Source organism: Staurois parvus, unplaced genomic scaffold, assembly GCF_062004578.1.
Source record: "Staurois parvus isolate SC_StPar_1 unplaced genomic scaffold, SC_StPar_1.0 ptg000942l, whole genome shotgun sequence".
Classification (NCBI taxonomy): Eukaryota; Metazoa; Chordata; class Amphibia; order Anura; family Ranidae; genus Staurois; species Staurois parvus.
In genome coordinates this window covers 882,850-937,337 of record NW_028318738.1, presented here as the reverse complement: position 1 = coordinate 937,337, position 54,488 = coordinate 882,850, and the positions used below count along the sequence as shown (strand labels likewise).

The 54,488-nt window shown below is 44.8% G+C and overlaps 1 protein-coding gene across 1 annotated transcript; it reads right to left on the bottom strand.

Annotated features, from left to right (window-relative positions):
• Positions 1–2,769: 2,769 nt before the first annotated feature.
• LOC149441828 (uncharacterized) lies at positions 2,770–42,675 on the bottom strand. Its single transcript, XM_089656850.1, has 3 exons — positions 42,154–42,675; positions 35,230–35,678; positions 2,770–5,302 (listed from the first exon to the last, which is right to left on the bottom strand). The coding sequence occupies exon 3, from the start codon at positions 4,967–4,969 to the stop codon at positions 4,196–4,198; it is 774 nt and encodes a 257-aa protein (XP_089512976.1). The 5' UTR covers positions 4,970–5,302; positions 35,230–35,678; positions 42,154–42,675; the 3' UTR covers positions 2,770–4,195.
• Between the last annotated feature and the right edge of the window lie 11,813 nt (positions 42,676–54,488).

Sequence of the window (54,488 nt, the reverse complement as noted above, 5' to 3'; positions counted from 1 at the left end):
AACAGAAGAAAAGAGATAGATTGTTTACATTTCCAGGATCTATTTATACCATTTATGTCATCTATGCTAAGAAACTGATTAACATATGACACACCCCTCATTAATACCAGCCCCGCCCACTTATGTAACCCTCTAAACATCCAAATCCCTGTAAATTCCCAGAAGACACTTTCATCTTTTATCTATAACAAGCTGATTGGGTACAAGAGAACCCCGAGCCCCTCCTACTCATTCCCACACAAGTCCATGTCACCATCTACAAGGTGAGAGGACCTGAAGGAGAACAAGACCAGGACTACCAGGACATCGCCTGACTGAAGCCATGCTCACATTTCTTTCTAATGCTGCTTCTATGGTCTCCTCAGATACAGATTTGGCAGATGTACATTAGTGGAACCCTTTCACTCCGGCCAATGTAAGGTTTCCATCAGCAGCAGCACGGCCTTATAGCTATAGCACCCGGGGGTTGTCTACATTTGTTACGCCAACTGTCGGATTTCTGGTAGAAGTGATTCAGCCGCACTGAAGGTCCTCCCCCGCCATGTATACCGGGCTCAGTTGTCCCTCCTGCAAGCCCAAGACAGGCATGGTGGGTGTCAGCGGTGAGAGCAGGAGGAGATCAGCAAACATCTGATCTCTGATCTCCCCTTCAGTGAATGAATGTGGGAGGTGGGAGATTATGTCATTTCTGGGTTCAGTGCTGTCATTCTCCAGTCACTATGGTTTGGAAAGGAGCTGATTAGGCATGATCTGTGCTTGACCATCTTTCTTGGGGTACAGAGGTGACATTGGGGGTCTAATAATGTTCTGATATCTCTTTAAAGAGGACCTGTGACCAGAAATATGTATCACGGGGGGCTGTCAACCCCCATCTGATAGAAGCCATGTTAAGTGAAAAAAGAGTTGAAAAAATGTAAGTAACACTATAAAAATTTTAAAAAATACAAAACAAATCACACGACACATTTTACATATCATTGCACAAGTGAGAGTGAGAAGAATCATTCTGAGGCCATCGTTCACGGGTAACTATCTGAACTGATAACCTATAAAGGCTCTTAAAGCGTCATCTTTGAACAATTTTTGGTACTGAAGTTTGTCACCATTTCACAAGTACGCACAATTTGTAAAGTTTGACATGTTTGGTATCTATATACTTGATGACAACCCCATATTTTATATTTCACCAAACAAATTGGGTCATATATTGTGTTCTTTGCGCACTAACATTATCTTTTTTTACAGAAAATATGCATTTGATAAACAGCTGTACTAATATTCTGCGACATGAAAAATGGCAACTACCACCATTATATTCTCCAGAGTCTCTGCTTTCAGAAAATAAAAAGAAATGTTTGGGGTTTAACTAATCATATGGCCTGAAATGTGAATTTAACTAAAAACAAAAGCAAAATAAACTCTGGCAGTGAAAGAAAATACAGCAATATATAACATTTCCAAATCAAAACTATGATAGCAAATAATGGCTTAAGAAGCAAACCCACCATATTACTCAACCAGGTTCCAACTAAACCCACCCAAAACATTGGATCCCACCTCCTCCCACCCAGGTTCCTGTTGGAACTCCTTTACCTTGTGTAGATATCCCCTTCTGAGATCCTCATGATCTAATATAAACGTACAACACTCTCTATCTGACATCATTTGTAGAGCCCACCTTGGTCTGCCAAGAGATAGTCAGCTGCCAAGCAGTTCTGTGACACCACCTTAGGTGGTGGAGCCACTTCTGCTGTCAGCTCTGCTATAACATCAATGGTGTCATTGGTTATCTGATCCATGACTCCAGTACATCTTACGTATCTTAGATTCCCCATCCCGTCTATGAAGGGCTCACTGCATAAAGCAGCTCCAGTCCATAGAAAATGTTTCTTCTCACTGGAAGGCCAGGGGAGTATTGGGAGAAATTGAGGTTTCCCTTACAGATATGGGGGGAGGGGCAACATAACCTAAAGTACAGCTATGGGTGGAATTGAAGGGAAGACATTTTAGGGTGCTCCTTCCACACAAGAAGCAAATGTTATCTTGAAGGACTAGGAATCCATTGGACCAATGGGGATTAAACATTCTGCAATTACATTGAGAAACCATGAAATGTTACTGTCCTGTGATTGGCTCTCCTATTGTTAGTGAAGTAAGTGAGACTCCCCTTGTCGGTGTCATTAATGGAAACAAACCACGTGAAATGTTTCTTCCAAATCCAAAAAGGTGACCCCCTTGGGTAAGTACCCATCCTACTATTCCTGATATGAGGTTGTAGTCCCTGCTACTACAGGAAACATGTGGACAATCATTTACACCTTTTACAGCAGGACAGTAAATATCAGAACACAATTCAAACAGAAGACCAACAGCAGGAAGTCTGCTAACTGAATGTGTAATGCAATCTGTCATTAGCATTCCCAGAGTTCCCTCTGCAACATAGTTGTATCAGTTGTTGGTCCTGTCTGTAGATCTGTTATTTCCCACCTTCTGTAAAAGGGTGACAACCCTGATCATTCTGCAGGAACATTACACCGCAGCGTTGTCACCCTGTACAGGGAAGTCTTAGATAGATTATAAGTAAGACACACAACAAGTAAAGTCCAACTCCAGCTAACGCTTCTACAGCAGTTACAGCAACAGGATTTCTATAAGGTTCAACCCCCCATATGAATGGAAGATGACAGTTGTAAGCACCCCCAGCAGTGTTATATGGTGTTTCCCAACCCCCCCCCCCCCCCACTTTAATTTTTGCCAAATAGCTTGGCCTTCTACATGAAGCAGAAAAAACAGATCTACTAGGAGGGTCAACAGGTAATAAAAATGTTACAAGGGGAGACTTGGAAAAACATAAAACGTTTATGCTAATGACAGATTCCACCATTTATGTAATTATTGATTTTGCCCATTGTTACACCTTAGTGTCGATGTCTTAGCATTCCCAGGAATAATTAGCACTCTTTGCACACTTTGCCCCAAAAAGGGACCCGTTCATTCAGAGTCATTAAGGTGAACCCCAATAAGAGGAATTTCAGTCTCCCAGAAGAAGTGGTAGGAATATGACCGCACACTTAGCACTTTGTAAGTTCAGATCTCTTGCAGTTGTACCGTGTGAATAGTTTATGGAGATGAGCAATAGCTGGACAGAAAAAAAAAGATAACAAGGACATCCAATCTTCACCTGATAGAATCCCTTTTGAGAAAACCAGATGAAACATAAGTGGTCAGCTGGGAGTAGGTGATACTGTTGAATACATCCCCTTAAACAGCATTAACTCCGTGTTGGAAGGCCTACACCAGCTTAAGAAGTTACTCTCTAACCAAACAGAGACCTCTATCTGGCTGGTATCTCAGCTATAGACCTGCCTGCAAAGATGTCATCCATGAGAGGAGATGGAACATGGAAAGGAGGCATTGATCATGGGAGAGGAGGTGGAACATGTAATGGGAGGTGTGGACAAGGTGGGCTTAGCTGGAACCCTCAAGCCTAGCTTATGGTGTATCAATTCTCAAAAGAACCTGGAATGGACTCTCCTAATGAGGTTTCAGAGGCTTGGCAAGAAGCCATTGGACCCCATCCTAGACTCTGGTACTGAGGCATTGTTGGTCATGTATTGGTTGGTCAGATTCTGGCAATGAAGAAAACACATGGGAACATAGCTCAGTTAGTGAATGATGAGAATGAATTACATGTTCAGTCAATACTCCATAAAAAAGGATAAAGATGAGAATGATGAGGAATACAGTTCAGTCATTGTTGTTTGTCTGAAAAAATGTCCAAAGGTGAAATATTCACAGGCCTTCTAGGTGTGTTTCTGATAGACATAATCACTAAACCCAATGAATCCGATCATTAGAGTCCTGTTTGTTCAAAGTTTTTTTTTTTATTAAGTAGCATCATGTCTTCCCTAGTTTGTGGGAAGACATGGGGCCTGTGAACCTAATGGGACAGCTGTGACTTCTTTAATATTGCCCCTTCTTCTGGAGTTTCCTCTATGCAGCTCAAGCTTGTGAATCCTCTGGTGATAGATTAGCCTGGAATTACCTGTAAAAGCTTTTTCACATTCTGAACATTGATATGGCTTCTCTCCAGTGTGGATCCTCTGGTGTATGATAAGATGTGATTTCCATATAAAAGCTTTATCACATTCAGAACACTGATATGGCTGCTCTACAGTGTGGACCCTCTGGTGTGCTATGAGAACTGACTTCTGTGTAAACGTTTTATCAATTCAGAACACTGATGTGGTTTCTCTTCAGTGTGCATCCTCTGGTGTCTGATAAGATATGACTTCTGTGTAAAAGCTTTGTCACATTCAGAACACTGATATGACTTCTCTCCAGTGTGAATCCTCTGGTGTGATATAAGAACTGACTTATGTCTAAAAGCTTTGTCACATTCAGAACATTGATATGACTTCTCTCCAGTGTGAACCCTCTGGTGTGCGATAAGATGTGACTTCCATGTAAAAGCTTTGTCACATTCAGAACACTGATATGACATCTCTCCAGTGTGGATCCTCTGGTGTGTGATAAGATATGACTTCCATGTAAAAGCTTTGTCACATTCAGAACACTGATATGGCATCTCTCCAGTGTGAATCCTCTGGTGTCTGATAAGATGTGACTTCTGTGCAAAAGCTTTGTCACATTCAGAACATTGATATGACTTCTCTCCAGTGTGAACCCTCTGGTGTGCGATAAGATGTGACTTCCATGTAAAAGCTTTGTCACATTCAGAACACTGATATGACATCTCTCCAGTGTGGATCCTCTGGTGTGTGATAAGATATGACTTCCATGTAAAAGCTTTGTCACATTCAGAACACTGATATGGCATCTCTCCAGTGTGGATCCTCTGGTGTCTGATAAGATGTGACTTCCTTGTAAAAGCTTTGTCACATTCAGAACACTGATATGGCTTCTCTCCAGTGTGAACCTTCTGGTGTGTGATATGTTTTGCCTCCATTGTAAAATCTTTGTCACGTTCCAAACAAGAAATAGCTTGAAATGACTCCTCTTATGTATACATGGGTTGGACTTTACTGTAAAGCAATTGTCACATCCAGAACACTGAAATGACTTTTCTCATGTTGTCCTCGGAGGTTGGATCAGTGTTGAAGAGGACCCAAAGCACTTTTGACATTTAGAACACGGATATGACTTGTGTCCTGTGTGACTCCTCCAGTGAACTGCAATACAAACTTTCAGTCAATTACAACACCCAGATGTTTGGTTTCCCATGTGACTGAGTTGTATTCACAAACACCAGCATGACTGAAAATGTGGCTCATCAATCCACCTGTACAAAAAAAAAAAAAAATCAGAATTCTATATAAAGGTCTAAAGTTGGTTTTTATTTTTAATTATCATTATTAAATATATCTTATATATCATCGCAGGCTGTGTCAGCATTATGGTTGTCCTCAAAGGGCCAGTTGTAATTGTAAGGCTAGATCTCCAGAGCACCTCACCCCCCCATTACATCAGATGCCAAGAACCCCACACCCACCCTAACATCACTGTGCACCTCCTTTGGAGGCAGAGCTGGAAAGCAGAAAGTGCAGGGTCTGGAGGAGGACCAGAGGAGGAGTGGAGTCAATTACCAGAGTCTGCTGAATGCTGAGACCAAGGGAGGTGGAGATGAGGGGATGCTGCAGCTGCACTGAGAGGTGCAGGATTTGTCAGAGGAGTTCTAGTCTCTTCAATGCTGCCAACTGCTGAGACAAGGTGGGGGAGGAAACAAGGGGGTACCTGCAGGAGAGGTACAAGGGCCACATTAAATAACTTAGAGGGCAGGATCTGGATACAGGTGTTTGACACCTGTGTTATATATATAGAAAGCATATGTACATTATCATTTGTATATATATATATATATATAAAATATTTTACCCACGTGCTGACAACCTGTAGTATGTTACCTCAGTTTCATCAAAAGTAAAAGACCATATCCTACAAGCCCTTGCACCCCCCCTCCACACCTACTGTATACATTTCCAATGCATACCTTTGACTCACTGCCCCCGCTCTCTGCTGCTCGGTAGCTGAGGTTATATATCATGGACCTGCCAGTGCTGGGATTCCAATATGCTGAATAGGGGCTTGAGACCAGATATGCCTTTAATGTTCCTGCATTTGCATGTCCTCATTCTTCCCATTTTCTTTTCCCTGGGATGACTTACGTCTGATTCTTTGCCTATGTATTGCTATGTATCTTTTTGTTTGCTATATGTGTATTACCTCCTATTGCATTTCCGACTGATACCTTGTATTACCTGGACCTATTGTATGCTCTGAGTTTATTAATAAAATTTATGGAAAAAAAATAAAATATTTGTTTAAATTAAACTAAATTGTATTATTTAAGTTTTTAAGTGCACACAGTATATCCAACATTCAGCCCAGACAATGGAGTCATACATTCTCATGTATAAGCAGTTGTGGCAATGTTACAGATCATACAGAACAATAACTTGCTTTGTCTCTGGTTTCACTTTTACCTTCAATGTCGCAAATGCACTAATACGGCTACAATCACCTCAAGCAACCTTCAATAAACAAATAAAAAGAGAAAAAAGAAGCAACGTAGAACAATTCACCTGTACATGGCAAGTAACTCTCTCCAGTACATACATAGAGAGCTGACACCGTTCAAGTAGGCCTGTGTCTACAGGATCATACACCAAGTATCGGCCTCCAATGTAGTTACCATTTAGTAGGGTACAATTGGCTGGTCCATTTTTTGGGGCCTAAAAAAGTTAAACCTATAAAAACCTATGACAAATGAAGTATGGGGAGTGAGTACCGGAGTATCCAGCCAGTTCTGCCAGAGAGCCATAAGTCTCCTAGGAGAAGTTAGGTTTTCATGTATTATTATGGGGTTCACCTGCTCAATCCATGCCTGGTGGGAGTATGAGTTGATAACCAGAATGCTTGGATTCGATTTGCAGGTTCGTTCAGAAAGTACATCTAAGGATCCAGAAATTACAAGCTTAATCTCAACTAGGGAGAGACTTTGTTCAATTAAAAGAAAAACTTCAAAGACAAGTGAGAAAATGTAAATGAGAAGCTGAGAGAAGAGCTAAAAACCCCCACAGATCTATCCTAGAAATTCAGTCTAAAATGTAACAATTACACCAAGAAAACCCTCAACTGAGGGAAGAGATAATGACACCAAAGATACAAATGGAGCTCAACAACCAGGAAAGAGAATCAAAGAGGATGATTTATACAAAGTACCCATCAAGGAACAACAGACCGGTGAGACCAATCAGCTTCCGAAATGTAACAAGACAAAGACCAGCAATAGCCAAGACAACTCTACTAATCCTGAGACCACAAATAGTGATGGCCGAACACCCCCCTGTTCAGGTCGCGGTCAAACATCTGAACCTACAGAATGTTCTACAGTGAATGTCGAAGATGAAGAACTGAGAGGTGTCTTACCGCATCTGAGTATGAAGATACCGCTCAGTTACTAATATCCGGCATGAGTTATATGATGAAGTCACGCCGTATTTTAGTAGTGAGACATTCATTCATGTTCCTGGTGTCAGTGGGGCTCCCCGATGACAGCTGAATGTCAAAAGAATTGGCAGCATTTCCCAGCAATTAAAAAAAAAAACAGCTTGGGGTCCCCCCTCCCATCCATACCAAGCCCTTTGGGTCTGGTATGGATTTTGAGGGGGACCCTCCATGCCAGACCCTTATCAGGGCATGTAGCCCGGCAGGTCAATTGGGTGGATGAGTGCCACCATACCATGCCTTCAACATGGGGGGGTGCTTTGGGCCAGGAGCCCCCAAAGCACCTTGTCCAGATATTGATGGGGACAAGGGCCTCTTCCCCACAACTGTGGCCTGTGGTTGTGGAGCTCTGAAGCCTGGGGGGCTTATTGGAATTTGGAAGCATGCTTTAACAAGGGGGCCCCCAAATCCCGGTCCCCCTGCCTGTGTGAATGAGTAGGCAGTATATGGTACTGCTACCCATTCACAAAAAAAGGTGTAGTTAATAAATGACAGGAGGGCAGACTTTGACAAGTCCTTTATTAAAAATGAAAATTTAAAAAATGTCCCCTAAAGTAGATCCAACATCAATCATGATGCCCGCCGCCACCGCTACCCAAAAAAAGAGGGAAAAAATGCTCCACTTGTGAAGCTGGCTCATGGCTGTCTGACAGCTGCGTCCATGATGACAGTTCTTATATACTGTCCTGATGTCACAAGGGAGTGAGAGATCACCCCGCCCCCTTGTGACATCATCACATGCTGTGAATGGTCAAAGCATTGCACCTGACCTGTAGTTAGGTGCATTGCTTTGACCAATCACAATGCAATGTTAGGGCGCAGTGCATTGTGGGACGCGGCTGGCAAACAGCCCACCGAATGCCTGTACCATTCAGGTGTTCACCGAACACACAAATGGCCCATGTTCAAGTTAAACTTAGGTGTGACTGGAACATGAAGCTCATCCCTACAAACAAACAATCATCAAACCACAAGAACAGGCAGCAAACTCTGGATTGTTTTGTTATTAATAGACTCCAATGGGAAATATCTAAACACCAAACGGCTCTTCCCAGGAACAAGAGACAACAAAATTCAAGTCCAACAACTGAACAAGCGATAGGAGTCATCAATGATCCGTATTTCACCAACCCCAAACATATCATCATACACACCGACCCAAACATATCATCATACACACCGACCCAAACATATCATCATACACACCGACCCAAACGTATCATCATACACACAGACCCAAACGTATCATCATACACACCGACCCAAACATATCATCATACACACCGACCCAAACATATCATCATACACACCGACCCAAACATATCATCATACACACCGACCCAAACATATCATCATACACACCGACCCAAACATATCATCATACACACCGACCCAAACATATCATCATACACAACGACCCAAACATATCATCATACACACCGACCCAAACATATCATCATACACACCGACCCAAACATATCATCATACACACCGACCCAAACATATCATCATACACACCGACTCAAACGTATCATCATACACACCGACCCAAACGTATCATCATACACACCGACCCAAACGTATCATCATACACACCGACCCAAACATATCATCATACACACCGACCCAAACATATCATCATACACACCGACCCAAACGTATCATCATACACACAGACCCAAACGTATCATCATACACACCGACCCAAACATATCATCATACACACCGACCCAAACATATCATCATACACACCGACCCAAACATATCATACACACAGACCCAAACATATCATCATACACACCGACCCAAACATATCATCATACACACCGACCCAAACATATCATCATACACACCGACCCAAACATATCATCATACACACCGACCCAAACATATCATCATACACACCGACCCAAACATATCATCATACACACCGACCCAAACATATCATCATACACACAGACCCAAACGTATCATCATACACACCGACCCAAACATATCATCATACACACCGACCCAAACATATCATCATACACACCGACCCAAACATATCATACACACCGACCCAAACATATCATCATACACACCGACCCAAACATATCATCATACACACCGACCCAAACATATCATCATACACACCGACCCAAACATATCATCATACACACCGACCCAAACATATCATCATACACACCGACCCAAACATATCATCATACACACCGACCCAAACATATCATCATACACACAGACCCAAACGTATCATCATACACACCGACCCAAACATATCATCATACACACCGACCCAAACGTATCATCATACACACCGACCCAAACGTATCATCATACACACCGACCCAAACGTATCATCATACACACAGACCCAAACATATCATAATACACACCGACCCAAACATATCATACACACCGACCCAAACATATCATCATACACACCGACCCAAACGTATCATCATACACACCGACCCAAACGTATCATCATACACACCGACCCAAACGTATCATCATACACACCGACCCAAACGTATCATCATACACACCGACCCAAACGTATCATCATACACACCGACCCAAACGTATCATCATACACACCGACCCAAACATATCATCATACACACCGACCCAAACATATCATCATACACACCGACCCAAACGTATCATCATACACACCGACCCAAACATATCATCATACACACCGACCCAAACATATCATCATACACACGTTCCAAACATATCATCATACACACAGACCCAAACATATCATCATACACACCGACCCAAACATATCATCATACACACCGACCCAAACATATCATCATACACATCGACCCAAACATATCATCATACACACCGACCCAAACATATCATCATACACACCGACCCAAACATATCATCATACACACCGACCCAAACGTATCACCATACACACCGACCCAAACATATCATCATACACACGTTCCAAACATATCATCATACACACAGACCCAAACATATCATCATACACACAGACCCAAACATATCATCATACACACCGACCCAAACATATCATCATACACACCGACCCAAACATATCATCATACACATCGACCCAAACATATCATCATACACACCGACCCAAACGTATCATCATACACACCGACCCAAACGTATCATCATACACACCGACCCAAACATATCATCATACACACCGACCCAAACATATCATCATACACACCGACCCAAACATATCATCATACACACCGACCCAAACATATCATCATACACACCGACCCAAACATATCATCATACACACAGACCCAAACGTATCATCATACACACCGACCCAAACATATCATCATACACACCGACCCAAACATATCATCATACACACAGACCCAAACATATCATCATACACACAGACCCAAACGTATCATCATACACACCGACCCAAACATATCATCATACACACCGACCCAAACATATCATCATACACACCGACCCAAACATATCATCATACACACCGACCCAAACATATCATCATACACACCAACCCAAACGTATCATCATACACACCGACCCAAACATATCATCATACACACCGACCCAAACATATCATCATACACACCGACCCAAACATATCATCATACACACCGACCCAAACATATCATCATACACACCGACCCAAACATATCATCATACACACCGACCCAAACATATCATCATACACACCGACCCAAACATATCATCATACACACCGACTCAAACGTATCATCATACACACCGACCCAAACGTATCATCATACACACCGACCCAAACATATCATCATACACACTGACCCAAACGTATCATCATACACACCGACCCAAACATATCATCATACACACCGACCCAAACATATCATCATACACACCGACCCAAACGTATCATCATACACACCGACCCAAACATATCATCATACACACCGACCCAAACATATCATCATACACACTGACCCAAACATATCATCATACACACCGACCCAAACGTATCATCATACACACCGACCCAAACGTATCATCATACACACCGACCCAAACATATCATCATACACACCGACCCAAACATATCATCATACACACCGACCCAAACATATCATACACACAGACCCAAACATATCATCATACACACCGACCCAAACATATCATCATACACACCGACCCAAACATATCATCATACACACCGACCCAAACGTATCATCATACACACCGACCCAAACGTATCATCATACACACCGACCCAAACATATCATCATACACACCGACCCAAACGTATCATCATACACACCGACCCAAACGTATCATCATACACACCGACCCAAACATATCATCATACACACCGACCCAAACATATCATCATACACACCGACCCAAACATATCATCATACACACAGACCCAAACGTATCATCATACACACCGACCCAAACATATCATCATACACACCGACCCAAACATATCATCATACACACCGACCCAAACATATCATACACACAGACCCAAACATATCATCATACACACCGACCCAAACATATCATCATACACACCGACCCAAACATATCATCATACACACCGACCCAAACATATCATCATACACACCGACCCAAACATATCATCATACACAGACCCAAACATATCATCATACACAGACCCAAACATATCATCATACACACCGACCCAAACATATCATCATACACACCGACCCAAACATATCATCATACACACCGACCCAAACATATCATCATACACACCGACCCAAACATATCATCATACACACCGACCCAAACGTATCATCATACACACCGACCCAAACATATCATCATACACACCGACCCAAACATATCATCATACACACCGACCCAAACGTATCATCATACACACCGACCCAAACGTATCATCATACACACCGACCCAAACATATCATCATACACACCGACCCAAACATATCATCATACACACCGACCCAAACATATCATACACACCGACCCAAACATATCATCATACACACCGACCCAAACATATCATCATACACACCGACCCAAACATATCATCATACACACCGACCCAAACATATCATCATACACACCGACCCAAACATATCATCATACACACCGACCCAAACATATCATCATACACACCGACCCAAACATATCATCATACACACCGACCCAAACATATCATCATACACACCGACCCAAACATATCATCATACACACCGACCCAAACATATCATCATACACACCGACCCAAACATATCATCATACACACCGACCCAAACGTATCATCATACACACCGACCCAAACATATCATCATACACACCGACCCAAACATATCATCATACACACCGACCCAAACATATCATCATACACACGTTCCAAACGTATCATCATACACACAGACCCAAACATATCATCATACACACCGACCCAAACATATCATCATACACACCGACCCAAACATATCATCATACACACCGACCCAAACATATCATCATACACACCGACCCAAACATATCATCATACACACAGACCCAAACATATCATCATACACACAGACCCAAACATATCATCATACACACCGACCCAAACATATCATCATACACACCGACCCAAACATATCATCATACACACCGACCCAAACGTATCATCATACACACCGACCCAAACGTATCATCATACACACCGACCCAAACGTATCATCATACACACCGACCCAAACATATCATCATACACACCGACCCAAACATATCATCATACACACCGACCCAAACATATCATCATACACACCGACCCAAACATATCATCATACACACAGACCCAAACATATCATCATACACACAGACCCAAACATATCATCATACACACCGACCCAAACATATCATCATACACACCGACCCAAACATATCATCATACACACAGACCCAAACATATCATCATACACACCGACCCAAACGTATCATCATACACACCGACCCAAACGTATCATCATACACACCGACCCAAACGTATCATCATACACACAGACCCAAACATATCATCATACACACCGACCCAAACATATCATACACACCGACCCAAACGTATCATCATACACACCGACCCAAACGTATCATCATACACACCGACCCAAACGTATCATCATACACACCGACCCAAACATATCATCATACACACCGACCCAAACATATCATCATACACACCGACCCAAACATATCATCATACACACAGACCCAAACATATCATCATACACACAGACCCAAACATATCATCATACACACCGACCCAAACATATCATCATACACACCGACCCAAACATATCATCATACACACCGACCCAAACATATCATCATACACACCGACCCAAACGTATCATCATACACACCGACCCAAACGTATCATCATACACACCGACCCAAACATATCATCATACACACCGACCCAAACATATCATCATACACACCGACCCAAACATATCATCATACACACCGACCCAAACATATCATCATACACACCGACCCAAACATATCATCATACACACAGACCCAAACATATCATCATACACACAGACCCAAACATATCATCATACACACCGACCCAAACATATCATCATACACACCGACCCAAACATATCATCATACACACAGACCCAAACATATCATCATACACACCGACCCAAACGTATCATCATACACACCGACCCAAACGTATCATCATACACACCGACCCAAACGTATCATCATACACACCGACCCAAACGTATCATCATACACACAGACCCAAACATATCATCATACACACCGACCCAAACATATCATACACACCGACCCAAACGTATCATCATACACACCGACCCAAACGTATCATCATACACACCGACCCAAACGTATCATCATACACACCGACCCAAACATATCATCATACACACCGACCCAAACATATCATCATACACACCGACCCAAACGTATCATCATACACACCGACCCAAACATATCATCATACACACCGACCCAAACATATCATCATACACACCGACCCAAACATATCATCATACACACCGACCCAAACATATCATCATACACACCGACCCAAACATATCATCATACACACCGACCCAAACGTATCATCATACACACCGACCCAAACATATCATCATACACACCGACCCAAACATATCATCATACACACCGACCCAAACATATCATCATACACACCGACCCAAACATATCATCATACACACCGACCCAAACATATCATCATACACACCGACCCAAACATATCATCATACACACCGACCCAAACATATCATCATACACACCGACCCAAACATATCATCATACACACAGACCCAAACATATCATCATACACACCGACCCAAACATATCATCATACACACCGACCCAAACATATCATCATACACACCGACCCAAACATATCATCATACACACAGACCCAAACATATCATCATACACACCGACCCAAACATATCATACACACCGACCCAAACATATCATCATACACACCGACCCAAACATATCATCATACACACCGACCCAAACATATCATCATACACACCGACCCAAACATATCATCATACACACCGACCCAAACGTATCATCATACACACAGACCCAAACATATCATCATACACACCGACCCAAACATATCATCATACACACCGACCCAAACATATCATCATACACACCGACCCAAACATATCATCATACACACCGACCCAAACGTATCATCATACACACCGACCCAAACATATCATCATACACACCGACCCAAACATATCATCATACACACCGACCCAAACGTATCATCATACACACCGACCCAAACCTATCATCATACACACCGACCCAAACATATCATCATACACACGTTCCAAACATATCATCATACACACAGACCCAAACATATCATCATACACACCGACCCAAACATATCATCATACACACCGACCCAAACATATCATCATACACACCGACCCAAACGTATCATCATACACACCGACCCAAACGTATCATCATACACACAGACCCAAACATATCAACATACACACCGACCCAAACATATCATCATACACACCGACCCAAACATATCATCATACACACCGACCCAAACATATCATCATACACACCGACCCAAACGTATCATCATACACACCGACCCAAACATATCATCATACACACCGACCCAAACGTATCATCATACACACCGACCCAAACGTATCATCATACACACCGACCCAAACGTATCATCATACACACCGACCCAAACGTATCATCATACACACCGACCCAAACGTATCATCATACACACCGACCCAAACGTATCATCATACACACCGACCCAAACATATCATCATACACAACGACCCAAACGTATCATCATACACACCGACCCAAACATCCTCCAGGGACAAAAGGAAGCCTCTGAGAATAAACTATTACAACTAACAGAGACCGCACAACAGAAATGTCCTCACTCCAACATCATACTGTCCTCCCTAATTCCAAGGATGGACATAACAAACAATAGAAAACTCAGCGAATCAACACAGAGCTGGCAGATAAAACCAGGTCAGAGCCTACCATTCACCTGACACAACATCATTCCATCATGACCCAACACCTCTATGACTACAAACACCTCAACTAACAAGGGGGCAGTCAACTAGCAAGAGAACCCAAAGACATTGTACTGAATGGAACCCACAACCCGGGATCTGGCACAAACCATCTCAGATGGACACAATGGGGCTGATTTACTAAAACTGGAGTGTGCAAAATCTGGGGCAGCTGTGCATGGGAGCCAATCAGGTTCTGACTTCAGCTTGTTCAATAAAGCTTTGACATAAAACCTGGAAGCTGATTGGTTCCTATGCAGAGCTGCACCAGACTTTGCACTCTCCAGTGTCTCATTGTCATCATATGCTGTGTCCATAATGACCACCCATCCCCCCTTATCAGCTGACTTCAGTGTTATATCTCCCCTTGCTGCTAATGATGGCAATGCACCTTTCTCCTCAATGGTCCCATTATTAGGATATGACCCCAGAGTTCCTGATTATAGACTGTCATACGTCACCATCTTTATCATCCAAATGAAGGAACATTTCTGCTGCTGCATATGTAGTGGGTGGTGGAAACTTCCATTTTGTCTGTAAACCTCAGACAGACCTACTCAGTGGTGTGACTACAGATGATCCCACAATATCACCTCTCCAAGAATAATGTCCCTTCAATCTAATATTCCTGAGACATCTATACAAGTCCTGTGCCAACAAAAACTTCTTCATGATACCTTTAGGGCTAAAGCCCAAACCTTTCCCCAGAAGGTCCATCTTACCCGATGTCAGTCCCGCTGAGGAGAAGGTGACAATTCCGTCTATTTCTGTTGATGATGAATCATCTGTTGGGATGGTTGGATGAGTGGGAGATCCCTTGTTGCAGCGTTGATGTTTCCTACCTCCCCTGTGGCTGGATCTCTGCTGTTTCCTTGATTCCGATGTACAAAACGAGGCCGGTGCTGTCCCTCTATAGATCCTAATAAAGTGCCTCCAGCAGAGGAGGGAAGTGATGGGTCAGAGGCTGTAGAAGAAGCTCTAGTGAGCAGTCTAGATGGACGAGGTGAGTCTTGTGTAGGTGGCGCTCCAAGAGTACGCCTGATTAGTAGACGGTTAGATGTTGGACTCCTTCAGCTGCTCGGCTGACAATGCAGACTGCAGTGTAGACTCCACCTGTGTGATCTGTACAGCCAGAGCAGGTTCTTCCTTCTGGAGAGATGAAACTCCGAGAACAATGGAGCTTTTGTTTAGGACTTGTGTAAACAGACCATTGAACTCCTCCCTGTCCACAAACAAATCCGGGGTCAGTTTAACTCCTAGCCCCCGCATAATAAGCTGTGCTTTCTAAGATTCAGCTAAAACTATCTTTTTACATAGACAAGACAGTTGTCTTTTTAGGAACTTCTCAGGAGGACTTTGATCTGGTGTCATTTACCCAAAAAACCCTTCTCATCCTCCACTAAGAACACCCACCTCTCCCCCACTAAAGACACCCTCTCCACTGAAGATACTCCGTTCCTCTCTTTTCCTCCTCTGAAGACACCCCTTCCCCTCCTTTTCTGCACTGGGGACACGAGGGCAGTTTTAAAGAAGAGATATGAGAAGATGATTACTGAGCTTTTGCAATGATTGCGAAAATATGACCCGTCTTTTCCCCCTCCTCAAGGCTTGAGAAGGAAAAAATGTTTATTTTCAGCATGCTGAAGTTGGACAGTGCGCAAAAACTGTTGTGCCGCAAGTACCACCTCTCTGTATCAGGGTTGGTATTGCTAAGATAGGCTCGTTCTGCCTTAGTTACAGATTGGCCGGCCTCAACCTCCCATTGTCTGGAGTTAGTCTTCATTCTGGAAATTTCCTTGATACACATGCCTCTAATATATGCTTTCAAAGCATCCCAAACAATCATAGGAGACGTTGAGGCCCTGATTTACTATTGGGCGTGGGCGCATATCCGTGGGCGAACGTCTAATTTTTACGAGCGACTGTCTACTTTTATCCCGCAACGAGATTTACTATTGAGCAGCGTCCATAAGTAGACACCCAATCGAATTTACTATCGAGACACACGCCAGGAATCAGACTTACAAAGCAGACTTGGTAAGAGGTATGTCTAACACCATGAAAAATCACTGCAGAGACGTTCACTTAGAAATTTGCTTTGCCAAATATCAGGACTTCACTTTAAACAATATCTGCCATTTCAAAAAAAATTAAGAATGTGTTAAAAATAGTTTTTTTAAAGCAAATCAACACAGTAAAAAACTAGACGCCCGTGCAGTGTCTTTGGCCGATACAAATGCGCATGCGCAGAACACATTTTAGACGTCCTCTGTGGGTGCTTGCTTTTTAGCCACTGCTCAATAGTAAATCTGAGTGTGGAGTCCTCTGACAGCCGGCACTCGGTCGCGTCTCCTGTGTGTGGAGTCCTCTGACAGCCGGCACTCGGTCACGTCTCCTGTGTGTGGAGTCCTCTGACAGCCGGCACTCGATCACGTCTCCTGTGTGTGGAGTCCTCTGACAGTCGGCACTCAGTCACGTCTCCTGTGTGTGGAGTCCTCTGACAGCCGGCACTCGGTCACGTCTCCTGTGTGTGGAGTCCTCTAACAGTCGGCACTCCGTCACGTCTCCTGTGTGTGGAGTCCTCTGACAGCTGGCACTCGGTCACGTCTCCTGTGTGTGGATTCCTCTGACAGCCGGCACTCCGTCACGTCTCCTGTGTGTGGATTCCTCTGACAGCCGGCACTCGGTCACGTCTCCTGTGTGTGGAGTCCTCTGACAGCCGGCACTCGGTCACGTCTCCTGTGTGTGGAGTCCTCTGACAGCCGGCACTCGGTCGCGTCTCCTGTGTGTGGATTCCTCTGACAGCCGGCACTCGGTCGCGTCTCCTGTGTGTGGAGTCCTCTGACAGCCGGCACTCGGTCGCGTCTCCTGTGTGTGGAGTCCTCTGACAGTCGGCACTCGGTCGCGTCTCCTGTGTGTGGAGTCCTCTGACAGCCGGCACTCGGTCACGTCTCCTGTGTGTGGAGTCCTCTGACAGCCGGAACTCGGTCACGTCTCCTGTGTGTGGAGTCCTCTGACAGCTGGCACTCGGTCGCGTCTCCTGTGTGTGGAGTCCTCTGACAGCCGGCACTCGGTCACGTCTCCTGTGTGTGGAGTCCTCTGACAGCCGGCACTCGGTGGCGTCTCCTGTGTGTGGAGTCCTCTGACAGCCGGCACTCGGTCACGTCTCCTGTGTGTGGAGTCCTCTGACAGCCGGCACTCGGTCACGTCTCCTGTGTGTGGAGTCCTCTGACAGCCGGCACTCGGTCACGTCTCCTGTGTGTGGAGTCCTCTGACAGCCGGCACTCGGTCACGTCTCCTGTGTGTGGAGTCCTCTGACAGTCGGCACTCGGTCACGTCTCCTGTGTGTGGAGTCCTCTGACAGCCGGCACTCGGTGGCGTCTCCTGTGTGTGGAGTCCTCTGACAGCCGGCACTCGGTCACGTCTCCTGTGTGTGGATTCCTCTGACAGCCGGCACTCGGTCACGTCTCCTGTGTGTGGAGTCCTCTGACAGCTGGCACTCGGTCACGTCTCCTGTGTGTGGAGTCCTCTGACAGCCGGCACTCGGTCACATCTCCTGTGTTTAATAAACAGCACTCGGCATATCTTCATGTAATCTAATTAAATTTCCTTAGTTCTAGTGATTCTATTTTTGTTTCTTATCCTTTATAATTATTTCTGTAATGATTTTACTTATTTCGAAGGTCTGGATAATATTTATTTTGACAGCTGAATGTAAAAATAAAGGTCTGGTATGGATATTAAGGGGGAACTCCACGCTGAAATAAAAAAAAAAAAACAGTATGGGGACCCCCTCAATATCCATACCAGACCCTTATCCGAGCATGCAGCCCGGCAGGTCAGGAAAGGGGGGGGGTGAGCAAGCACCCCCCCCCTCCTGAACCATACCAGGCCACATGCCCTCAACATGGGAGGGTGCTTTGGGGCAGGGGGGCCTCTTCCCTACAACCCTGGCCGGTGGTTGTGGGGGCCTGCGGGTGGGGGGATTATCAGAATCTGGAAGCCCCCTTTAACAAGGGGGCCCCCAGATCTCGCCCCCCCCCCTACGTGAATGAGTCTGCGGTACATGGTCCCATGACTCATTCACAAAAAAACAAAGTGTGGTGTAAAAAAAACACAGTACAGGGTCTTTGACAAGTCCTTTATTAAAACAATGCCCCCCGAAGTAGATCCAACGTCAATCGCGGCCGCGGCGAACCGAAAAAAGAAAAAAAAAACTTCTAGTCCCGGGACATCATCTAAGTGACCCCACCCCATGTCACATGCTTGCTGTCCCCGGCTGGCCCCACCCCTTACCTATATAAGAACTGTCAGACTGTCTTCTGCATACAGCTAGTTAGCCTCAGTGGAGAGACAGGGTGACAGTTCCGGTGTCATTGATGTCACATGGGGCGGGGTTTCTCGGATGATTTCCCCAGCTGGTCCCACCCATAACCTATTTAACTGCTGTCAGCGAGACTTTTTTTCTGAACACTGGAAGCCTCCGACGGGACCGGAACTTTTTTTTTTCTTTTTTTGGATTGCCGCCGCCGTGATTGACGTTGGATCTACTTCGGGGGACAATATTTAATAAAGGACTTGTCAAAGACCCTGTACTGTGTTTTTTTTTTACACCACACTTTGTTTTTTTGTGAATGAGTAGCAGGACCATGTACCACAGACTCATTCACGTAGGGGGGGCGGGATCTGGGGGCCCCCAGATTCTGATAAGCCCCCCACCAGCAGACCCCCACAACCACCAGCCAGGGTTGTGGGGAAGAGGCCCTTGTCCCCATCAACATGGGGACAAGGTGCTTTGGGGGGGAGCCCCCCTGCCCCAAAAAACCCCCCTATGTTAAGGGCATGTGGCCTGGTATGGTTCAGGAGGTGGGGGGTGCTCGCTCATCCCCCCCTTTCCTGACCTGCCGGGCTGCATGCTCGGATAAGGGTCTGGTATGGATATTGAGGGGGTACTCCACGCTGTTTTTTTTTTAATTTTCGGCGTGGAGTTACTCCTTAACATCCATACCAGACCCGATGGGCTTGGTATGGATAGGAGGGGGGACCCCTGAAGGGCTTGGTATGGATGGGAGGGGGGACCCCACGCTGTTTTTTTAATTATTTATTTAATTCATGGAAATAATTTAAAATTCAGCTGTCAGTGGGAAACCCCGATGACAGCTGAAACATTCCTTCTGTCCCTGCAGAGAGCTCCGCTATTATATTTGACATTAAAAAGTATAGAGACTGCAACATTGTATCCATTTGTATCCATTCCGGATATAGATGTTTTTATTTGGATACATATAGATACAATGTTGCAACCTTTATACTTTTTAATGACAAATATAATAGTGCAGCTCTCTGCAGGGACAGAATTAATTACTTCGCTATTATATTTGCTGGCCGTAGATGGGGTGAAAATCGAACAATTTTTTTACCGTTGGTGGTAATGTCGGCCCATTGAACAACCGATTTTTCATTTTTTTTTTAAATGTCCAGTTTTCACCCCATCTATGGCCTGCATTTTTCTTTTTCTTCTTTTTCTTCTTCTTTTTTATTCCTCTTTTCATTTTCTTCTTCTTTTTCTTGCAGGTCATGGCTCATGCGCAGATTTTTTATCTGTAAAAAGATCAGCCAATTTGCCGTTCATTGCCGCTAAAATCGGCCAATTTTTATCCAAATTTACCGATTAAAAAAAGTGGCAAAATCCCAAAAAATGGCTGACCAATTAACCCACTAATGGCCCGAAAATCAGCCAATTTTTTTTTCGGCCGATTTTAGACCCATCTAAAGCAGGCCATAGATGGGTCTAAAATCAGCCGATTTTTCTGCCGAAAAAAAAAAATCGAATGATTTTCGGGCCGTTAGTGAGTTAATTGGTCGGCCGTTTTTCGGGATTTTGGCACATTTTTTTTATCAGTAAATTTGGAAAAAAAAATTTCCAACTTTACTGATAAACAAAATGTGCCAAAATCCCGAAAAACGGCTGACCAATTATCCCACTAACGGAAGAGGCCCTTGTCCCCATTAACATGGGGACAAGGTGCTTTGGGGGGGAACCTTTCCTGCCCCAAAGCACCCCCCATGTTGAGGGCATGTGGCCTGGTATGGTTCAGGAGGGGGGGGGCGCTCGCTCGTCCCCCCCTCTTTCCTGACCTGCCGGGCTGCATGCTCGGATAAGGGTCTGGTATGGATATTGGGGGATCCCCAAGCTGTTTTTTATTTAATTTTGGTGTGGAGTTACAACTTAAAATCCATACCAGACCCTAAGGGTTTGGTGTGGATGGGAGGGGGGACCCCCGGAGGGTTTGGTGTGGATGGGAGGGGGGACCCCATGCCGTTTTTTATTTATTATGGTGCTGGTTTTTAAATGTAATTCTCCCTTTTTTTTCTTCACTATAGCTCAGAAATTCACCTGTCACTTCCCCCAGCTAAAAGAGAAAGTTTTCTTGGAATTTATATCCCTAAAGGAAACAATGTTTACTTTGAGTTTATTAAAAGATACAAAGTTTTCTGTAACTTCGGGGAAAGTGACTTCTAAGCTTGTGAACTATAGTGAAGAAAAAAAACGGCTGCATTTGCATTTAAAAATCAGCGCCGACATACACTTTGTATTGCAAAAAAAATGATTAACAATTGTGTAAACCGAGGCATTATTTTCAATGGAATTTCATTCGTAAACCGAAAATTCTGTTAACCGAGGCGTTGGTAAACCGAGGTACGCCTGTATTAGTATTATAATCCTTTGTATTGGGATACATAGAACCAACATACATCTGAATTGGCAACATAGCACAACATTTGTGTCACATTGGAGATATCTGGCTAGTTACACTGACCTTTCCCAGGGACTTAGGGTTGATTCACACCACAGAAATACAGGCTGGATTAGTGTTCAACAGCTCCGTGGATTAGTGGTTAGCCCTACTGTCTCACAATGCTAGGGTTGTCGATTTGAATCCCAACCATGGCAATGAATTTGGATGATCTCCGTGTGACTACCCTAACATACATGTGCTGGTGGCAGCATCTTTGCTTTCTGTTTAAATTTTCCCTAGAATGTGAATTAGAATGAGGCCTTGTCTGTTCAAACACCTTTAAAGTTGTACCTTATGTGAATGTCAAATGATGGGATGAGATAAGGGCCTGGAATAATGATTGATTGGTTAATGCTGGTTTGCACTCCACCCCTTTTGAGAAGGTTTGTCAAACCAAGAAAAGCGTGAGCGAGAGAGAAGGATTAAAAAAAAATAATAAAATAATGGCATGGAGTCCCCCCCCCTCCCAAATCCATAACAGACCCTTATCTGAGCATGCAGATACCGCATGCCTTCAAAGATTTATTTCCTTTGTTGAATTGCCTGCTTGGTTCACACTAGATGTGATTTAAAATTGTGCTTTTTGTTGGCAATTTCACCGTGTTTTCTGTAGATTTACCAATGAGTTATTGTGTTTTCATTTGTGTTTTGCATTGCGATTTCTATTGTAGTCTATATGTGAAATCGCTACAAAATGCTGAAAAAGTTAGACAAGAACTACTTTTGAAATTGTGCTGCAGCAAATCGCTTACGTTAAGACACTCACATACACATTCATTAGATCGGATATCAGGTACAATTTCAATTCCCAAATCGCACCTGAAATCGTGCACCCTGGATGCGGCTTGGCATGTGATTTGCATGGCATGCGACCTGCAAATCATATGCCAAGTCACACCCTATTGTCTGCTATTAGAGCAGTCACATGGGTGTGTTTCCTACACTGATTTCTATAGTAGTACATGTACTACTTTTGTGCCGATTTGCATAGATATCTGTGTCAGATGTTTTGCAGATCGCAAGGAAATCGGCATCTTCACTGTACATCGCACAATTTCTAAATCGGCTTTGATGTGACCGTCGAGTAAGGCCTTTTTATGTTTGATTTCCTGAGTGTTTTTCCGATTTATGGGAAATGCCACATACTAGCAAAAGTGAATTGACATTTTCAGTATTGCATGCGAGATGTGGTCATGTGACTGCCTTAACTCATGCAATAATCTAGAGTGAATTGTGCCCATAGGGCCAAGAAATATTGCCAATAGGGTTCCCTTTCACATCCCTGTTCAATGTTCTGTTGTATGCTGCACAGGTACACGTCACTGTGGCTTTCTTTCTGACTCTGATTTGTGGGGCCTGTATACCAAGGGTTAACGCAGGTGGGAAGAGGATTCATCAGGTGCAAACACTTTCTCTGACCAAATGAATGACAGTGGTGGGTGTGGCCTACCTTATATAAAGAGATGCAGTAGTGGCTGATTTTAGCCTTGTACAGGCACATTATTTCTGCATGTCCTTGTCTGTGGTGGTTTGGGGAGGAAGAGATATTGTGGTGAATTGCCCCAGGCCACACTCACACTGTGTTTGGGGGGGAAGAGATATTGTAGTGAATTGCCCCCAGGCCACACTCATGCTGTGTTTTGATGTGGGCTGTAAATATTTTCCATGTTCTTCCTTCTAAGGTGTTTGTGTGTTATTGTACAATGATTGTGTTTATTATCTTTGCATTGTAATCCTAACACATGTCCATTGCTCTGCTCTTCCAAGTTTGCTTTATTTAGAATGAAATGCAGTTTTCAGACAAACATGGTGAGAAATGTATGTGTGGGGGATTTGGGGAGGTGGGAGGTGTTTTTATTTTGGCACGTATGTATTTTTATATTGATATTTTGATCTGCAGCTTGTTTTGTGAATAAGCCCAAGTGATAATAACTGTTTCCTGCTGTAACCTGTGAAAGCACAGTTCATTAGAAGTATAGTCTTTTAGATTGTAAGCTCTTATGAGCAGGACCGTTCTATTTTAGCAACATCAATCCTGCTTTTTTTTTTTCTTTCTTTTTTTCACACCAAGATATTGAATGTAGCTTTTTGTTGCTGTCCAAATAATTGTGGAATGTGTATTTGATCAATAAACATTTGTACTATGTATTTTTGGGGGGTTTTATTTCATGTTCTAGTCGAATGTTGCACAGTGGCTAAATGGCAGTTCTAGGGTCATTGGTTCAAATCCCAGCCATGGCACCTCCTTCCTGGAGTATGCATGTTCTCCCTGTGCCTGTGTTTCCTCTGGGTACTCCGGTTTCCTCCCACACTCTAAAGACATGCTGGTAGGTTAATTGGATCCTGTCAAAATTGGACCTAGTATATGTATGAATGTAAGTTAGGACTCTTAGTACGCCCCTTGAGGGTTAGGGACTGATGTGAATTTACCACATCTATATGTAAAGCGCTGCATAAATTGACAGCGCTATATAAGTATCCTAAATGTACTAGCACCCCTAACACTTATTTGTGCTAGCTATATAATATGCCCAAATCTTCCTTGTTAGAGCGCACATGTGCAAGTATGTCCAAAATAACAAACCAAAAGCCCCCTATTGCACCACAAGACCATGTTATGTACCAATGAATAGGTTGTGTTCAATGTGCAGCTAGCTATTCTTTTTCTACAATCCTCTTAACAGCAATAAATTGGGCCCCCAATTTATGTTGACTTTGTGCCTTTACCGTCAAATATGTATTCACCAATGTCATATACACAGTATAGCTGCAAGCATACATTCATCAATGTCATATACACAGTAGAGCTTCAAGCATACATTCACCAATGTCATATACACAGTAGAGCTTCAAGCATACATTCACCAATGTCATATACACAGTATAGCTGCAAGCATACATTCACCAATGTCATATACACAGTATAGCTGCAAGCATACATTCATCAATGTCATATACACAGTATAGCTGCAAGCATACATTCACCAATGTCATATACACAGTATAGCTGCAAGCATACATTCACCAATGTCATATACACAGTATAGCTGCAAGCATACATTCACCAATCTCATATACACAGTATAGCTGCAAGCATACATTCCCCAATGTCATATACACAGTATAGCTGCAAGCATACATTCACCAATGCCAAATCTACAATAGAACTACAAACATATATTTGCGAATGTCATATACACAATGGAGCCGCATGTAAAATTGCTATGGTGCACAAATAAACGCCAATACGGCTGTTGGAGGAGGCGCTAGAGCAGCTGTCATACTGGAAATACGTCATGACGTTGGCGGAAGGACGTTTGCACACACCCGGAAGTGGGGAGTGTGAGTGAATGGGAGTGTAGTTAGGAGAGTTTAGTGGTAATTTGCAAGTCTATTTTTTAGTTTTGTGAATTGTTCTTTTTTGGAATTGGAACCACATCTGGACATGGCGAGATCGCTGTTCTCCACCGAGGAGCTGATCCTCATTTTCTGGGGAAACATTACTAATAATTGTTGTATTTTCAGTTGAAAACATGTCCAATTCCTAGATCCATTGAGGTACATAGAGTTTCAAGGTTCTTCCTAACTATACAGGTGGCACAGACACAAGCATACACCCAGGGCCACTGTTAGATATCATGGGGCCCCGTACAGCATACCTGACAGCCCCCCACCGCCAGAGAAAATATCCAAATTATATTTATGGTAAAAATACACTAAAAACATTATTAATGGACATAATCACAACCATATTCCTGTGAAATCTAAATGATAAAACTGTACTGAGTTCATAAATAAAGCTGTGTGTGTAATTGAGGTGTAATTGAGGTTTTGGGGCTCATGGGTGCTGTGGCCTGTAGAGTGGGAATCAGTGGTTTGTTTTTGTGGCTATCACCGTTTGCAGGCAAGCTATGTTACACTATGGAATTGCTGCAGGTCATAATTTGACAAGCATATGGGTGCAGGTGTACAGCCCTGAACACAGACAGTGAGCATTCAGGGCCACTTCCCCACGCCTTCACACCTGTTAGATTAAAACCTGTGTTCATACAGCTGCTGTGTCCCCATAGTGTAACAGGTGGCTCTAGCCACATAAACAACCCCCTCATTAATGCTGTATAGGCCAGAGGACCACTCCAGAGCCTCGTTAATTTCAATGGGCTGCCTAATGTGTGGGAACATGCAAAAATACTGCAGGCATATTATTTTAAAAGTGTGTTGCACCTAACCGCACGCATCTGCAAAGGGCATTGCATTTCTTTGCTGTGCTGGAAAATGTGTGTTCTTGCATGCGTTTCTGCACCACCAATGGTGTGAACAAATCCTAAGGGCCAGTTCACACTATAGAAACAGTCTAGATGTGTTCCTGATGCGTTTTTGCATGAACTTTTGGCATGCATGTTTAATGTGTTCCAGTACATTTTGGATGTGTTTTGGACACATTGCATTGCATTTTTGTATCCCTTCCAGTTAGTTTTTTCTACTTTATTTTTATTCAATTTAATTAGGGACGTGTGCGTTTTAATACATTCAAGGACATTTCAATGTGTTCCAGTACAGTTCTGTGCAGAAACAATGCAGCGTGGTCAACTTTGTTTACAGCACCTGCAATGCACTGAAAATGCAAGCGCTGATGTGAACTATCACATTGACAACCATATAACCTTCTTTCTGTGCGTTTGTGATGCCGAAAAAGCAACTGAAACACATGTAGTGTGAACTGGTCCAAAGATTATTTGAGGTCAGGGAACGGGACTGACCAGGGATTGTAAATTCAATCAGATTAGTGGTGATATACAATCAGCAATCGTATAATAATGTGAGATCTGAGCTGTAGCTGATAGAAAATGAGACACATTCACTTGATCAGTAAATAGTTAAAAAGAGTGGGGCGGTGATCCATAGATTTGCATATGGGACAGGTGATGATGGGGTGGGGGAGGGGGTCAAGTTGTATAAGGAGACAGATTTAAAAGAAGAGAAAAAAGTTACAATGAAATATACACAGCATGAAACTTGCACATTTCCTAATTGGCAGAAGAACAGGACGCAGGTAACATTCATCCACTTTCTAGTCATTAGGCAAAATCATAATTGATTGATCAATATTCCTGGCACTGACACAACCCAGAAAATTGATCTCCATTTTGTTAACATTCATAAATGTTATTTTTTAACATTTATGTAGGCCAAATGAACCTAACAACATGTCTTTTTTAAGTGTTGGCAGAAACACATCCATACAGGGAAAGCATGAAAACTGGGATGCAGCCATGACTAGGATTAGAACCCATGACCCAAGTGCTGTAAGTTCCAAGCTCTAACCACTAAACCACTGTGGGAGACACAGCTTGAGATACAATGTAGAATAGTTACATTGTTTAAAAATGATAAAGTGAGCGATGGTCAAATGATATAGACTACTAAAATGGTATTACACAAGATAAATATAACCGCGAACAGTAGTGCATGAACTTGTGAAAGGTCATCCACCCCTGTGACAGTGTACTACACTATTAAGCACCTTTCTGGCTCCTGTGGCTGAGCTAATTACTCCCCAGGACCATTTGGGCACCCACCCTGATGGATGGATGGATGGATGGAGCTGGATGACTAACCCATAGCTGCCAGCATACCGCTGCACCCCCAGATGTGTGATGTGTATAACCCATGCACATTAATACTTTTGTTCTGGTGAGTGTAGACCAGTCCCAAGGGTGGTTTACCTTTCACGAGTTCATGCACTACTGTCCGTCACGGAGAGACCACACGTGCCATTCATAGGCACTCTCTGAGTTGGTACTCTGACACGAAGGACATTCAATTTTTCAGGAATGATTATGTGAACTTATGTTAGCACTAGAGATGAGCGAATCGAATCAGGCGAAGTGGAATTCGTTTCGAATTTCAGGAAAAATTTGATTCGCAGCGAATCCGAATTTTTGCCAACTTCGGATGGTCGAATCGAATTTTTCCTGATCGGCCGTTTTCATCCCTTCTACAGCCGGCAAAAATGTCCCTGCAGAGAGCTCCGCTATTTCTGACAGCTGTCTGACAGTTCTTTCACATTTCCAGCGGTTGAAACATTGTATGTATTTGTTTCCATTTAGGATACAGATGTTTTTATTAGGAAACAAATAGATACAATGTTTCAATCGCTGTAAATGTGAAAGAACTGTCAGAGAACTGTCAGAAATAGAGGAACTCTGCACATACACTTTTTGCTTTACTGGAATTATTCTTATTTTCATTCTTCTTCTTCTTATTTTCATTCTTCTTTTCATTCTTCTTTTCATTCTTCTTCTTATTTTCATTCTTCTTTTCATTCTTTTCATTCTTCTTTTCATTCTTCTTCTTATTTTCATTCTTCTTTTCATTCTTCTTGTCATTCTTTTCATTCTTCTTTTCATTCTTCTTTTCATTCTTCTTTTCATTCTTCTTTTCATTCTTCTTCTTATTTTCATTCTTTTCATTCTTCTTTTCATTCTTCTTCTTATTTTCATTCTTCTTTTCATTCTTTTCATTCTTCTTTTCATTCTTTTCATTCTTCTTTTCATTCTTCTTCTTCTTTTCATTCTTCTTCTTCTTTTCATTCTTCTTTTCATTCTTTTCATTCTTCTTTTCATTCTTCTTCTTATTTTCATTCTTCTTTTCATTCTTTTCATTCTTCTTTTCATTCTTTTCATTCTTCTTCTTATTTTCATTTTTCTTTTCATTCTTTTCATTCTTCTTTTCATTCTTCTTCTTATTTTCATTCTTCTTTTCATTCTTTTCATTCTTCTTTTCATTCTTTTCATTCTTCTTCTTATTTTCATTCTTCTTTTCATTCTTCTTCTTCTTTTCATTCTTCTTTTCATTCTTCTTTTCATTCTTTTCATTCTTCTTTTCATTCTTCTTCTTATTTTCATTCTTCTTTTCATTCTTCTTCTTATTTTCATTCTTCTTTTCATTCTTTTCATTCTTCTTCTTCTTCTTCTCATTCTTTTCATTCTTCTTCTTCTTCTTCTTCTTCTTCTTCTTTTCATTCTTCTTCTTCTTCTTCTTTTCATTCTTTTCATTCTTCTTCTTCTTCTCCTTCTTCTTCTTTGGCCCCGTGACTGCCCAAATGAGTGAAGTGTGCGGTGATTGTAAGATCGACGGCACTCATCTGCATGTCATACTGACTGACAGTATTATTTCTCTTCCCCAGCAGACTCCAAGGGCATTTAAATTAAAGGTACAGTGTTCTGCACTAATATAAAGGCTCTCTGAAGCCTAGAAACCCTTTTTATAAGTAAAATTTGCAGCGAATAAATTCGAATCGAATCAAATTTTTTCGGAAAATTCGGCAAATCAGGCGAATCGAATTTTTGAAAAATTCGCTCATCTCTAGTTAGCACCATTTACCATTTTACATCATTATTGCAATTATTTGCACTTTTTGGTTTTTACATGCGTTCATTATTGATCACATGCATTTATAGCGCTGCACTATGACTTTAACATAGAATAGTTACATGATTAAAGAGAAGGAAGCTATATCATTATATTGGGAATTTAGAACTAGACATATTTGAGATATAAGTGTGAAAATGTTTAACATTTGAAAATAGAATGTATGACATTCATTAGTAATTGCATTAGTTGTGTGATCATTTTGGAGAAACAGCAAAAAAAAAAAATAAATTATAATATAGGTGTATTATTTGTTACATTTTAAGTATTCTCTTATGCTAACACAAAAACGCCAATGGTACAAAGCCTGAGCTTGTGCGCCATCTAGCGAACATATCCGGTATTGCACCTAAAAATGTGCCAGATGGGATACCACATTTACTAATAGCAAAGTAGACGTTCGTCAATGAGATTGCTAGACGCCGCTCAGGAGACTGACAGGTCTTGATTGATTTAACTGAGTCTGCCTGAATGTTCAGAGTCTGGTGGTAGACTCAAGTCTTAGTAAATCAGGGCCACAGTGACAACACATCAAGTTTCACAGTTATTTTTTCCAATATGAATCCGAGTTCTTTAAAAACATGTTACAAATGCACATGCAAAATTTAGCAACAACATACATATTAGTAAAAAATATAACAAAATCGGCATGTCTACTTTCTTAAAAACATTCTCTCTGATTCTCAATGACTTCATAGCAGTCTGGGATCTCAGGAGAAGTGTTATGTATCCATGTACAACACTCATAATCAGCAGTAGATTCACACAACTTGGTCATTCAAATTCAACATTAAAAAAAACACCTGTAGTTATGTTTCCTGTTTTTTTTGTTATCTATTCTTAGTAGTGTACAAAGTTACCGTCCTCAGGTACCTCCAGGGATCGCTACTAACCCACCAGGGATAGTACGGCCACCATCCCACCAGGGATCCCCTGCCCTCCACCCCACCTGGGACTACCAGCCACCTCCCACGGCGTTTCGGACACTGCTTCGCCATCCCTTACCAGCACCCCCTCACCCACCCCGACCCTTCCTGCACCCCGCTCACCCCAACATGCCGCCCGCGCTCCTCCTCCTCGTCCTCCTCTCCTCCGTCCCTAAAACCGCCTTCCTCTACCCACCCACCCCCGCTAAGCAGCTCTATATCGCCCCCTCACTTCTCCCCTCTCCCCACTATGGCACCCACCACCTCCTCCTGCTACTCCACTTCCCCGCTGACCCACTTGCCACCACTTTCAGACCCAAGCGCTCCTACACCTCCCGTTCCCACGCCACCTTCCTCACCCTCCTCCTTCTCATATCAGCTGGGGACATCTCCCCAAACCCTGGCCCCTCACCACCTCACCCCCCCCCCCCCTAGAGCCCCCCCTGCTCACACCAGCCGACGCGACCCCCTCAACCTCATACATGTACCCCTCCTCCCCATATCTATCTCCCCTCTCTCGGTTGCACTCCTGAATGCCCGATCGGTTTGCAATAAGCTTACCACCATCCATGACCTCTTCATCTCCCGCTCCCTCAACCTCCTAGCAGTCACCGAAACCTGGGTACAGGCCACTGACTCCACTTCCCCTGCGGCACTCACTCATGGAGGTCTCATCTGGACCCACTCACCAAGACTGGACCCACTCACCAAGACTTGCTCTTATCACCGCTTGGCACCTTCCAGGTCCTCCCTAACCCACCCTCTCTATCCTTCCCCTCCTTTGAGGTGCACTGCATCCGACTCTTCTCACCCACCCCCCTAAGGATCGCAGTGATCTACAGACCTCCTGGGTCCATACCCCACTTCCTGGACAACTTCGCCGCCTGGCTCCCCTTCTTCCTCTCCTCTGAGCTACCGACCATCATCCTCGGGGACTTCAATATCCCCATCAACGACAACACCCCGGCTACTTCCCAATTCCTCCACCTAACCTCCTCCTTCGCGCTCACACAGCACACTCAATCCTCCACCCACTTCGGAGGGAACACCCTGGACCTCGTCTTCTCCCACCTCTGTACCCTCAACCAGTTCTCGAACACCCCCTTCCCTCTCTCCGACCACCACCTCATCACCTTCTCCATCTCCCCTTCCCCCAACTCCCCCCCTCAAAAACGCCAAACCATCACCAGCCGCAACCTCCGCAACCTGAACCCGGCCCCCCTCCACTCTGCCGCCGACTGCCTACACGACAGCATCCTCTCACTGTCATGTCCTCCACCTTGTACAACGACTCACTGTCAGCTGCCCTAGACTCTCTGGCACCCCTAACCACACGCATCATCAAACCCAGACCGCTCCAACCATGGCAGACCGACAGCACTAAACGCCTCAAACGTCGCAGTCGCGCACTGGAGAGACTGTGGCGCAAAACCAGGTCCCCTCATACTTTCTCCCTCTACAAATCTGCATTTCTTATCTACACCTCCTCCCTCCACGCCGCCAAGCAGGCCTACTTTGTTAACCTAATAAACACCCTCTCCTCCTCCCCCCGCCAACTCTTTTCCACCTTCAACTCCCTGCTCCCCCCCCCCTCCTCCACTCAGTACCTCTCTCACCGCCCACGAGATTGCCACCCATTTCCACAACAAGATTGACGCTATCCGTAAGGACATCGTCAACTTGCAATCTACCTCCCCACCTAGCCTCCTCACCCCCGTCACCCCTTCATCTCCCCCCTCCTCTGCCCTCACAACCGCACTGCCCCCCTCCTCTCCCAATGCCCCGCCCACCATAACCCCCCCCCGCACTGCACTCCCTCAGCCCTGTCACTACTGAGGAAGTCGCCAAAGTCCTCTCAAAAGCCCGCCTCACTACCTGCCCCCTGGACCCTATCCCCTCTCAACTCCTCCGGTCACCCCCCCCTTCCCTCATCCGCTCCCTCACCCACATCTTCAATCTCTCCCTCTCTACTGGCGTATTCCCCTCCCCCCTAAAGCACGCGCATATCACCCCCATCCTCAAAAAGCCCTCCCTGGATCCCGCGGACCCCAACAACCTCAGACCCATCTCCCTGCTGCCACTCACCTCCAAGCTCCTTGAACGCATAGTCTACGATCGCCTAAGCGCCCACCTTACAGACAATAACCTCCTTGACCCTCTACAGTCCGGCTTCCGTCCCCTACACTCCACTGAAACTGCCCTCCTCAAAATCACCAACGACCTACTAACCGCCAAAGCCAAGGGCGACTACTCTGTCCTCCTTCTCCTGGACCTCTCTGCGGCCTTCGACACAGTTGACCACCCCCTCCTCCTTAATAAACTACTCTCCCTTGGCATCGGAGATACTGCTCTCTCTTGGTTCTCATCCTACCTATCCCGAAGCTCCTTCAGTGTCACCTACAATGGTGCCACCTCCCCCTCCCTCCCCCTCTCTGTTGGGGTCCCCCAAGGCTCTGTCCTTGGACCCCTTCTCTTCTCCATCTACACCTCCTCCCTGGGCAAACTCATACAATCTCACGGCTTCAACTATCACCTCTATGCTGACGACACCCAAATCTACCTCTCCACCCTTCACCTCACCCCCACTATCTCCGCCCGCATCACTCACCTCCTAAATGACATCTCAGACTGGATGTCGCTACATTTCCTCAAGCTCAACCTCTCCAAAACCGAGCTCCTCATCCTTCCCCCTGCCAACATCCCCCCCCCCCCATCCTATCCATCATCACCAACAACTCCACTATCACTCCCGCCCCGCAAGCCAAAGTCCTTGGCGTCATTCTTGACTCGAACCTCTCCTTCCAACCGCATGTCAAATCACTCACAAACACATGCAGGCTCCATCTCCGCAACATCGCCAAGATACGTACCTTCCTCACCCCAGACACCACCAAACTTCTAGTACACTCCCTCATCATCTCACGCCTTGACTACTGCAACTCCCTCCTCACTGGCCTACCCAAGTGCAGGCTCTCCCCGCTCCAGACCATCCTGAACTCAGCTGCCAGACTCATCCACCTCACCACCCGCTCCACCTCTGCCACCCCCCTCTGCCTCTCCCTCCACTGGCTCCCGATTGCCCAACGCATCAAATTTAAACTCCTAACCCTGACCTACAAAGCCGTTCACAACACTGCCCCTGACTACCTCACCAAGCTGATCACCAAGTACCACCCTACCCGTACCCTTCGCTCCTCACAGGACCTCCTTCTATCCTGCTCCCTGGTCTCCTCCTCCCATGCACGACTGCAGGACTTCTCCAGGTCCTCCCCCATCCTCTGGAACTCACTGCCCCAATCCATCAGACTGTCGCCTTCCCTATTCACATTCAGGCGCTCCCTCAAAACCCATCTCTTCAGGGAAGCCTACCCCACCCTCACCTAACGGCCATTCTCCCTCTTTCCTCCCACCACTTCATCCCCCTCAGCCACTTCCTACTGTACCTTTACCCCCTCCCTCCTAGATTGTAAGCTCGTAAGAGTAGGGCCCTCTTACCCCTCGTACGTTGTTTGTTGTTGTTGTACTGTGCCATGTATTGTCCCCCCTATTGTACAGCGCTGAGCAAACCCTTTGGCGCTATATAAACTCGTAGTAATAATAATAATAATAATACCTTCCCATTGACATTCACTTTAGACTTACTACAAAATGATTTCCTTCATTTTTTAGTTGCCTAAATGAAAACACCATTCAGGTTCCATCATAACTCCCAACACTTCAAATTTCAGCCTTGTAGTAACATTTGTGAGGATGATACTCAGATTACCAATAAACATTGATGTCACTTTTTTTGGTGCAGCATACAAAGAATGTTCACGGTTTCAGGGTGGAGCATACTGCAAACCCAACAACTCTCAATTCCTGAGAGCTTGGCATACCTATACTTACATTTCAATAGTGACATATTTTCAGTCAATGATCTTTTCTGCTGCTTTTTTATTAGTTCAGCGTCATTCACAGTCTTACTGTTGTGGCCACAGATTGGTGGCCATTCATCTTGGTGATAGTAGCAGTGACTAGCCCAGTAAGCCACTGAAAAAGTTATCACTGAGAGATAACCTGATCAAAAGAAAATTCTTCCAGACTGTCTCCGGATGAAGCAACATCCTGAAAATTGGAGGTTGTTTATAGGTCTGTCTCCTTTTCTTGCTCCATCTGTTGCGCTTGGTTCTTTGGTGGTTCTGGGATCCAGACTTTGGAATCAGCAGTCAGAACTGTGGTTCTCATCACAGCTATCATTATGCTAGGTTTCCCGTATGGTGGATCTGTGGTCTTGTGTCTGTGAAGGTCCTTAACCACTACCCCATCTCCTGGCTTGTACGGGTGGTTTGGATTATCTGTGGGAAAAAAAGAGAACAAAAGAGAGACATCACCGTATACACCATTGGACACCCTAATAAATTCCTGGATATATCTAAATATCCTGGCATAACTACCAAAGGACCTCTTGTCCAGGGGGGTGGGGAATGGCAGCCCATAAAAAATTTCAAAAAGGAAAATTTGGTGATTTTATTAGATGTCATCTTCATCTCAGCCAGAACAGCTGGCAGATAAACCTCCCATCCCTTAAATGTCCCACCTGTTACCTTCCTTCAGGGTCCTATTTGCCCATTCTACCTGAGCAGAACTCTGTGAATGGTAGGGTATGTGGAACTTCCAGTCAATACTCATCAGTTTGGTTACCTTGTGTGTAACCTTTGAAATAAATGTTGGTCCTATGTCCAAGTCTATACCTACCAGACATCCTCATCGAGGGATGACTTCCTTTACAAAAAATCTTTTCTTTATTTCATCTCTCACTACCTGTCAACCCCAATGTCCTATGCCACAGAACTGTGCACTGTGATGTGGGAGTCCTGTTATACCTCCCTTTGGCATTAGATCATTTGCATCTAATGTCAACCCTTTTTGTTGTATGTCTATTCTGGGAGTGGTATGCTCATGTATTACCTGAACACAATCATGTTCCTCAGGTGGGTTGTCAGTTTCACCTTTTATCCCTAGCAAAGTATAGCATACCTAAGGGACCTGAATTAGAACCTACATATTTCACTTCCAAATTAGCAGTTTATGTCAAAATCACTTCATAACCACTTGCCCTTTGTGCTGTCATGTGCTGCGTAGTGAGGTTCTTAAGGACATGCAGAACATGATGTGCAATATGAAGGATGGTTTTATGTCCCAGAGTCACACTCATTAAGTCCTCTACTGCCATGGCACAGATGGCCAGGGCTCTCAGACATGCCGACATGCCTTGTACCGGACTTGGCACTACTTTTGAAAAATGGGCTACTTGCCTCATGTGTCCTCCATGATCCTGAGTGACCACAACCATCATGGTTTTACAATTATCATGAGCATACACATGAAACTAAACATCAAAACCCAGAGCAGGAGAGGAAACTAGCGAGGACCTCAAGATTTGGTAGGCATTGGTGGATACTTCGTCCCACTCAGTAAGGTCTGAAGCCTCAGCCTTAGTGTGCTGCCTGAGTATGTTGTCACAATGGGAGTAGTCAGGTATCCATTGGCAACAATAGTTGACCATACCAAGGAAGGAGAACATTTCCTTTTTAGTTTTTGGGTGGGGCAGACCTGTAATGACTAGGATCCTGGACTGACTCACCATTCTGGTTCCTTGTGACAAAGTGAAACCCAAGTAATCCACTGAATTTGACAACATTGTACCTTATGCCTTGCCACCTTGTGTCCCTTTGTATCCAGAAAATTTAACAGAGAAATACTGTCCTGCCTACAAGCCTCCCTGTTGGATAAACAAAATAATGTCATCCACGTACTTGAGCAACGTGTAACCATGGTGGGGTGCCCAACCCTTTAAGGATTCTTGGAGGGCCATGGAATATACAGCTGGAGAATTCACGTAGCCTTGGGGTAATCTGGCCCAGGTTAACTGTTGGTCAGAATACAACTTAACAGTAATTGTGTCTCTTCGTCAACTTGGACGGAATAAAAAAAACTTTGCTTAAATCAATCACAGTATAATACTGTGTATCGTGTGGAATGGAGGTAATCCATGAAGGCACATCTGGGACGATGGGTGCAATTGGAATAATGAGATTGTTAATGGCCCTGAGATCTTGCACTAAATGGTAAGTACCATCAATCTCCTTGTGACAAAGGATACTGCTTTTGATATACTGGACCAACTCCAGGTTTGAGTCTGGCCTTGTAAGGTGTACAGGGAATATACCATCTAGTTTACTGTAGTTAATATACATCTAGTTTACTGTTGGCACAGACTTCACTTTGTCTAAATCTTCCATGCTCACAAAACAGTGAGATGACTCCATGTGCACCCCTCCCTTCTCACTTACTCTGATTGTGGCCTTGAATTTTCCCAACAGATCTCTGTCTAGCAAATTCACAGGGCATCCTGATATGATCTTGAAAGAATGTTTCACTATGGAACCTTTCCTGTGAGAGTCTGAAATACTCAAAGGGGGAGTCTCCCAGGTTTTGGCACATGTCCCAGTGATACCATCTGAAGGTTCACATTCTACTCTTGTCCCCTATTTCTATTGCTACCTCATTCTATAGGATTAGAACTATATTGTAACCCCTGAAAATGTGCTTTTTTAGTAAATTTGGAGACCTCAAAACATCCAGCGGCGTCTTTCTCCATCACTTGTTTTTCAAATGTACCTGAATCCATCTCTGTGCAGTTTGAAATAGGCCGTCTTACCAACAGCAAAACTTCAAATCTGTATCCCGCCATCAAGGTTTGGATATATATATATAATGCCCATTTCTGCACTAACCATATCCATCCCAGCTTCTTCCTTCCAAACATTCCTCAGTCTTTTCCCATGCTCTGTCACCGTCTCTTTTGTCCCTTGCTTACAAACTACAGCAATTGCTAACGATTTCCTACTCTTCCATATTCTGTCCATCTCGGCTGTCACCTACTATCACACCTTTCTCTTAATGTCTTACTTCAGCCATACATGAGTGGCTGCCTGGGTTCCAGGATCAACTAGAACATATATTTTAGGCCCCTTTGTCCAGTCAAACCCAGAGTCCATTTCATATCCCAAAATTCCATCAATTATTAACCACTCGCCCTCCTGAGGATTTACCCCCCTTAATGACCACGCCTCTTTTTGTTACTCGGCGCTGCACTAATTCAACTGATAATTGCGCGGTCATGCAATGCTGCTTCCAAACAAAATTTGCATCCATTTTTTCACACCAATAGAGCTTTCTTTCGGTGGTATTTGATCACCTGTGCGCTTTTTATTTTTCATGCTATAAACAAAAAAAGACCAAAAATTTTGAAGAAAAACAATATTTTTTACTTTCAGCTATAAAAAATATATAGTAAACTCAAAGTTAGTTATAAATTTAGGCCAAAATGTATTCTGCTCCATGTTTTTGGTAAAAAAAATCCCAATAGGTGTATATTGATTGCTTTGTGTGAAGTTATAGCGTCTACAAACTATGGGATAGATACTGCAATTTACGCCATTTTTTTGCTATACAGCGCTGTGCTAGTTTAATGGAAAATTGTGCGGTCATGCAATACGGTACATAAATGAAATTTACATCCTTTTTTTCACACAAATTGAGCTTTCTTTCGGTGGTATTTGATCGCCTGTGCGGTTTTTTTTGCGCTATAAAAAAAAGCTGACAATTTTGAGGAAAAAAAACAATATTTTGGACTTTTTGCTATAAAACATGTCCAGTAAAAAAAAATTTAAAAATCAAATTTAGTCATAAATTTCTGCCAAAATGCATTCTGCGACATGTCTTTGCTAAAAAAAAACCCAATACGTGTAAATTAACTTCTTGCCGACCGCGCATAGCCGAATGACGGCTTCACCGCGGCCGGCCAGTTCTGAGTGGACGTCATATGACGTCCTCCCAGAACGCGCTCTATTGCGCGCCCCAGGGGGCGCGCACCCGGCGATCTCCGTGATCGCTGTGTCCTACGGACACAGCTGATCACGTGATGTGGTGAAAGGCCGATCCCACCGGCCTTTTACCACGTGATCAGCGGTGTCCAATGACACGTTGATCACAGGGAAATGCAAGTGCCGGTTCTCGGCTGCACTTTCCTCACGCTGTCAGATCGTGAGGAAAGTACTGCCGAGAACCGGCAGTTGTCAGAGCGGGGATCGGCACCGATCATCAGGGCACTGATGATCAGTGCCCTGATGATCGGTGCCCAGCAGTGACACCCGCAAGTTCCGTCCAGCAGTGCGCCCACTAGCCCCGCCCACCCATTCCCAGCAGTGCCCCCACCTGTGCCCAGCAGTGCCCCCACCTGTGCCACTCTGCAGTGCCACCTACCTGTGCCCAGAAGTGCCACCTACATGTGCCCAGCAGTGCCACCCACCTGTGCCCACCCACCAGTGCCACCCACCTGTGCCCACCAGTGCCACCCACCTGTGCCCACCCACCAGTGCTGCCCACCAGTGCCACCCACCAGTGCAGCCCAGCAGTGCTGCCAGTCAGTGCCACCAGTCAGTGCCCAGGGGTTGTGCCAGTCAGTGCCGCCAGTCAGTGCCCAGAAGTGATGCCAGTCAGTGCCGTCTATCAGTACCCATCATCAGTGTCACCTATCAGTGCCGCCTATCAGTGCTGCATATCAGTGCCGCCTATCCGTGACCCCTAATTAGTGCTGTCTATCAGTGCCGCCTATCCGTGCCACCTCATTAGTACTGCCTATCAGTGCCCTTTAGTGCTGCCTATCAGTGCCCATCAGTGCCGCCTATCAGTGCCCATCAGTGCCGCCTCATCAACGCAAATCAGTGAAGGAGAAAAAATACCTGTTTGAAAAATTTTATAAAAGAAACAAATAAACTTTTTTTTTTTTTTCAAATTTTTTGCACATTTTTTAATTTATAGCGCAAAAAGTAAAGCGCCCAGTGGCGATTAAATACCACCAAAAGAAAGCTCTATTTGTGAGAAAAAAATGATCAAAATTTCATATGGGTACAATGTTGCATGACCGCGCAATTGTCAATCAAAGTGCGGCAGCGCTGAAAGCTGAAAATTGGCCTGGTAAGGAAGGGGGTATAAGTGCCTGGTAGGCAAGTGGTTAATTGGTTTACGTGAAAGTTATAGCGTTTACAAATGGCGGGAATAATACTGGGATTTTTAATTTTTTTTAATACTAATAATGGCGGCGATCAGCGACTTATGGTGGTGATCAGTGACTTATGGTGGTGATCAGTGACTTATGGTGGCGATCAGCAACTTATGGTGGTGATCAGTGACTTATGGTGGCGATCAGTGACTTATGGCGGCGATCAGTGACTTATGGCGGGACTGCGGACATTCTGACACTGGGGGGGAACTGACTTGGGGTCACTGACATCCCCAGTGACACTAATACAGTGATCAGTGCAAAAAAAAAACCACTGACACTGTACTAATGGCACTGGGGAGGAAGGGGTTAAGTTTATTATTCAGTGAAAGGGTTAACTGTGTGAGGGGAGTGTTTTACTAGGGGGCGGGGTGTGTACTGCACAGGACACGCTGATCGAGAGAGAGAAACTCTTCTGTCCCGATCAGCGTGTCAGGAGCTGTCAGGGAACTGACAGAAAGCACAGCTACTGCAGCTGTGCTCTCTGTCACTGATTGCCGCTAATCGCCGGGAGATAGCCGGTAATGACCGGCTGTGACCCGGCGACTGACAACTGCGGCCGTGATCGGCGGGACAGGTAGGGCAGCGGCGTGCCTCGCTCGTGCCCCTACCTGGTTTTAAAATGTGGTTTTGCCATATTTCTACAGTGGCTGGGCAGCATGTGGTTAATTTCATGTTCTGTCTGGTATGGCTCTCTTCTCCTCCTCCCTCTTCTCTACCCCTCCCTTCTATACCCCTCACTTCTGTACTATCAGGACTCTGTTTTTCTGCCTGAACTAAGGGAGATTGTGATGGTCTGTCCTTGAAGGTCTGAGGAGAAAAAAAGATCATCCTCCCTTTTCGGCAAAGCTGGATATACTTTTGTATATGTAGCGATACCCCCGAAGGGGCTGCTTAAGTTTGTTCACTCCGCCACTCTTCCTTTCAACCCCAAGAACTGTCTCAGCCCACACTGGCACACCTGGCAATAGTGTAAGTGCAAGGACCAATGAAAAGCACACACTTTATAATAAAACACAGAGATCAGCTTTACTGTAGACCTCTATGGGAAATAATAAACATTAACAACCAGTATATGTTAGGAGAATCAAGAGAACAACAAATACTGTGACGGAAAGCAATATAACTCACTTTTACACTCGGGCTGCTTTCAGGGGATTCCAACCATGAATAACCCCAAGAGCAGAGGCAAACACTTAAATGGCAACCTCAAAGTGGATTTAACTCCTCTTCATAAATTTGGCCCCATGATGTCCAAGCAGGAGGAGAGCAGAAGAATGACTCTCTGTTGTGTCAGACTTCTCCCTTCTCAACCCCGACACCATGACCCCAATAGGAAAACACTGTACCCAAATGATGCTTAATAGCTACTTTCAAGGTAAAGCTATTCCCTCACACACCATGCAATATAGAGGCCTGACTACGCATGCGCGTGCACGTATGGCACCAGTAACTTCAGTCTCTTTGTAACTGGATGAATGTTGGGATCTTCAGCTAGCCACTTTCGTTGGTGCACTTAAACTCCTTAAACACTTAAAGTGTAATTGTAATCCTGTGGCAGTATTTGTATAGCAAAGTGAACACGGTGTCTGTTCAGCAGGGCCATCTACACAACCCAGTGCCTGGTGAATATGAGCAAGGTATGATGTCTCTGTATGTGTGCAATGTTCCTGTCATCTGACAGTGGGAGAAATCCCTCTCACCAGATCCTGTGACAAAGGCCCAAACGATCGTCTTGGAAATGACAGGTTCCTCTGGTCACCTCACGATGAGCACTTCACACTGTCAGTGTAGGCACTGTACTGTAGACCACTTCTCTCAGTTTGGATGTTCCTTTGTCTGATGCAGATCACCAAGCATGCAGTGCACTGCCCATCAGCACTTCTTTGCCAGGTCCAATCTCTCTCCTGCCACATGCAATCTCCCTCTCCCTCAGGAGAAAACCCAAGATGGCCCCTTCACTCTGCTCTCTCTAAGCATGATGGCTTTCGTGGTTCTTTTTTAATTCTATCTCCATATTAGCCTATAAGGCCGTTTCTGTTCAAAACTCCATCGTCCACAATGCTTTGCAGCTGCACTTCCTGCTTGAAAGAGCCCTTGTCATTGGCTCCTTTAATGGCTCTCATAATTGGCTCTCTCTCTCTTACAGTCTGAGAGGAGAAAGGGGGGGGGCTGAAATCCCTCACTGCTTTGTCTGTGTCAGGGCAAGTGTCAGGTTACACAGGAGAGGCCAGTCAGCAGATCACAGCCATGAAACAGGATTAATCTCTCCTGCTACATATAACTTGTCGGAGCCGACCATGGGGGGGTTAAGAGAGGAGATTCAAATTACTGTGCTCTGGAATGTAACCAGACACATATTTCAGCCAGTGAAAACCTGCTGCTTTCAGATACTTCATCCCGTATACTGTTATCACATACTCCTTACAAGTAAACCTAGACAATTCAGGATATTTTGTCTTTGTCTTCTTTTATTTTTTTTTCTGCAATATCACTTAACACTTTATGCACAAGCTTTGGGTAGATCTCTCACCTTAGATATACCTGCTTAAAGCAAAAATCAGCGGTTAGGCAAAGCAATAAATATTACAGTATCAGTACTTATTCTCTGAAGCAGAGAGGCTGTAACACCTACAAAGCCTTCTCAACATTTCAGGAATTTCACACCTAAAAGTACGGCCCTTGTAATATCCCTATACTGTAACACAAATTACTACTTAACAGTTTCTTAACATGCAGCAAATAAGCACTTATACTTCTACAATGGCAAAAATAAATGAGGACTCCTGTGAATTCACAATTATACCTGCCTTGGAAATATTTCCCCATAGGTTCCAAAACCTCTGAATTCCCTTTGAGGACCCACCTCAAAGACCCTCCGTGAGATCCAACAATCTCAAATGGAAACTTGGGCTGCTATCTCGGGGTCTTTAAAGGGGGACAATCCAGGTAAAACTAAGACTGGCTCAGCTTAGCTGACCATCCACACCTTTAATCCCACTTCCCGAAACCAGATTGCAAGGATTCAACCTATGTCTGAGCCCCCTGTCCACATTATTTTACCCACCAGGCCTGGGAGAAATAAAGCTCTGACACCGAAGTCTGCAAGCTAAATCTCTGAAAGTTTGATGCATGACAAGAACGGTTATACAGAACTCAGTAGGCGTGGCTTAATCTCAGGATGACCAATGAAACATTCCATTCTTATCAATATAGTTATGTGAAGAACAGAAACTGCAAATAGTTGAGGGATACCATACAGTATAAGGTAGTTCCTTTTACAGAAATGAAACGAATCTAAGGAAACAAGAGAGAAGTTACAAAAACAAAACTAACTGTTCACACATCTAGAAATGGAGGCATTATACAAAATGGATGCCAGTTAACAAGACATAATTCCTTACAGGCAGTGTACTGGGGTCAGCAGGGCACAGGATGGGAGGTCAGCAGAAGAGTGTAAATGAATAGTTGAGCAGTGTACTGGGGTCAGCAGGGCACAGGATGGGAGGTCGGCAGAAGAGCGTAAAGGAATCAGTTGGGCAATGCACAGGGGTCAGCAGGGCACAGGATGGGAGGTCGGCAGAAGAGCGTAAAGGAATCAGTTGGGCAGTGTACAGGGGTCAGCAGGGCGCAGGATGGGAGGTCGGCAGAAGAGTGTAAAGGAATCAGTTGGGCAGTGTACAGGGGTCATCAGGGCACAGGATGGGAGGTCGGCAGAAGAGTGTAAAGGAATCAGTTGGGCAGTGTACAGGGGTCAGCAGGGTACAGGATGGGAGGTCAGAAGAAGAGTGTAAAGGAATCAGTTGGGCAGTGTACAGGGGTCAGCAGGGCACAGGATGGGAGGTCGGCAGAAGAGTGTAAAGGAATCATTTGGGCAGTGTACAGGGGTCAGCAGGGCACAGGATGGGAGGTCAGAAGAGTGTAAAGGAATCAGTTGGGCAGTGTACAGGGGTCAGCAGGGCACAGGATGGGAGGTCAGCAGAAGAGTGTAAAGGAATCAGTTGGGCAGTGTACAGGGGTCAGCAGGGTACAGGATGGGAGGTCGGCAGAAGAGTGTAAAGGAATCATTTGGGCAGTGTACAGGGGTCAGCAGGGCACAGGATGGGAGGTCAGAAGAGTGTAAAGGAATCAGTTGGGCAGTGTACAGGGGTCAGCAGGGCACAGGATGGGAGGTCGGCAGAAGAGCGTAAAGGAATCAGTTGGGCAATGCACAGGGGTCAGCAGGGCACAGGATGGGAGGTCGGCAGAAGAGCGTAAAGGAATCAGTTGGGCAGTGTACAGGGGTCAGCAGGGCGCAGGATGGGAGGTCAGCAGAAGAGTGTAAAGGAATCAGTTGGGCAGTGTACAGGGGTCAGCAGGGCACAGGATGGGAGGTCAGCAGAAGAGTGTAAAGGAATCAGTTGGGCAGTGTACAGGGGTCAGCAGGGCACAGGATGGGAGTGCGACAGTAGAGTGTAAAGGAATCAGTTGGGCAGTGTACAGGGGTCAGCAGGGCACAGGATGGGAGTGCGACAGTAGAGTGTAAAGGAATCAGTTGGGCAGTGTACAGGGGTCAGCAGGGCACAGGATGGGAGGTCAGCAGAAGAGTGTAAAGGAATCAGTTGGGCAGTGTACAGGGGTCAGCAGGGCACAGGATGGGAGTGCGACAGTAGAGTGTAAAGGAATCAGTTGGGCAGTGTACAGGGGTCAGCAGGGCACAGGATGGGAGGTCAGCAGAAGAGTGTAAAGCAATAGTTGGGCAGTGTACAGGGGTCAGCAGGACACAGGATGGAAGGTTGGCAGAAGAGAGTATAGGAATCAGTGTCAGCTTCTATTTGAGCTTGCATTCCAGCTCCATGCCTACTTGACACGTGGAGCGCACGATGGCCATATTTTGGCCCTGTAGCAGCTAGCATGTGTTCCAATGGGCCACCTACATCACGAGTGCCAGTATTCACTGCCTTCCTAGAGGGGGATCACAGCATCATTATGGTACTTATCCCCCTCACCCCTTTTTCAAGATCATGTTTGCCCGCTGTGGTGCACATGGAGGTTGGCGTGGATGCAGCACAGGACCTACATATATATGGTAGGTGGTACATACGTGTGACATATTTGATTCTACACATGCACATGTACTGTTAACACAGATTTTATACCGTGTCCTTTGTATGTTTCACTGTTTTCACAAAGACTTGTGTACATGTATTGTCATCCATTGTTATCATTCATTCATAGACTTCTATGCTTTTTTGTGGGTGGTACTCATTGGCGCTGTCCCTGCCTCTGGGTGAGGAGGTGACAACCCGTCTGCAGCACTTTGACTCGATATCTGACCATTTATAAAGAGGTTACAGACACTGTGCATGCAGGCTCCGAGGAAGGGGCAAGTCCCCGAAACGCGTTAGTATATTGAAGGCCCAGTGTTCCTGTGGGGATCTATAAATAAAACAGAGATCCTCCTGTGCTCTTATGTAAAATTAAAATTAAAATAAAAATGTTGTGTAATTAATACACACTAAAGCTTCTAGCATCCAAACCACTACCATATAGGTCATGAACAGAAGAAAATATGATGCAGCGCTAATAGACACAAATGAGTAATATAAGATATATAATTGACATAAAACATATATAAATGATAAATCTAAAATAAGATCAGACACGTGACTAACACAAACAATAGTGACCCCAATGCACATGGGGATAATACAAACAGGGACCCCAAGTGCCCTAATGGGACACTACAATAAAGGCACACACGGCAGTGAGTCCCTAATATGGGATCAAGATGCAGATGGTCACACAGTGAAACACAACACTATATCACTAGGTGTCACCAAGTGTCCGTATATAGGTGCGGTGTTATTCCATTCCATGCATAAAAGTGGATGCAACGCACCCTCAGTGCGACCCAACAATAGCTGAAGTGGCCTCTCACCTCAAGCTTCACCACCCTGCAGGGTCATAAATCATATACTCCCCTCTGGATCCTCAATGTACCGCTCTACTAGCCAGATGATGAGAATGGATGGTAGGCAGGGACAGGTCAGCAGGTGGATAGGCAATGTCAGACCTCACCACTCATAACATAGAACGACAAGAGAACACGCTCCCCATAGTGTAATACAGCTTTATTAACAAGTAATAAACTAGCCAGTATTGCAGTCACATGTTAGAAGCGTGTATCAAGGCATAATCACAAGGGTGTGAGTATACAGCATACAACAGGATCCACAGTGCAGAGTACACAGCATGAAGAAAAAAAATGTGTATCTCCAATCCAAAAATGGCGCCAAGCCAGGAGTATGTCAATGCCGTTGATGCACTGCATCACGTGACCTCATGACTTAATCAGGACACGAGGTCACATGACGCAACGCGTCGACGGCACTGGACGGCATTGATGTACTTCCGGTTTGGCGCCATTTTTGGATTGGAGATACACATTTTTTTCTTCATGCTGTGTACTCTGCACTGTGGATCCTGTTGTATGCTGTATACTCACACCCTTGTGATTCTGCCTTGATACACGCTTCTAACATGTGACTGCAATACTGGCTAGTTTATCTCTCTCTCTTCATTCCCTCTCTCTTCATTCCCTCTCTCTTCATTCCCTTTCTCTCTTCACCATCCCTCTCTCTCTCTCTCTCTCTCCCCCCCCTCTCTCTCACCCTCTCTCTCTCCCTCTCTTCCCTCCCTCTGTCTCTCTCCCTGACTCCCTCTCTCTCTCTTCATTCCCTCTCTCTTCACCATCTCTCTCTCTCTCTCTCTCTCTCTCTCTCTCTCTCTCTCTCTCTCTCTCTCTCTCTCTCTCTCTCTCTCTCTCTCCCTCCCTCTGTCTCCCTGACTCCCTCTCTCTCTTCATTCCCTCTCTCTTCACCATCTCTCTCTCTCTCTCTCTCTCTCTCCCTCTGTCTCTCTCCCTGACTCCCTCTCTCTCTTCATTCCCTCTCTCTCTTCATTCCCCCTCTCTTCACCATCTCTCTCCTCTCTCTCCATCTCTCTCTCTCTCTCTCTCTCTCTCTCTCTCTCTCTCCTCCCTCTCTCTCCCTCCCTGACTCTCTCTCTTCTCCCCCTTTCTCTCTTCCCCTTTCTCTCTTCCCCTCTCTCTTCCCTTTTCTCACATCGTATGGGGTTGCACACACACACCTCCTCCAAGGGCTGCTGTGTGTCACTGTGTGACCATCTGCATCTTGATCCCATATTAGGGACTCACTGCTGTGTGTGCCTTTATTGTAGTGTCCCATTAGGGCACTTGGGGTCCCTGTTTGTATTATCCCCATGTGCATTGGGGTCACTATTGTTTGTGTTAGTCACGTGTCTGATATTATTTTAGATTTATCATCTATATGTTTTATGTCAATTATATATCTTATATTACTCATTTGTGTCTATTAGCGCTGCATCATATTTTCTTCTTTCCAGTGTGGGGATCACCACATCAGGCGGACTGGATATTGCTGTTCTTTATGATGAGCTTTTACATCATTGTCGTTTGTGAGTATATCACTGTGACGGGAGGGTAGGCAGGACAGAACACACAAAGCTTTATTAAAGCAAATGACAGTCACTCATTTGGGGTCTGCAGGGGGTGTGGCAGTACCCGGTATGGGGAAGTAGCAAGGAGAGGGCTCAAAATAATTGTAGTCCAGCCACAGGGGCAAAGTTAGAGTCTCTACAACAGTTTGTAATCCAAACAGGGAAATGGCAGCTGGTGTATTTCTCCCCCGTAATCCTGGGGCTATTGCAGAGTGGCCACAAAAGTCTCGCCTCAGCAGAGACCTCTCTGTGGCTTGGCAGCGGAATGGACGATCAGGGAGCCTGGCATCGGCCTTCTTAAGCTGATGCAGGATGCTCCCTGGTCATCCTGGCAACCGTGGGTGATCCGTGGGCGGCATGCCTCATCGCCCAGGCAACGAGGCACACCTCCCTTGACACGGGCAGTGCTCTTGAGAGCGCAGCCTTTGTCCAGTGGTATCCACAAGCACGGAAACTTTTGTGCCCGCGCTGCTGATGCCGGGGCCGTGCGGCATCAAGCTGACTGCTGGAGCCTGAAACATCCCTGAGGGAGGTTCGCACCTCTCTGCGGAGAGGTGTGAACCTCACTGTGAGGAGACTATCTTCTTCCCTCTGACCTATCCGGATGAGGAGAAGATAATAACAAGGGTGAAAGGAGTCACACCTCTTGTCCTCCACGGCTCGGCTTCAAAGAGCAACGGCAGGATGAGAGGTGGAGGGAGGTAATCAAGGAGCGGGCAAAGGGGGGGAAGGCAACAGGATGGAATGTGATACAGAATGGAATGTGATTTTTTATTAGGGAAGGCAGTGACAGGGACATAAACCGTGACAAACACTATCTGCTACTTTTATTAATAAATGTAATTTAGGTAATGCACTAGGCTGGTGCGCCCTCTGTTTGACTTCTACCGAGACAGGAAGTCTCGATGGAATACAGACAGGAAGTGATGTCAAATATAATTGGGAAGTTCTGGGTGAAAGGTGAGGCAGGAGGAAGTAGAGAGGAGACATTGGTGGAAGTAACAGCAGAGGAGGTAAAAAGATGTTATTTCCTATTTACACCCAGTAACCCCCTGTCATGTCCGTCCTCTTCCTCCATAGTCACGTCCGTCCTCTTCCTCCATAGTCATGTCCGTCCTCTTCCTCCATAGTCATGTCCGTCCTCTTCCTCCATAGTCATGTCTGTCCTCTTCCTCCATAGTCACTGTTGTAGTATATTGTGTGTAATATATATATATAGTAGACAGAGAAACACATACTGTTCATTTTTGGATAGGCCAGTGATAAGACCACTTTACACACCAAAAGGACTCCTTACTATGTTAATGTAGTGCAACTAGTGCTTGTTAGAGATCTTGTCCTGATCACACAGATTATAAGGATTCTGCTCCTAAATACTATACAGGTGACGCCAATACACACTAGTAGTTGCAAAGAGAGTACAAATAGCGCTACACACACATATATAGTGTGGGAACCCAGATTAACCCCTTCAGGGGCAGAACATTCCCCCACTTCCGGGGCTGGAACATTCCCCCACTTCCGGGGCCGGAACATTCCCCCACTTCCGGGGCCAGAACATTCTCCTCATTGTGGAGATAAATTCTAGAAATATGGTCCTCTAAACAAACAGCACTGACAATAAATTGACAAGACAAGGACCATCCTGACCATACATGGCCTACAAAGGGCAATGATGACACTACACAGGCAGCCAATGGGCAATCATTACACTATGCAGCCAACACAATGATGGAGTGCCGGGGTCAGGAGTATGGAGCATAGAGCCCCTTACATTGCTGCTCAGGAGGAAGGAAACATTCCCCAGCCGGCCATGAAGAATATGTTCCATCATTGGTGTCAGAGGAAGGAAAATACTGAGGGGTCTGAGGGAAGTAGAGGAGCTGAGGGGTCTCTCAGGGGATACTGAGTATGAGGGACTTTAGGGCCCCTAACAGGGCAGTGGAGTTCAGGGGCTTTGAGTGGATAGAGTAGAGTAGCTGAAGGAATCTGGGTGGATAGGGTTGGCAGGGAGCATGGCTCTGAGGGAAGAAATGGTTGTCAGGCTCAGGGGGACTCTGAGGTAGGGAGGGGGGCTCTTGGTGATTGCTCTCCCACCTGTATTCACTTTCCAGACCTCCTTACAGAACTCCAGTTAGGAAAGGATATAACCTTCACCTTCTTACCATCTCATTATTTTCCAAGATACCAAGTGGAATGAAGGAGGGCAGTGCTTCACCCCTTGGTGGGCTCTTGTTCCTACAGGAGGTCTGTTGGTGCCTTTACAGACTAAAAGGTAGTCAGGGGTCAGTGCTATACATCTTCAGGAGACACTCCAATACCTCCCATGACACAGGCTCTGGCAGTGCCCGGTGCTGGAATTCAGAGCCCCAGGAACCCACCACCACTCTGTACAATGTCCTGGATATTACAGTATACTTGTCAATGAAGAGAACTAACCCCTCCCTTCTGCCGTTCTCCTATCCAAACTGGGCTGTCATAGGAGGGAGAGAACAGACTCCTCCCCCACAGCTATCTACTCCACCAGAAGCATCCTCCTGCTATCCAATCCAATCCCTTCTCTTACTGCAGAGAGTGATAGTGACATCACTCCTGTCAGTCAGCAGGCTGCCAATTATCCTGATCTCATGATGACCCAACATTGATCTCACAGCACAGCACTGCCTCAGAGCAAACAAGTCAAAAGAAGGATTGTATTTATCATTCCTTGTCTGCAGATCTAAAACTCGTCAAAACCAGTTCAGAGACCAAACAAACCCAACAGAAAAAAGGTATTTTTGATACGGCAGGTCAAGTGCATCCCGGGACCTCCAAGATGTAGCAAAAACTAAAAAGTTCAGACTAAATGTCTTCCCATGGGGGCAGTAATTCTTCAATGTCCAGCAACCCTCCTATTCCCCCCTCACATCCACATCCTATTATTGTGTGACCAATACCATCCAAATCATTCTTACTTTCATTTCCCAAAGTTATCCGTCTACAAGGAGACCTGTATAGATCACATGATGGCACCAATGAGGATGGAGGAGGACCGGAGTCACATGACTGAAGAGATACTAAACCTCACCCTGGAGATCATCTACCTGCTGACCGGAGAGGTGAGGAGGATTCTGGGAGGTCACATGACATCACTTTTATATGTATTAATAATACACAGACCTGACTGGAGAGGTGAGGAGGATTCTGGGAGGTCACATGACATCATTCTTATCTCTATTAATAAAACACAGACCTGACCGGCGAGGTGAGGAGGATTCTGGGAGATCATATGACATCACTCATCTCTATTAATAAAACACAGACCTGACTGGAGAGGTGAGGAGGATTCTGGGAGGTCACATGACATCACTCTTATCTCTACTAATAACACACATACCTGACCGGAGAGGTGAGGAGGATTCTGGGAGGTCACATGACATCACTCTCATCTCTATTAATAAAACACAGACCTGACCGGAGAGGTGAGGAGGATTCTGGGAGTCTAACATGATATTCCTATTGTTTCCTCAATACAGAGATTTCCTCTTCTGAAGTCAGGTGATCATATGACCATCACAGTGCCTCCATGTGACTCCCTAAACCCTGAGAGACACAACATGCAGAAGATTCTAGAAGTCACCAAGAAGATGATGGAGCTGCTGACAGGAGAGGTGAGCGGTGCCGGGAATTCTGGGACATTCTCCAGTAACAGACAAGGGATGTGTCTGGATGGTGACTGTATCATTGTGTGTGTCAGGTTCCTATAAGGTGTCAGGGTGTCACTGTCTATTTCTCCATGGAGGAGTGGGAGTATTTAGAAGGACACAAGGATCTCTACAAGGACGTCATGATGGACAATCAGCAGACTTTGAGGAAGATTGTAAGGAAGGAATTTCCCCGGAATGAGACGATATTGAAGCTAACCCTGGAGATCCTCAGCCTGCTGACTGGAGAGGTGAGTGTAATGAAGGGGTTAAATAAAGAAAAAATCCTCTTGTGCTGCCAAACCTAATATGATGAACTAAGAGTGTCTGCAAACACCAAACTGCGTTCCCACAACACTACAAAATAAATGGAGAGATAAATAGTGCTGCGCTATTCACTAAAACTAACCATAAAGTAAACACCTGACAGAGCCCCTAACTAAGGTGATAGAAGTGCATACCTAGAGAATCACCAAACACAAGGGAAGGAAAAGATCCAAAAACAATGGATGTCCTGCTAGGCAACACCAAATGTGAACAAACCAATGAGTGCAACTTCAACAAGTGTGCAAATAGTCTGAGTAATATATATCAAGGCATAAATAATAATACACAGTATCTCCCAGAAGTGAGTCCCCCCTCCCCCGAACTGTATACAATGTGTGTGTATATATATATATATATATATACAGTATCTCCCAGAAGTGAGTCCACCCCTCACATTTGTGTCAATATTTGATTCTCTCTTTTCATGTGACAACACTGAAGAAATGACACTTTGCTACAATGTGACGTAGTCAGTGTACAGCTTGTATAACATGGAAATTTGCTGTTCCCTCAAAATAACTCAACACCCCGCCATTAATGTCTAAACCGCTGGCAACAAAAGTGAGTCCACCCCTAAGTGAAAATGTCCAAATTGGGTCCAAAGTGTCAATATTTTGTGTGGCCGCCATTATTTTCCAGCACTGCCTTAACCCTTTTGGGCATGGAGGTCACCAGAGCTTCACAGGTTGCCACTGGAGTCCTCTTCCACTCCTCCATGATGACATCACGGAGCTGGTGGATGGTAGAGACCTTGCGCTCCTCCACCTTCCATTTGAGGATGTCCCACAGATGCTCAGGAGGGTTTAGGTCTGGAGACATGCTTGGCCAGTCCATCACCTTTACCCTCAGCTTCTTTAGCAAGGCAGTGGTAATTTTGGAAGTGTGTTTGGGGTTGTTATCATGTTGGAATACTGCCTGTGGCCCAGTCTCCAAAGGGAGAGGATCATGTTCTGCTTCAGTACATGTTGGCATTCATGGTTCCCTCAATAAACTGCCGCCCCAGACCATGACACTCCCACCACCATGCTTGGCTGTAGGCAAGACACACTTGTCTTTGTACTCCTCACCTGGTTGCCGCCACACACACTTGACACCATCTGAACCATATCAGTTGATCTTGGTGTCATCAGACCACAGGAGACGGTTCTAGTAATCCATGTCCTTAGTCTGCTGGTCTTCAGCAAACTGCGGGCTTTCTTGTGCATCATCTTTAGAAGAGGCTTCCTTCTGGGACGATAGCCATGCAGACCAATTTGATGCAGTGTGCGATGTATGGTCTGAGCACTGGCAGACTGACCCCCTCACCCCTTCAACCTCTGCAGCAATGCTGGCAGCACTCATACATCTATTTCCCAAAGACTACCTCTGGATATGATGCTGAGCACATGCACTGAAAATCTTTGGTGGACCATGGTGAAGCCTGTTCTGAGTGGAACCTCTCCTGTTAAACCTCTGTATGGTCTTGGCCACCGTGCTGCAGCTCAGTTGCAGGGTCTTGGCAATCTTCTTATAGCCTCGGTCATCTTTATGTAGGGCAACAATTCTTTTTTTCAGATCCTCAGAGAGTTCTTTGCCATGAGGTGCCATGTTGAACTTCCAGTGACAAGTATGAGAGAGTGAGAGTGATAACACCAAATGTAACCCACCTGCTCCCCATTTACACCTGAGACCTTGTAACACCAATGAGTCACATGACACCGGGGAGGGAAAATGGCTAATTGGGCCCAATTTGGACCTTGTCACTTAGGGGTGGACCCACTTTTGATGCCAGCGGTTTAGACATTAATGGATTTTTTGTTGAGTTATTTTGAGGGGACAGCAAATTTCCATGTTATACAAGCTGTACACTGACTACATCACATTGTAGAAAAGTGTCATTTCTTCAGTGTTGTCACATGGAAAGAGAGAATCAAATATTTACAAAAATGTGAGGGGTGGACTCACTTCTGGGAGATACTATATATAACAAAGCACGCAAAATATAAAGATAATAATATTCCATTAAACACACACCTGGCTGAGCCCTCAACACAGTGACAGTCTGAATAAATGTCCGTAAATGCAGCAAAAATCAAGATCTGTAATGCAGAAAAATCTTCAAATCAGCATATATTCCACACGTGACTTGAAAGAATCCTCCACCAGCGAGCGTGCACGCTCCCCTCCCATTTTGATCTATAAGGAATATATGTCAAATGCGCTTTAATATCAACCTGAAATCCAACCAGCTCTCCTCTGTTGTCTGCTGGGGACCCCTGTGGTGGTTTATGTAAGGATATATTCTACTTATAAAGGGCGTGTCCCTTTCCCTTAGATGAAATATTGCAGTGCCTCCAGCCGTTAAAATACGGCAAATATTTAGTAAACCAATAATTTGGACACCTTGATAATTTGATCACCACTTATTATTATACCTTGAATTCTTTTAGCCAATATGATTTCGTACCATACACACAAAATTTGCCTTATAATAGATAAATATAAAAATTTATTTATGTACAAAAATT

What these genes read in the sequence shown, in the direction of transcription:
- LOC149441828 (XM_089656850.1), bottom strand. Translation starts at nt 4,969, where the DNA reads ATGGAGGCAAAACATATCACACACCAGAAGGTTCACACTGGAGAGAAG.